The sequence below is a fragment of the Schistocerca piceifrons genome, chromosome 7 (genome assembly GCF_021461385.2).
Source record: "Schistocerca piceifrons isolate TAMUIC-IGC-003096 chromosome 7, iqSchPice1.1, whole genome shotgun sequence".
In the NCBI taxonomy this organism is placed as follows: Eukaryota; Metazoa; Arthropoda; class Insecta; order Orthoptera; family Acrididae; genus Schistocerca; species Schistocerca piceifrons.
Genome location: NC_060144.1, coordinates 221,727,079 through 221,799,167, shown reverse-complemented (window position 1 = coordinate 221,799,167; position 72,089 = coordinate 221,727,079).

Sequence of the window (72,089 nt, the reverse complement as noted above, 5' to 3'; positions counted from 1 at the left end):
TTACTATCATTTTATTCATACCGCTGCTGGAACACACGCGCTTGAAGATCATTTAATGCCTTTTGGTCACTATAGAAGTAGTTTCCCAAGAACCGGTTCTTTCACTGTCTACGGAATCCTTTTCATGTTAATATCAAACATCAGCAGTTACTCGTAGATTACATTAAAACTAAAGTAACTGATGAAGACGTTACTTGATAACAAAAACGCGCTGCCTTTCTTCATTTACTTGCACCTATAAATGGCTATCGAGTACTGCCAAAACAAAAGGCAAGAGATCTTAGTGCCTTTCGATATACGTCGCTGTCAGTTCTTCCATATGATTTGGTCGACATGACCTGTTTCAAGTTGTGTATGACAGACAATGTTTCAGAAAAACAATTGTTTTCCTTTGAAATAAACAGAAAGATTTTCATTCTAAGTTATCCAATAGTTCTAGCCACTATTGGCCTCATAAGAGGAAAGTAAGACACATACCTGTTCGCTAGCTCTGTGGTAACGTGCTGACCTCTGCAAAAGCGTATGTTATGGTTCGCAGTTCCAGTCTCACTGACTTCAACGTTTTTACACCTCTGTGAAATAGCTACAAGCAGTCAGATCAAACATCAATAAGGAAATCGCAAGAAAATACTTTCAGCTCATAGTGCAATGGTGAAAATCTTACAACACTGCACAACAGGTAACGCCTCTTTCCGCTGCTGACAAGCATATTTTGGGTTTCTAGAAATACATAACTATATTTATGAAATGCCAAATTTGCATACCTCTTGAGTATGACACAGCATACCAATTAAGCACAGACCGAATCAAAATCTAAGTGAGTCGTATTTTACTAATTGGTTTCGATTGAGTCATGCTGGTGTACAGATACTCAGTTTTATTAAAACAGACTTTCGTCGTAAGGTTATCGTGGGTAGTTTTATTCCATTTCTTATAACACAGTGCACAATTTTCGTAAGACTTCCTTTAGTGTTGTTGAAACAATAGTAAACATGAGAGCGAAATTAATCATCAACGATATATGCGAATTCTCTGATGTTATCTATAACAGTGTGACGATGCACATGCAGTTTATTGATTGAATGCATATAGAATACTTGTTCTGAGTTAAAGCTGTCAAACAATGTTTGAAGAAGAATAAAATGCCACTACCACACGACAGCTAACGTAGAAAATACTTTTCTGACGTATTTGGCCACGATCTGCTCTCCCCATACATAACACAAAAGCTTCGAGATGCATCTGCTGCCGGGCTGTCTATTAAACCTGAAAAGAACAAAATGTCACAGTAGTTAGCCCTTTTTTTCCACATGCGACTATTTTGGGTTGAGAAGTGAAGGGAATTATGTTCAAAGTTCCATTAGATTGGTAACTTCAGCAGACAGCAGAACTGAGTTTTAAAAAAATTAGCAGTAAATGTATTGAGCTCGCGACATCTTACCGATGGTGCACGACACTTACCATTACACTACTAGCTGACACATAGCTACAACAGCTCAGGAGCTGAACAACAATATCTCTAGAACTTCTGCATACCACAGCGCTGCGAGATAATGCAAATGACCGGGTCTAGACTTCTGAGACAAACAGTTACAGCATTTCTTTTGTGCTGCACGACGCTTTTTAAAAACAGATAGCGCAATAGAATAGCTCAAGTGGAAAGGAACACTTCATATTTCAATTTCTGCATCCTACACTGTTGGCAGTTCTGTGTAGGTGGCAGTTACGTGATTTTATTTCGGTGATTACAAAATAGAGTCGAATGTATGCACTGGGTAGCCGAGGCAGCTAGTTCATGGTGATTCGGTCAACCAAGTAAATGAATTTACTGAACATGCTGCAATTTACTACAGGGAACCTGTGTGTCAGAATTCACATCCAGTGTGGCGCAACGGTGTTATGATAGAAAAATGAGTCACATAAGAGAGGATTTTGTGGTCTGTTGGACTGATGAGAGGTTATTGTACCTATGGTCTGGGTTCGATTCCCACTTCTGTCAATGATTTTAGATAGAGAGAGAAAAATTCCATTCTCTTCTGGCTACACCAAGTGAAGAAGATGTAATGGCAGTGTGGTCTGAAATTCACGTTAAAGAAGATATTCTTTCTCTGCCAAGTAGACGTCAGGTTGAACCACAATAAAGTCTGGAGTGGCGACATGTAGAAACTCTATTACCAGTAACCTTTCTTATACTAGTTATTTATTTCTAGTGACGAAACAAACGTTATGTAGGGTCACAGGTCACTTATTCCATCTTCTATCTGAGCTTCTGTATGCCAATAAAACTGGTTCTGAACTGAGAATGCAACTCAGACCCCTCTTAACGCGGAATTTGATACCTTCGTGACAATACAGCTCGGCTACAATTTGTTGTTTGTTCAAAACTGCAGATTCCTCAACATCTACACATATTACGCGTGAATGGGTTCGAATCCTGGCCCGGCACTAAAGATTTCACTATGTATTATCAGGCTCTAGCAAGTCAACACCTATCTGCTTTTGGATAATAATTTTGATTTTTAATGTTTTTTCATTCGTTGTCAACACTAACGATATCTGACGTTTTTGACTCCCAGTGGGACACAGAACTATTTGCGAGACCGCTGTAAGTTCAAGATGTCATTCCGAGCTGCTGGTGGAGAAAAATTCGGTAGCTGACGTCTCTTTGTGTGTAGTCAACAACGATATGTGTGGGGCTCTATTCCCTGTGAGCACTGAACTCTTCGTCATATTATTTCTAGTTCAAACATGCTCACATGTCGCTGCTGGTGCAACAAACCCATATTTTACGTTCGTTTCCTCTAGAATATAACAGCAATAGGTGCCGGGTTGGAGTCCTGGGAAGGAAAGAAATTAATGTTTCGTCTCGTCATTTCAGTTAAAACATCTAGCTATTACCTAGAAAATCCGATATGTCACAGTTGGTTGTGCTTCGATATCAATCCGATTAGTTTCTGGGTTCGAATCCCTGTCCAACACAAAGCTTTGCCTCACGGCCTTTCAAGTAAGTTATTTGTGAAGAAGCAACATTTAACATCTCTCGTAGTTCGTTATCAGGGACAATAGATGCTGGGTAGGTATTAGCGTCCGTTAAAAATGTTTGCGTTATATAATTTAAAGTTGATATTTGCTAACTGATACTGTCTAAAATCGAGGTATATAACTCTCTGTATGCCTTACCAGGCATGACTGTTAGTTTGCGCCAGTCAGGAAATCTTTGCTTAGTCTGCCTGACCTGGATTTGAATCCATATGTAGAACGAGACGGTTCGTCGTGTCATTTGCAGTTCATACATATTCTCAACTAGCTGCTCTTGGATAACTTAAATTTTTAATGTCATTTTGTGTTAAATAATAAGTACTGTGTGTTACTTTGAAGAGGAAATCATGAATACGACGAACTTACTACGTACATTACCTATCTAACGTAATAATGAGAGTGGTAACATTTCAGGTATGTCATATATTGTAATAAATATTAGCTTACAAGCCTTAAGGACAATCTCATCTGTGATAAGGCATTCCCTGATATTTGTAGCATCGTGGTATTACTTGACATCTTGAGTAACTGCGATACAGAGCAGTGTTTTCTAGTGGTGACATGTTGGAACCATTTTCAATAGTCAAACGACTGTACCAAGGAGCGATTAGAGGACTTGCTAGACAGCCACGTTATGCCGGTTGCATGCGAATCAGGCGAAATGCAGTTCAGGTCGTTCGGATACTTTTGAGTATGACTGTACCTTTCGTTGCTCATGTGATCTACGATAAATTTCTGCTAGAAGAGGAGTAAGTTATTTCGCATAATCTTCATAGAATCGTATAGGTACACTACTAGCCACTACTAGAACTGATATGTGATTACATTTTCACGCAATTCGGGAGCATAGATCCTGAGAAATCATTACCCAGAACAACCACCTCTGGCCGTAATATCGGCCATGATACGCCTGCGCATTGAGTCAAACAGAACTTGGATGGCGTGCACAGGTACAGCTCCCCATGCAGTTTCAACACGATACCACAGTTCATCATGAGTAGTGACTGGCGCATTGTGTCGAGCCAGTTGCGCGGCCACCATTTACCAGACGTTTTCAATTGGTGAGAGAATGTGCTGGGCAGGGCAGCAGTCGTCCAGGACCTGCAACATGCGGTCGTGCATTATCCTGCTGACATGTAGAGTTTCTCAGGGATCGAGTGAAGGGTAGAGCCACGGGTCGTGACACATCTGAAATGTAACGTCCACTGTTCAAAGTGCCGTCAATGCGAACAAGAAGTGATCGAGACGTGTAATCAATGGCACCCCATACCATCACGCCGGGTGATACGTCAGTATGGCGATGACGAACGCACGCTTCCAATGTGAGTTCACCGTGATGTCGCCTAACACGGATGCAACCATCATGATGCTGTAAACAGAACCTGGATTCGTTACAGCCATGCGGATAAGATGCGTGTCATCTCGACTGCTGCTGATACGAGACCGTTGGGATGCAGCAGTGCGATCCGCATTACCCTCCTGAAGCCACCGATTCCATATTCTGCTAACAATCATTGGATCTCGACCAACGCGAGCAGCAATGTCGCGGTATGATAAACCGCAATAGCGATAGGCTACAATCTTACCATTATCATAGTCGGAAACGTGATGGTACACATTTCTCCTACTTACACGAGGCATCACAACAACGTTCCACCAGGCAACGCCAATCAACTGCTGTTTGTGTATGAGAAATCGGTTGGAAACTTTCCTCGTGTCAGCACGTTGTAGGAGTCGCCACCGGCGCCAACCTTGTGTGAATGCTCTGAAAAGCTAATCATTTGCATATCACAGCATCTTCTTCCTGTCGGTTACATTTCACGTCTGTAGCACGTCGTGTTTCTGTTGTACCAATTTTAGTGGCCAGTAGTGAATATCATCACCGGCCGTTGTGGCCAAGCGGTTCTAGGCGCTTCAGTCTGGAACCGCGCGACCGCTACGGTCGCAGGTTCGAATCCTGCAAATAACGGACACAGTGTCCAAGAACTAAAAGGACGATTTCTTCCGGGTAGAAGCGTTATCTTTCCTGTCCGCGGCTGGCTGCTGTGACCGAGCGGTTTTGGGCGCTTCAGTCCGAAACCACGCTGCTGCTATGGTAGCAGGTTCCAATCCTGCCTCGGGCATGGATGTGTGTGATGTCCTTAGGTTAGTTAGATTTAAGTAATTCTACGTTCTAGGGGACTGATGACGTCAGATGTTAAGTCCCATAGTGGTCAGAGCCATTTGAACCATTTGTATATCATCTGGTCCCGACGCCTTTGCATTACTAGCCATTGTAGGTCGTTTTCAATCCCGCGATCTTAATATCTGCCATCTGGCCGTTCGTACGACGATTGAAAGGAGGGACTGTGTTACGATCTTCCGCGGTGAAGTCCGAATTCAGAAGAACGTCTCCAAGACATGGCTCCACGGGTCACCTCTAGTGGTCGCTGAGGACAGTCTCACCGCTCTACGTGTCCACGGTATAGGGAGGAGATTCTACAGTCAATAGAGCGACTGTGTCGCCAACAGTTTGGTAACAATTTCACTTTGATGGATGATAACTCGCTAGCTCATCGTGCTGTTCTCAAACACCTTCCCTTCAGTATGCTACGATCACGAAAATGGAGCTGCCTATCTGTTCCCTAGTCGTCAATCGAACCGATGTGGGATCGATTGAAATGAGCTGTTTTTGGGTATCAACAATGATCACTTATCCTGCGCGACTAACGCAAAATCGCTATTGAATATTAGGGTAGTTTGGACCAGTTTTGACGATCTCACTGATTACACGCCACGATGGATTTAAGCCTACATCCGAGCAAGGTGACGTTCCACAACGTACTGACGTTGCTCATGTGTGTTGTTAAATACTCTCCACAGGAAACGTGATTATGTCGCTGAATTTCGAAACGAATGGGCGATTAAAAAATTTTGTTGAACTTTGTGGATATAGATATACGTGTTTCGTCTTGGCGACTATCTTCAGTGAGTGTTATTTTTGTATTGTTGGTGGCGATGAGAGAGAAATACGGGGTCAATGAATCTATTTGCCGACAGTGGCGTAGTACAGCTGATCGTTAGAACAAATCGAACCAAATGCGGGTTCACAGCGAACGGGGTTATCACTCAACGCGCTTAACAAGCAAAACTTGGCAGGATGCACTTTGTATGATTACTGTAAACAGACCTCGCCTCTATTTAGCGGTAATTTGGATAATTCGACTACTTAATTGCAGCATTTAATTTCATCAGCTTCTGGGCAAATTTGCCAGGAATCACAATAATGTGTTTTATCCCGCTGTGCGGTAAGCAGTGCAAGCAGTGCGCAGCCACTAACAACAGTACGAGTGTACCAAAGGCACACACACGTGCGCTGTCTCAAAAGAGTGATTCAAGATATCGAGCTAAGTTCATCTAGGGATGAGAATATTGAGACATCATTATCATACACAACTTTTTTTGTTACCTGGACAACAATAGTTCCTTTTCCTTGTGAAACACAGAACTTCTTACATAGCATCTGGTAGGGCTTATAAAAAAGTAGAAGAGAATATGGCAGAAATTGATTTTTGCATGGAACTGTCCCGCAGTAAATACGAGAAGTTAGCTGAATATGAAGACCTAACTCTGGAGACCGGTTTTTTAAGATGTTTAAGGAAGCATCACATCGACACACTTCGTTTTATTTAGCATTCTTTTCTTCCCGTGCGACGTATTTCTACTTGCATTCTTCAGACCACAGTTTAATGTATTACAAATGACAACATTTTCTGCCTCACCTGTTATTACCTATATTTATTCATAACAGCGATTCTGGCGTATTGTAACATTCTCGAGTGACAGTTGTAACAAAACACGTTGATTAAAGACCAGTCAAACGTGAATAATACCTTCCGTTATGTTTGTGTTATAGAAACAAAACTATTTTTGTAAAATACTATACTTTTTCCCACTTCACTATGAAATGCGGCAATACATAATCATTCCTCCTAAGACGACATAACATAGTTTCAATAATATATATATTTCCGTATGTTATCAGTTCTAAAATATTGCAGAACTGTGGAGACAACTGAACAGAATATAATCGGAACGATGTAATATCCCAGATAAGTTACACGATAAATTAGCATTCCTAAATTAGAGTTCTGAATTTTGGTCTATCTTGAATGATACCTTCGTGAATTCCTATTTCTTTTAAGTTTTAATTTTTTCCTGTTAGCCACTCCCTACGACTTTTTTTATTAAGAAAGAATTTCAGAACTTATTTAATCTGTTCTATGTAAGTGGATATAAAACAGTATTTTCCATTTCCTCATAGTATCTGTAACTTCTCTGTGACAGCTTACAGATTTCGTTTCATTCCTTTTGATAATAAATTAAATTTTCATACTTTGTTCACAAATGTTTACCTGCAGTTTTTCGCGGCCCAAAAATTTGCCATTTCAACGATCTCCATTATAACAAAACACTTAAAACTATCTGATACGATGATACAATGACATAACTTCCTACACAACCCCAAAATAAGGAAGGCATTCACCAATCTATTTAGCTCGACTAAATTCTAAGCATTATTTATGAGTAATGACAGGATACAATGAAAAACAAAATACAACGAAACAAATCTTTCCGCGTCCATTTTCGCACGAATTTAACGAATTCCCTTCTTTAATCTCGGTTTGTCAAATATTGTTTTCGATCGTTGGGCCACTACAGTAGCTCATATTAGTAGATGGCGGCCAGTAGCACAGCCGGCCGGCCACCTTGTCGAGTAAATAAAACTAAAAGAATAAAAAATTTTAAAATTCCAGAAATGTAAATAATTTTGTCTAAAATTCGGTCCTAATGCTCCGAAGGAAGAAAATCATTGTGAAATGACGAAAAGATGAAAGTACCAAATATAAAAGCTGTGAGTGAGAACTGGTTAAACTTCTTATGTATTTCTTAACTTTTGTCTGGAGGATTCATTAAAGGCTACCAAACACAAAAATCGTCGCAAGACATTTAATTCCTCTACTAACGAGTATGATATAAGCGTATCAGCATACAAAATAAATAATTTTGTCTAAATAATTTTGTCTAAAATTCGGTCCTAATGCTCCGAAGGAAGAAAATCATTGTGAAATGACGAAAAAATGAAAGTACCAAATATAAAAGCTGTGAGTGAGAACCGGTTAAACTTCTTATGTATTTCTTAACTTTTGTCTGGAGGATTCATTAAAGGCTACCAAACACAAAAATCGTCGCAAGACATTTAATTCCTCTACTAACGAGTATGATATAAGCATATCAGCATACAAAACTGTTCAAACAAAGTTGCGAAAAGGGGAGCCGTTACCTCTGTCGGTATAAGAAAGTTCTTACATGGACATTCCTACATGTTATATAACACACATGATCGACATGGAGAGAAATAAACTTGCAAGTATATTATAACATCGCTGCCTATCCCACGTGCAGATATCGATATTCTCCTCTGTGGTGAGCGCAGAGCGCGGTTGGAGGTAGTGCTGGTTTGGCTTCTGGATGCGTTCATCATGCAGTGTCGATGCGGCCGCCGTAGAACGCAGTTGGCAGATAATTTTGCTGTAGTAGTAAAAAAATCATGCCACAAAAATTGTTTATTTCATATCAATGCTGGGATTCAATACCTGAATAGGATAATTTCGAGATCGTGTGTTGTGTCGCGAGAATAACAATCAACCGTGTCCGGTCGATTACGGGCCAAGCAACGTGTCCTGAACAGTTATCCGTGTTAACATTAAAAGCGAGACAGAGACATATAATTGTTCAGGATAAATATCAAGTGCGTAAAAGCTTTTCGTTCGGATATTTTACCGCCATATCACCAAACTGTCACGTGCGCTCATGAAAATTTCCAGTAAGGCCACCAGAATTGTTTAATGCTGATTGCAAGAACTGCTGCACTCGTCTAAATTAATAACAATGCACTGGAACCGTTGAGTTTGTGTATTTGCGGTCCAAACATCTGAACTGAGTGATTAATGTTTCGACAGTACATTGCAACGGACTACATCGCTGAAGTACCAATGGTCACTACATCGATCATTTGAAATAATAGTTGTGAACAGTGTAGCTCAAAATGTAGAGTATTTAATTAACGAAATATATTTGAATCTTGTCAGATAAACATGGGTCTCATTGCGTATTTCCCCAACCTGCCACAACCAATTGGCACTACAGGACCAAATCTCTCGCTGGCGGTGGGTGTAGCAAGAGATCAGCCGCCGCGGGGAAACTACAAAATATTACGACTAAAATTGCTTTGTGATTGACAGATTGCACTGGCGGGAGGCAGTGTTGCCAGTGTGCAGACAGTCAGGCTTCAAAATGCGCTGCTCTTACCGACAAAGCAGCCAACATAGCGAGCACTTCGGGCTCGAGAAAGAACGACGATTGGATGGACGCCTGCTACTTGTCTGCCTGAAACGTTAAGGTAACTTTAACCGGAATACAGGTATGTAGGGTTTATGCACGTGGTCGTTAACTCTTTCGCTGATACAGACGTACTCTTGGCATTCCGTGCTGAAGCGGCTTTTGTTATGGCTGTATTGCTCACCAAAGGCTGGACCGAACGAAGTGGCGCAGTGGTTAACACATTGGACTCGCTTTCAGCAGGATGACAGTTCAAACTATGGTCCGTTTTCCGTGATTTCTCTTACCCGCTCAAAGAAATTCCGGGATGGATGCTTTGAAAGGGTACCGCCAATTGACTTACCCATCCACCGAGGTTGTGCTCCGTCCTTAATGACGTCTATGTCGACTGGACGTTAAACGCAATCTTCCTTCCCTCCTTTTTCCAAATACTAGTGCCTGTGCTGAGAGACGGCTTTCCGGTCGATGTGAAACACTTATCATCCGATTTTTCGGAAAGTATTACGTGAAAAATTTGATTTTTGCACATCTTACAGTCTGATATGTTCAATCGATGAAGATCTCAATTTCTTTCTTTGTCTTTCATACTTACTGAGATGCATTAAAATAAGTAAGGCCGTCCACGAAATTTAAAGGTATTCGCAGAGGTAAAATCGCACTGCGTGAACTCTGTGTATGGTTCATTTTAGCTCATACATTGCAGTAAATTAAAAATAAGATATCGAGATATTATTTAAAATCGAGAGTGTAAGGGTATCTCTTTTCATAACCGAGTTACCTTGTTTTATATCCGACGGACGGTCGGGCTGGATGCGCCGAGTTCTGCGAGTGCGGACTTGGCAGCTGTTATGAAGTATTTATCACCCGTCAAAAACTGATAGGAGAAAAAGTTTGATTTTTGCCCATCTTACGGTGTGGTATCCTTGCTTGATAAATTACCAATTTATTTTCGTTACGTGCTTTAGTTACTGTGCTGTATGAAATTAAGTAAAACGTTGTGCGAAATTGTAAAGATGTTGCAGAGGTAAAAACGTATTATGTAAACTTTTCGAATCTCATACATTGGAGAGAATGAAACGTAGATACATCGACATTTTATGCAAAATTAAGAAAAGAAGCATATCTCATTTCATTCTCGAGCTATACCCGAAGGATGGTCGTGCGCGACGCGCATTCACGTCCTTGCGCATCGCGAATCAAATCGTCACAAGAACCTTCCGATCCGATAATCTATTCAAGATATCGCAAAGAGGTTTTTGCAAACGATAGCACACAATGGGGCACATACGTTGTACGATAAAAGCTCGAAACCTTTTTATTCGCCGAGATATGAAAGTAACTCGTCCGCAGCAGTGAGAGGTCGGCGGCTCAGAGCGCATTCAGACCTCCACAACACTGAAGGAAAACCCAAGCGGCTCGCGTATACACGTCCACCAACGGAGCGACAGCTAAGCTGGACGTGAATATACGCCCACAGCAGCGAAGGGATGAAATATTTCATCGTGTTCCCTATATTTATCTGACTTGTGCAGTAGGTCTATTGAGGAGAACTTCAGATGTTTTATCCCCAGGGCCTTACAGATTTATTTCACAGTCAAATCATTGTCCTTACTCTGATTTAAATTTTTCACAGTTCCTTTCAAATATTGTATCAGATGATCAAAATTAAAATACGTTCTTAAATACAGTGGTTTGAAAATAATAAGGAACGCTTAAAACTCAACATATTACCATGCTTAATGCTGTGTAGGAAATCTGTTGGCATCCGAAACAATCTTTAGTCATTCGAGAATGGGTAAATACAGGTCCCGTATGGATTTCAAGGGATTCTTACACTATTCTTCCTGCAAAATAGAGGCAAGTTCGGGTAACGATGATGGAGGTGGATAGCGATCACACAAGCTTCTCTCCGTAGTAGACCATAAAGGACCAACAATAGTGAAACATGGTTACTGTGGTGGCCAGCAAAAACGAAACAATCCACTCTCGTGTACTCAAAACCAGTGCTGGATGACACGAGCTGTGAGGACAAGGACTCTGTCGTCTTGGAAAACAACGTCACCATTGCGAAACAAAGTCAGTGGCATGGGGTGGACCTGATAAATAACATAATGCTTAGTAGTGATGAGACCTTGTAGATTAACCGTGAAGCCCAATTATCACTTTTGGGACAATCGTGGCCAGAAGTTGTAAAAAGAGTGAAACAAGAAAGAGGCGACTAAATAACATTCTGCCATTGCTCCATAGCCCAGGTTTTACAATTTCGGCACCACTTTTTTCCAATTGTTCATTTACATCACTGATGTGTGGTTCTGGAATTGCAGCCCACCTTGCGGTTTCTGCGTTTAAAGAACCCTTTGTGTTGTTTTCGCGCTGAGAGGGTTCGCGAGTGCGACATTCAGTTCTGCAGCTGTCGTCACAATCATTTTCCATGAGTGTCTGTCACCGCCACTCAATAAACTCTTTCGTCTGCGCTGATATTTAGTAGATGACGTTTTCTCGCTTTCCTTGAATCTTCGATACGGTGCCTCTTGAAAATTAAATACACTGCTGGCCACCGTAAATGCAACACCCTGAAGGAAGCATCCGAATCAAGTGAAATTTACACCATGGGTCTGCAGCGATGAGATATGCAACTGATTAGAATTTCAGCGCAGACGCACATCACGCGCGCCTGTGGCGCCACCTCATAGCGCCATTTAAGGCTTGGCGATTTCGACGAGTGTACGTTCGGCACGTGTGTTTACCTTGTGGTTGTTTCACAAGACGATCAGTTATGCCTCGTAGACAACAGCGAACATGGTTTGGTCAAGTATCCGAGTTCGACAGAGGAAGGATAGTGGCTTACCGAGATTGTGGATTATCATACAGAGAAATCGCTAGTCGTGTTGGAGGAAACCAAACAACTGTAATGCGGATATGTGACCGTTGGATGCAGGAGGGTACGATGGACCGACGTGGTCGATCGCATTCACCTCGGTGCACCACTGCACGTGCTAATAGGCAAATTGTGCGCATGGCAGTGACGGATCGCTCAGTGACATCCCGAACCATAGCACAGCACATTGCGTCTGTAACGCATCATCCAGTGTCTGCGCGTACCATTCGACGCCGTTTACAGCAGAGTGGTCTGTCCGCAAGACGTCCATTGCTTCGTCTACCATTGACGCAGAACCACAGACGTCTCCGTCGCCAATGGTGTGATGACAGACGGATGTGGACGGCAGAATGGAATGACGTTGTCTCTACTGACGAGGCACGCTTCTGTCTGCAGCACCACGATGGTCGGATTCGAGTGTGGAGACACCGTGGAGAGAGGATGCTGGACAGCTGCATTATGCACCGCCACACTGGTCTTGCACCGGGTATTATGGTATGGGACGGTATTGGATATTACTCTCGCACGCCTCTAGTACGCATTGCCGGTACTTTAAATAGCCGGCGCTACATATCCGAGGTGCTGGAGCCAGTTGTCCTTCCTTACCTTCAGGGCTCGGCCACAGCCATATTTCAACAGGATAATGCGCGACCACACGTGGCACGCATTGTCCAAAGGTTCTTCGTCAATAACCAGATTGAAGTGCTTCCCTGGCCGGCTCGCTCTCCGGATCTTTCGCCGATAGAAAACATGTGGTCCATGGTTGCTCAACGAGTGACCCAGATTACATCCCCAGCTGCCACACCAGATGATCTTTGGCAACGTGTGGAAGCTGCTTGGGCTGCTGTACCCCAGGAACACATCCAACGTCTCTCTGACTCAATGCCGAGACGTGTGGCAGCGGTGATCTCCAACAATGGCTGCTACTCTGGCTACTGATTCTGGCAGGAACCACATGTCACAGAAGTCTGTAAACGTAAACATTTGATACTTGGTCAACATGTTATCTACAAAATAAATTTTGTTGTGCTACCTCTTGTCTTTCTTGGTGTTGCATTTACGGTGGCCAGCAGTGTAATTTGGCTCTCTTGGTTACGGGAGCAATCACCATACGACCATCATCGACTCCCTAAGCTCCGAAATAATCCACTCTTAAATACACAGAATGCTGTTTTGATCTCGACTGGCACATGCAACCCATTGAGGACGTTGCACAGATACAGTCTGCAGTTAAATACAACAGGCTTCACTACTATCTGCGTTATCCCGCCTGGCTAACCGCGCGGTCTAACACGCTGCTTCCCGAGAGAGAAGAGTGCCGGTCCCCGGCACGAATCAGTCCGGCGGACTGGTGTCGAGGTCCGGTGCCCCAGCCAGCCTATGGATGGCTTTTAAGACGGTTTTCCATCTACCTCGGCGATTGCGGGCTGGTTCCACTTGTTACGCCTCAGTTACACCACGTCGGCGATTGCTGCGCAAACGCTGTCTCCACGTACGCATACACCATAATTACTCTACCACGCAAACACTGGGGTTACACTAGTCTGGTATGAGACGTTCCCGGGGGGTCCACTGCGAGCCCAACCGCACAATAACCCTGTGTTCGGTGTGCGGCGGTGGAGATGTGGGTGCACTACTGTGGCCTGTTGTGGGATTGTGAACCACTGAGGGCTACAGCAGGACGCTCTCCGTCGTTTCTAGGTTCCCTTCTTAAATACACAATACTCTACACAATACAATATTATCTGCGTTTATCTTCAAGCTTGCATTTCTCGCGGTGTTTCCTGTTTTTCTAGTCCTTGTATTGTAACACTTGCATGTACACTGAAGCGCCAAAGAAACTGGGATAGGCATGCGGATTCGAATACAGAAATATGTAAACAGGCAGAATACGGCGCTGCGGTCGGGAACATCTATATAAGAAAACAAGTGTCTGGTGCAGTTGTTAGATCCGTCACTGCTGCTACAGTGGCAGGTTATCAACATTTAAGTGAGTTTCAACATGGTGTTATAGTCGGTGCTTGAGCGATGGGACACAGCATCTCCGAGGTAGCGACGAAATGGGGATTTTCCCGTACGATCATTTCACTAATGTACTCTGAATATCAGGAATTCGGCAAAACATCAAATCTCTGAAATGTCTGCGGTTCAAAAAGATCCTGCAACAACGGGACTAACGACGACGGAAGAGAATCGTTCAACGTGACAGAAGTGCAATCCTTAAGCAAATTGCTGCAGATTTCAATGTCGGTCCATCAATAAGTGTTAGCGTGCAAACCACTCAACGAAATATTATCGATGTAGGCTTTCGGAGCCAAAGGCCTATTCGTGTACCCTTCATGATTGCACTACACAAAGGATTACGCCACGCCTGGGCCAGTCAGCAGCGACATTGGAATGTTGATAACTGGAAACATGTTGCCTGGTCGGATGAGACTCGTTTCACATTTTATCGAGCAGATGGACTTGTACGGGTATGAAAACAACCTCAGGAATCAATGGACCCTGCACGTGAGCAGGGGATTGTTCAAGCGCGTGGAGGCTCTGTAATGGTGTGGGGTGTGTGCAGTTCGAGTGATATGGGACCCTTGATACTTCTAGATTCGACTCTGACAGGTGACACATACGTAACCATCCTGTCTGATCACCTGCGTATATTCATGCCCATTGTGCGTTCCGACGGACTTCGTCAATTGCATCAGGGCAACGCGACAGGCCACACGTCCAGAATTGTTACAGAGTGGCTCCAGAAACACTCTTCTGTGTTTAAACACTTATGCTGGCCACCAAACTACCCAGACGTGAACATTATTGAGCATTGTTGTATGCCTTGCAACGTGCTGTTGAGGAGAGATCTTCACCACCTGGTACTCTTATAGATTTATGGACAGCCCTACTGGATTCATGGTGTCACTTCCCTCCAGCACTACTTGAGGTATTAGTCGAGTCCATGCCACGTCGTGTTGCGGCACTTCTGCGTGTTCGTGGGGGCCCAACACGATATGAGGTAGGTGTACCAGTGTCTTTGGCTCTTCGGTGTATGTAATAATTTTTTTTCTCTACATCGACTTATGTACTGTCTTGCCTTACCTACCACACCGCAGTATATTGTATTAATTGAGACACTAGATATAAATGCTTATTTAGAAAAAGTAACCCAGCAGCTTCATTGAGGGCCTCCAGCACTCTGTCATTTTGTTCGAAAATACGGGCGCTGGTTTTAAAACTTTCATTTGATTTCTATTTAGTTAGGCATCCGGCCTGGGGGTACTTTAGTACCGCTTACCTCACCCTAACGCCAGCTCTGTCCTTCAGTTTGGACAAGCTTCCCGAGTATGGAACTTAAAACGTCGCTGTTATTCTTTCGTTCGGCTATTTAGATGTACTATGTTTTTTGAAATGAAATATGCTATCAGATTATTGATGCTATATCATGGATTGGATCTATACATTGTACAACTAAAGCAAATTCTCCTAAGAGTGAGTCTTTCATGTTGTTTCTCTGAATTCATTTGATTAAATTCACGTATCTGTTAACAAAGTCGAAATGTATCTGTAGCGTTAAATACTGATTGTCTAATGTAGGTAATCTTACACCCTACTGTATACTAATAGGTTAAATATTTTGCATGTTTATGCAACATTTTCCTCTCTTGTTCTCTGCTAGATGTCTCAGCAGATATCTTTCTAACATGGCTAACTACCTTGGCGTAGTGGTAACACGGGTTCCCGTCAGATCACCGAAGCGCTGGCGGACATGGCTTCCATTTGGATAGATGACCGTCTGGGTCTGCCGAGCGCTCTTGGCAAGAGTATTACACTCAGCCCCGCCGGCCGGAGTGGCCGAGCGGTTCTAGGTGCAACAGTCTGGAACCGCGCGACCGCTACGGTCGCAGGTACGAATCCTGCCTCAGGCATGGATGTGTGTGATGTCCTTAGGTTAGTTAGGTGTAAGTAGTTCTAAGTTCTAGGGGACTGATGACCTCAGCAGTTAAGTCCCATGATATCGACATTAAGTGCAAAATGGCTCAGCAGGGACGGCTAGGGGAAAAATGTAACGATGTAGAGGCAATTAGGCATTAGGGGTAAAATAGATACTCCCTGCATGAAAATTAAACAGACCTTTGGAGAAAAGAGAACCACTTGTATGAATATTGAGAGCTCAGATGGAAACCCATTTATAGGCAAAGAAAGGAAAGCAGAAAGGTGGAAGGAGTATATAGAGGGTCTACACAAGGGCAACATACTTGAGGACAAAATTACGGAAATGTAAGAGGATGTAGATGAAGATGAAATGGGAGATATGCTACTGCGAGAAGAGTTTGACACAGCTGAAAGACCTAAGTCGAAACAAGTCCCTGGGAGTAGACAACATTCCATCAGAACTACTGACAGCGTTGGGAGAGCCAGGCCTGACAAAACTCTACCATCTGGTGAGCAAGATGTATGAGACAGGCGAAATGCGCTCAGTCTTCAAGAAGACTATAATAATTCAAATCCTAAGGAAAGCAGGTGTTGACAGATGTGAATATTATCGAAGTATCAGTTTAATAACTCACGGGTGCAAAATACTAACATGAATTCTTTACAGAGGAATGGAAAAACTGGTAGAAGCCAACCTCGGGGAAGATCAGTTTGGGTTCCTTAGATATGCTGGAACGTATGAGGCAATACTAACCCTACGACATAACTTAGAAGATAGATTAAGGAAAGGCAAACCTACGTTTCTAGCATTTGTAAATTTAGAGAAAGCTTTTGAAAATGTTGACTGGAATACACTCTTTCAAATTCTGAAGGTGGTAGGGGTAAAATACAGGGAGCGAAAGGCTATTTACAATTTGTACAGAAACCAGATGGCAGTCATCAGAGTCGAGGGGCATGAAAGGGAAGCAGCGGTTGGGAAGGGAGTGAGACAGGGTTGTAGCCTGTCCCCGATGTTATTCAATCTGTATATTGAGCAAGCAGTAAAAGAAACAAAAGAAAAATTCGGAGTAGGTATTAAAGTCACGGAGAAGAATTAAAAACGTTGAGTTTCGCCGATGACATTGTAATTCTGTCAGAGACAGCAAAGGACTTGGAAGAGCTGTTGAAGGGAATGGACAGTGTCTTGAAAGGAGGATATAAGATGAACATCAACAAAAGCTAAACGAGGGTAGTCGAATTAAGTCGGGTGATGCTGAGGGAATTAGATTAGGAAATGAGACACTTAAAGTAGTAGATGAGGTTTGTTATTTGGGGAGCAAAATAACTGATGATGGTCGAAGCAGAGAGGATTAAAAATGTAGACTGGCAATGGCAAGGAAAGTGTTTCTGAAGAAGAGAAATCTGTTAACATCGAGTATAGATTTAAGTGTCAGGAAGCCGTTGTATGGAGTGTAGCTATGTATGGAAGTGAAACATGGTCGATAAATAATTTGGACAAGAAGAGAATAGAAGCTTTCGAAATATGCTGGTACAGAAGAGTGCTGAAGATTACATGGGTAGATCACATAATTAATGAGGAGGTATTGAATAGAACTGGGGAAATAGAAATTTGTGGCACAACTTGACTAGAAGAAGGAATCGGTTGGTAGGACATGTTCTGAGGCATCAAGGGATCACCAGTTTAGTATTGGTGGGCAGCGTGGAGGGTAAAAATCGTGGAGAGAGACCAAGAGCTGAATACACTAAGCAGATTCAGAATGATGTAGGTTTCAGTAGGTACTGGGAGATGAAGAAGCTTGCACAGGATACAGTAGCATGGAGAACTGCATCAAACCAGTCTCTGGACTGAAGACCACAACAACAATAATTTAGAATGCATATATGTAAAGATATTTTTAAATTTGTATTTCGATAACTTATATTTAGGAAGATATTGACATGTTTCCACACGTATTGCGAAAGACAAGCATATATATACCAATATGAGCTGTCTACACACATGGTAGTAAAAGAGGCGATTAAAACGGAAATTTCGTTTTCTGTAGCTCCAAATTATCTTTGGATACAGTGTACCATGCATTTGAGTTTAAATACTATAGCAGAGGCAATTTAATATTTAGTGCTGTCAGCCAACTTTAAACGCAATTCTTAGTGCTGTCAGGCAACTTTAAACATACGTAAGTCACTGAACTGGAAATAGGATATCTACTTTACCTAACGTAAATGTAAGTTTTCCGTATGATCTCAATTTGTATATTTTACTGTGTATATTCTGATGACGCTCCTGTTCATCTGAAGAGCGAAACAAGTAAATAAAAAATACGAAGTGCGACTTGTAGCTGTTTTGAAAAACTGTATTAACAGTCGCTCCCCCTGCAGTCAACGCCTCTTCTTGCTAAGCTCCAAGGCATTAGGCGACTCTGTACATTCACTTGAGCCGGCCGCTGTAGCCGAGCGGTTCTAGGCGCTTCAATCCGGAACCACGCTGCTGCTATGGTAGCAGGTTCCAATCCTGCCTCGGGCATGGATGTGTGTGATGTTCTTAGGTTAGTTAGGTATAAGTAGTTCTAAGTTCTAGGGGACTGATGACCTCAGATGTTAAGTTCCATAGTGCTCGGAGTCATTTGAACCATTTGAACATTCACTTGAGATGATTGTGTAAAATCTCGGTGGAGGCAGCCTATATTGGTTCAATAGGCATCCCATTATCAAGTCTGGATCTACACCCTGAAGTTTCTTGATCATTTTTTGGAAGGAATTCCATCAAATAACCAAGACAGTGCAGTGTCCGGCCTCTCGTCTGACACCTTCACACTTGAGGCAACAGCCGCACCAGCATTTGTCCACAGCGGCCCAGCTGGCCTTGCCAGCGTTAACAGCAGCTTCCCCTCTGCTTCCACCACAAAAGCAACGGCGTTTGTGACATCTGTCTCTATAGCTTGTGGTCGGACAGGACACTTCCCCGCCGTCTGTCATGGCGCCGGAAGCTGGATGAAAACCTGCCACCACAAATGGGAGTCGACCGTGTCCACATGATACAGGATGGGTGCAAAGACAGGAGCCTACGGGTACAAGTATTAATTTTACCGGACACTGGGAACTTTTTATTGGGTAGTAGTGCGGCAGTAACATGTAGAAAATTGAGCTCTGACCCTCTCCTGACATTACCCCTCTGCTAAGGTCTGGCAAGGCCTTAATTCCAGTGGCTTTAACCACAAAGAAATCGTTTACCCTTCGTCCTCTGTTTTTAACAGTCAACCATAAGGAAGTGCCAGCCATATTTGGCGTGGAACTTTTTAAAACATTCGTTTTCATTACTAAAACCACCTTTCCTTTCGTATCATAAATTGTTACTTTCCCTAGAACTAGCAATATTTGTAACGATTTAGCGTCATTGTTTCAACAATGTTTTTAATACGTAAAGGTTTTTTCAGCATACTTCAAGATTAGAACAAGCTCATTCCATACCTTATGGCATCAGCGAGTACATGTGGAACGATCTGGATCGCCTCATGGGCCAGGTCGTTCTGTATTGAATTGTATGAAGTTTCTGATCACCTCATACCTTGTTAGTTTACTAACCAAGCTGATCTCTTCGCATCTGTGGCAAATTCAAAGTCACACTTAATGCTCAAGCTGTAACAGATGTTTACACGTTACCATGTCTGGTTATTTTATTACCTAGCAGATCGATGTTTCTGCGGCTAATTTTTCTTCATGCAGCCTCAGACTTTCTTTGTCATTGATAAACCATTTGCATTATATCAGCACTGCAGACTGTTGTCTGGCATAGCTAGTACGCCAGCATAATGTCAATGTCTCCTGGATCAGTTACTGTAGGAGATTCCTCATTCTTGAACTTTTTTAGCTGACGCCATAGTACGCGATCAAGCAGACCATTTACGCAACTTAGGGGGAGTTTTCACACCGCTAGAGGTATCCGTTGCAAGCTGCAAAAGTGGTCTTTCTTCAGGCATAAGTGCAATACATGTATAATGGGAAGAGAAGAAATGAGGACGGCCTCTGTGGCCGACCGGTTCTAGGCGCTTCGGTTCGGAACCGCGCTGCTCCTACGGTCGCGGGTTCGAATCCTGCCCCAGACTTGGATGTGTGTATTTTCCTTAGGTTCGTTAGGTTTAAGTAGTTCTACGTCTAGGGGACTGATGACCTCAGATCCCATAGTGCTTAGAGCCATTTGAACCATTTTGAAGAAATGAGACCAACAAAAGTGTACCTGGAGGAGTTAGGTAACAATACGGACACGCGGTGAGGAATTTGAGCTTGAACACAACGAAGATACTAGTGAAGCCCGCAGGTTGCGCTCTTGTATTTGCCTACGAAAGGCAGCGTATTCCTCAACACGTTGCATCTGTCAGCCGTGGTCAGAATAGTGTTCTGTGTAGTTCATCTACATCTACATCCATACTCCGCAATCCACCATACGGTGCGTGGCGGAGGATACCTCGTACCACAACTAACATCTTCTCTCCCTGTTCCACTCCCAAACAGAACGAGGATAAATGACTGCCTATATGTCTCTGTACGAGCCCTAGTCTTTCATATCTTATCTTTGTGGTCTTTCCGCGAAATGTAAGTTGGCGGCAGTAAAGTTGTACTGCAGTCAGCCCCAAATGCTGGTTCTCTGAATTTCCTCAGTAGCGATTCACGAAAAGAACGCCTCCTTTCCTCTAGAGACTCCCACCCGAGATCCTGAAGCATTTCCGTAACACTCGCGTGATGATCAAACGTACCAGTAACGAACCTAGCAGCCCACCTCTGAATTGCTTCTATGTCCTCCCTCAATCCGACCTGATAGGGATCCCAAACGCTCGAGCAGTACTCAAGAATAGGTCGTATTAGTGTTTTATAAGCGGTCTCCTGTGCAGATGTACCACATCTTCCCAAAATTCTACTAATGAACCGAAGACGACTATCCGCCTTCCCCAGTTCTGAGTGCTTTGCGTCTGAACTGACTTGAACGTGGACAAGTTATTGGTTCTCGTACGACGGATTATTCCGTAACCCAGCTAGTCGAAGTGTTCGGTGTTTCAAAAGCCACCCCATCGAATATTCATCCGCAGAAATGAAAAGCAGAAAAGCATCGTACGCTAAGTCACAACGCGACGTATACGATTGTGTTGAGTGAGCGTGACAGACCGTCATTTAAGAGGACTGTGACGAAAAACAAGAGGACGAAAGCTGCAAAAGTCACTGCACAACTTAGCAATGCACTTGCGATCCCTGTCACCACCAGAACAACACGATGAAGCTCGATAAGGAGGGAATTTCAGGGTGAGCGGGAATTCCGACAAAATTCATCAGCGATGCTAGCTTCCGTAACAGAAAAATGTGGTGTCGAAGTCATGAAATCTAGACCATGGAAAAAAGAAAGAACGTCATTTGGTCGGCTGAATATCGATTCACACTATTCCAAATTTCTAGCCAAGTTCACGTCTCATGTACGCTCTCCGTATCCTACGCACCCAATAGTCAAATCCAAGAGAGAGACACGGCGTGGATTCGGTGATGGCCTGTGCTACATCTCGGTATTAAAGGGCCCATGGATAGCCAGCCAGGTCGCATTATTACTAAGGATTATGTGATCATTTTGGCTGATCAAACCCATCCCGTGGTATAATATTTGTTCCCCAGCAGTAAAGGTGTGTTCAAAGACGACAGGGCCCTGTTCACACAGCTCACAACGTCCAGAAGTGGTTTTTTGAGGTCGAGGGTGAATTACACCTCGCCTGGCCGCTACAGTCAGCAGAGCTTAACATAATTGAATCTTTGGCCCATTACGCACTTATAGTTAGCTAACGCGACTTGCTCGCGCGGTTTAGTCGCTTTCTTTATTTAACTTGCGGTTCCAGTAAGGCCTTACACAAACCTGCCCGTGTCCCCGCAACTGGTCAAGGCGTTTCGGCTTCGTTTATCCTTTAAACGTCTGGCGATCCAGCAGCGCTGTTGCAGAGGACGGGGGTAAACAGTTGCCGCGTCGCGTCGTTGTTCTGTGTTTGTCGTTTGTTAGCAGTTTGTGACAGTTGAATCACGTATTTTTTCTGTGTCGGGTTAAAGAATTTCGGAATTTCGTTCTCTTTTCTGCTGCAGAAATGAAGTTTCCAACATTGAAATAGAATACAGTCCTGTAATTTTGGATTCAGAAAATAATGATTACAGAAACAAGATAGAAAAACGTAACTCTTGGAGAAAAATGTGTGCAAAACTTGTTCGAAAACAAAACTGTTTCGCACAATAACGAATGCAGCATGTATTCTTTTTGGTTATTCCTTATTATAATACGTTTTATATCTGGTTTATCTGCCAAGGAACAGCACTTTCAGTGCTAATAAAATAATCTGCGAACTTGCCTCGTTCTGTCATGACACAGTTGATTCTTATCGACGTGGTGCTCCGTACGTCTTCTAAACCAACCATTTGTTTCACAGGTTTTCTTACAGGTTCCATCCAGCTTAAATCTATGTACTTTGCAAACAAAGTTGTGCAGAACGCAACATGCAGTAATTGTTACTGCACAACGGTCCTCCTTCACATTTAAAGGGCGCTCAAATTATCGCCATTTGTTGGGGAAGTTTGCAAAAGCGAACTGTAGTGGGCGGCGTGCCGACGATAACCTGTAATTAACAACTTTTCTTTTCTCTGCCAAATTTTTTCCACTGCGAGGATGCTACTTGTCGTCTTCAAGAACAAATGTTCCATGTCAGACAAAGCATTCTGGAAGAGGCTCAACCGAGTCAGGCATGGGTCGAAGCTTTAGCAAATTTCAATCATTGTAACATTTCCGCAGCCGTTGTACATCAATTGGAGTAGGTTAAGAGGAAAGGCCTTTTGCATGCTCCACATTGATTTTTTATTTTACTTATGCACACATTCGCGTTTCGCCGTGTTTATGACTGATATTCTGTGGGTGTTATATTAGCGACTAATTCATTATCTGTAAGCCAAACTGCTCTCTCTTATGTGGGAACTTTGCAGTTTAGCTAGCAAATAGAGAAAGTGACGCCGACTTAAGGAGCCTTGGTTCTTTTATTTTTTTAAAATTACAGAATTTGACCAGTTGTAGACCGCTTGGAATTTAAGACCTAAGACTACGGTAGAATCATTTACTTCTTCTCTTCCCACAACTTCTTCATGGGTTGGCTGATAGCCTGCCTCCACTAATCTGATATCACTCTCCTGGGCTGTGGTTTTTGTTATTGAATAGGAGATGCTGCAGTGTTGATCACCAGCCTAAAATTTTCTATGTCCTGTATCGTGTCATTTGTGAAGTTAATTATTCTCAAATCCCTTCTTGTCACTTTAAATCACCCCGTGGTGATGTTAAAATCGGAAATGAAATTAAAAATTTTCTTCGGTAGCCTGTTGTCATTCATTCTGTGAAAATGACAGTAAAACTTTAATCTTTTCTGTTATTGTTTCTGTGTTTCTGTATGAATCTCCAATCTCCATTTCTCCTCTTCGTCTAATTGTTATCTTTAATCTTTTTTTGGTTCTAGAATGTGTCTGAGCATTTTCCTTTCTTTCTTTTCCAGGTCTTCTTGTTCACCTCTTTTATTCAGTGTTAGGCATTCACAACCGTATATTTATTTATTTATTCATTTATTTACACATCTAGTTCCGTAGGACCAAATTGACGAGCAAATCTCCAAGGTCTTGGAACGTGTCAGAACATGAAATTACAACACATACGTAATAGCAGTTAAAATGTTTATGAACCCAAACAAAGTCAAACCGTAAGTTGAAGCAAACGCAGTCAACAATGGAACGTAAGAATCAGTTTAATTTTTCAAGACACTTCTCAGCAGATTAGAAGGAAACTCTTCAATTTAGATTTTAAAGCGCGTTGATTACTGCTAAGATTTTTGAATTCTTGTGGTAGCTTATTGAAAATGGATACAGCAGTATACTGCTCACATTTCTGCACAAGAGTTAAGGAAGTGTGATCCAAATGCAAATTGGATTTCTGCCGAGTATTAACTGAGTGAATGCTGAATTCTTGGGAATAAGCTGATATTGTTAACAAGAAACGACAATAAAGAATATATATATATATATATATATATATATATATATATATATATATATATATATATATATAACTCCGCTGTACCGGTCCCAAGCCCGGGGCCTCATTATGGAAGTGATGAGGAAGGAGGAGGGGGAGGAGTAACAACCTCGTTTAAAAAACCAGAGTTCACCTGGCCCGGGTGATAGTACTCTGTCAGGGCCCCTTTGCTAGGGTTACAGCGAAGACCTCAACGGTAGTGAAGGCGGAGAGAACGAATCTCGGTACGGTGGAACTAGCGGAAGAGGCACATAATACAATAAATCCACCTTGCGTCTGACTTGTAACAAGCGGCACTGTGGTCGGCGTCTGTTCACCAGAGGTGCGGCCGTAATACAAATTCAGGAACTAACCACTCCAGTCTTAACCACTGAGCTTTTCTGAGCTCAACCCTTTGATTCTAAGTACTATTATGGAGCGTTTTAGTAATTACAAAATTACCCCAGGTGGTAACAAATCCTCCGCCATCAGTGGCGCAACTAGTCTATCGGATTCTGGGGAGACTAGACTGAAACGCTGTATCCCAAACCAGAGGAAATCGAAGTCTTTTGACCGACTCATGCCCAAGGTCGAAACATTTTTTGGAACTATCAATATTAACTCTCTCTTGACACCAGGAAAACTCTATAAATTAGGAGACACACTAAAAGAACAAAATATCAAAATTTTTGCCCTGCAAGAAACAAGGTTGCCTGATGAGAATACCATGGATTTTGGAAACTACCGATTGTTTAAAAGTAAAACAGACAAAAGAATTCTTAAAAACACTCCGCATCTGGGTGTTGCATTCGCAATTTCGCAAGACATTCTTGGCTCCGTAATCGAAGTAAATCCAATAAACAACAGACTAATGACAATTTCCATGAAATGTGCAAATAAAATGTACTGTTTAATTAACGCACACATGCCTATCAACCAGGAGAATAAAACAAATCCAGAAAAAGTAAATAAGTCATGGGAAGTGTTAGAGAATACAGTCTCCAAAATTCCTCAAAATTATGTAAAGATTTTAATGGGTGATTTTAATGCACAGTTATGGAAAGAGAGAAAATTTAGAAAAACGGTCGGTGAATTCCCTGCACATAAATGGACCAATCAAAATGGAAAGAGGCTGGTAGAATTTTGCAGAAATTTCAATCTCAAAATTATGTCAAGTCATTTTAAGAAAAAACTTTCAAAACAAAAAACATGGCGATCACCTAACAAGGACATAGGTGAATTCCAAATTGACCATATTGCAATATCGTATCCATGTCACAAAGAAATTTTAAATGTTCAAGTTCGTAAAGGCGCCAATATTGACTCAGACCATTACTTAACCCGTGTGAAACTAAAGCTAAAACCCCAAAATTTCAACAAAAGGACACCATTAATCCCCAAATTTGACACCAGTAAAATCCAACCATCATTATTAGCAGACGAATTTGACAAAACAAGTGCACAGAATTGGGAACAACTCAAACACAAGATTATCAAAACAGCTCAAGATCAAATTCCTTTACGAAAACACAAGAAACATGCTTGGTGGAATGAAAACTGTGATCATGCAATCAAAGCCAGACAAGAGACATTTAAAGCATGGAATAGCAACAAGACAGAAGACACATATGATACATTCCTGACAACTAGAAAAGACACTTCAAAACTAATTAGACAAACAAAAAGACAATATGAGAATAGTCAACTCTTAGAAATTGAAGAAGATTTTCAGAAATACAATACCAGAAATTTTTATAAAACTTTTAAAATCAAAATAAAGGGTTACCAACCCCAGAATCTTTGCTTCAAGAAGGAAAATGGACAGTTGGCTCTTAACAACCAAGAAAATTGCAAAGAACTTTCTAAATATTTTAAGAATCTTCTAAATTGCCCCGAGCCCACAGAAAGATTTCCACCAAAAATTCCCCAACAATGCAATCCAGTTTCACTTGCACCAAATGAAGAGGAAATCATTAAAGAAATTCATAGGTTGAAAAACAACAAAGCATCTGGTGAAGATGGAATTGTTGCAGAACTTTTAAAGGCAGCTGGTCCAAAAACCGTTAAAGAAATTACTTCAATCATGCAAAACATTTGGCTAACTGAAAAAATTCCTGATGAATGGAAAACCGCCTTGATTCACCCACTTCATAAGAAGGGAGACAAAACTGATGTTAATAATTACAGAGGAATTTCTCTTCTTCCAGTCACATACAAAATCCTCTCTCAATGTCTTCTGAACCGAGCACAACAACAACTTGAATGGAAAATTGGCGAATATCAAGCAGGTTTCAGGCCAAATAGATCTTGCCCAGAACAGATTTTAGTCCTCAAACTAATTCTCAGACATCAAAAAATTTACAATAAAAAACTAGTTTGTACCTTTGTAGATTTTAGAAAGGCTTATGACTCAGTGGATCGTGAATCTCTTTTCCAAATTGTGAAAGAACAAGGCCTGGATCCTAAAACCACGGCAATTATCAGAGACACGCTAACTGGTACAAAATCAAAAGTAAAGTTCAGAGGAGAAATTTCAGAATCCTTTGAAATAAAAACAGGCGTGAGGCAAGGTGATGGACTCTCTCCGTTGCTATTTAACTGCGTTCTAGAAAAAGTAATACAAGAGTGGCGCGAACGAAAATTGGAGTTCAAAATTGACCAACCAGTGAAATTAGGACGAACAAATATTCGAATAGACTGTTTGGCCTTTGCAGACGACTTGGTTATTCTAACGCAGGACATCCAAATTGCTCAGAAACAAATAGAAATTCTTAAAGAAACAGCAGAAAGAGTAGGTCTCCAAATCTCATTTGAAAAAACACAGTATATGACTAGCAACAAACTGGCACCCAAACTTTTGGAAACTAAGTATGGAAAAATCAAAAGAGTTTCGCAATTCAAATATTTAGGTGAAACAATCTCAGAAACTGGTCTAGAAAAAATTGGAAATGAAATTCGTTGTCAAAAGATGGAGACAGCTTTTAGACTTACAAAAGACATCTACAACAAAAAATGTCTCTCGAGGTACTCTAAATTGAGACATTACAACACGGTCATAAAACCAGAGTGCCTTTATGGGGCTGAAACGCTAATTTTAAACAGAAAAAAGGACATTCAAGAAATCCAAAAAAGAGAAAGAAAAGTAATCAGAAAAATTCTAGGTCCAAAATATACTGAAGAAGGAACATACAGGCTAAGAGCAAATAGTGAAATTCAACAATACACCAGCATATATTCGGATATGAAAAAACGCAGATTAAAATTTTATGGGCATATTAAAAGAATGGATGCTACCAGACTAACTAAACAAGTAGTGGAATTCTACGAAAATCGAAGTAAAGCTAAATTTGAGACAATAAAATGGATTGCTGCTATAAAAGAGGACATGAAAGAGGCAGATATAAAACAAGATGAAATTCAAGACAGAAAATTATTTAGGCAAAAAATTCATGACTGGGTAGTTGGTCAAGCTGAAAAACCAAAGAAAACTGGAACCACATGGTCTGATGAAAGGAAAAGAGCTCATTCCGAGAGAATGAAAACAATTTGGGCAGAGAGAAAATCTAAAAGAAAATAACTGAATGCCCCGTGATTGTACTTCGCGTGGTCCAGTAGGGCCCAAACGTGAATAATATATATATATATATATATATATATATATATATATATATATATATATATATATATATATATATTGAGAATCCAATGACAAAATACCCAGACTAGCGAACAGGGGTCGACAAGAGGTTCGCGAATTTACACCATACATTACCTGAACTGCCCGTGTCTGAGCCAAAAATATCATTTTAGAATAGGAAGCGTTACCTCAAAATATAGTACCATACGATATAAGCGAATAAAAATAAGCAAAGTAGACTAATTTTCCTGTGGAACGATCATTTACTTCAGATTCAGTTCGAATAGTAAAAATGGCAGCATTGAGTTTCTGGAGAAGATCCTGTATGTGGCCTTTCCATGACAGGTAACTGTCTATCTGAACACCTAGAAATTTGAACTGTTCAGTTTTACTAACCATATGCCTGTTATGTGAAATTAAAACTTTGGGTTTTGTTGAATTGCGTGTTAGAAACTGTTAAAACTGAGTCTTACTGTGATTTAGCGTGTTTATTTTCTACAAGCCATGAACTTATGTCATGAAATACACTATTTGAAAGAGAGCCAATGTTACAGACAATGTCCTTTACTACCAAGGTAGTGTTATCAGGAGACGGAAATATTTTAGAATCACCCATAATACTAGAGGGTGTATCATTTATACAAATAACGAACAGGAGTGGCCCCAGCACTGATCCCTGGGGCACCCTCATTTGACCGTACACCACTCGGACCCCACATCACAGCCATTCTCAACACTGTGAATAATGACCTTTTGCTACCTATTGCTAAAGTAAGAGGTGAACCAGTTGTGAGCTAATCCCAACTTCTGGAGCAATATTTAGTGATCAACATAATCAAACGCCTTATTTAAATCAAAAATATGCCTAGCGTTCGAAACCTTTTGTTCAATCCATCTAGTACCCCACAGAGAAAGGGGATACTGCAAAACTAGCGTTCGAAACCTTTTGTTCAATCCATCTAGTACCCCACACAGAAAGGGGATACTGCATGTTCAGTTGCTAAACCACTTCTAATATCAAACTGTATAATTGATTGCAAATTATGTGATGGAAAATGATCAATTATCCTTATATACATAGCCGTTTCAATAACTTTTGCAAATACTGATGGTGTAGAAAAAGGTCTAAAATGGTCTACATTATCTCTTTATCTCTCTTTATAAAGTTTTTATAGTGTATCTGATTTGATTACTGTTGTGTAGTAGTTAATTTTTTGCCTGGAACGATACTAATCTTCTACTATATCGGTTTTGGTTGGGTTTGTATGCTAATTCCATTTCCTTTGATCTTTCTTTACCTGTGGTATAGTCCAATGCATTTGCTTGTAACCATTCTCCGAAATACTTAAACTTATCAGCTCTTTCGATGTTTCTGTGTTGTGTTTGTACATATTTTCTGTTTATTGTGTTCAATGTATTCTATTCTCCCATACAATATTTACAACCTGGTTTTCGCTGCAGTGTTTCTATCATTTTCTTTGAATCTTCGGTCCTTAGAAATTACTGCTGTATCGTCAACCAAAGCTTCCTCTTCCCTGTGTTGCATGGATACTTTCGATTTTATCCTCTTTTAGTTCTTTATCCCATTCTCGTATGACAATTTCTAAGACCGAGTGGAAGGGAAACTGGGAGAGCCCATCACACTACTGAACTCTTGTGTTCGTTCTGAAGAGCTCAGAAACTACTCCTAGGAATTAAGCTTTTGAAGTTGTGTCTACTTGTCTGATGGCTATTCCGATGCCTTGAAAATAAGGCGAAACGAGTCTGGGTGCAAAAGTAACATAAAAAATTAATGTGTGGCATGCTATGGTCTTTTTTCTTTTAAATTACTGCAATTTAAGTTTTTATCTTTCCTTCTTTTATACAAATTACTGTTTTTTCTTTTCCTTTTTTAATGTATGGATCTCCCACTTTTCCATACGAAGCTACGTCTGTGAATGTAAAGAGTCACAGTTTGTTAGTAACACCATTGATAAAAGGTGTCTTTACTTTGCAGCTGTATAAACACGCACTCTATTCAGGTTTAACAATTCTTACTTGTTTCCCGTCAGCAGCACCAAGACAGTTAGGAAAATCAGCGTGCAATTTAAGATTTTCTACTATATTAATCTAACCTTCTTCCGATGCGGATGATATGCACATTCTATGTAGGTTATTCGATATTTCCAGAGAAGTGTCTCGCGCAGTTTTTGATATAGTAAAAGTACATTTAAAGAAATAATGCAGGTCTGTAAATGTACAGCATGTGAAACGGTGTTTGAAATAAGATGTTTGTTCTATTGCTGCTACACATTTACAGAAGAAGTGGAAGAACGTTCGTGACTGTTAATAAGAGAACTGAACAAGTGGAAAGCGTCAGACATCGGTTCTCCTGCGGAATCGCATAAAAGGTAAGTATATTTTATGTGCTAACGTTTCCATCACCTGTAATTGTCGCTAAATCACCAGAGTTGTAAGCAGCTGTTGCTCATACTGATGAAGTATATAATTTCGATGTTCAGCATGGAGTTTCCTCCATTTCTCGTAAGATACGACGAATGACAAAGTGTTTTCTGCGTTAATGCAGTTTTCTGAGGAAGATCTTTCTTTGCTCTCCATTCTTTTCGTTGTTGACAAAAGCTGTTCCCATCAGTAACGTCACACATTGTACGAGGGTCGTTTCAAAAGTCCTGTACACTGTGCACGCATGACCGTTACGGTTGCATGATCATGCTGAAACTTATTTCACTTGTGAGCGAGACATTAGGCGCGATGTTCGTATACGAGTTCACTGGTTCACGTGGCTGTGTGGTGAGTAATTCAGTTTTAAAATGGAAGCTGAAACCGAGTCCGGTCGAATTATACGTAGTGAGCAGCGTTCCTACATCAAAACAGAATCAACACGTGGAAAGAACCCAACAGAAATATACAACGCTTTGAGAGAAGTTTGTGGGAGTTGCGTAGTGCATCGTTACATAGTATCACGGTGGGCTGCTAATTTCCATGAAAGTCGGCTAAGCACTGAGGATAATTCAAGAAGTGGAAGGTTATCAATTTCAACACAGTAGACGTTTCATGTCACTGTAAATGGAATTTGAAGAGAGGATCAACGAAAAACGTGTGAGTGAATTGTGTATTAGGCCAGAATGTCTATTACTTCAATTTGCAGAAGCATATCCGAAAAGTTAAAGATGAGAAATGTTGCTGCCAGCTGGGCTCGCATTACATAAGTGAAGAGCAGAAGGTAGGTCACAAAAGAATCGCAGAAGAATTGCTTCAACGTTAACGTACAGAAGAATGGGTTCTGGAGAGGACTATTGCTCTTCATGTAACCTGTGTACGAGCATTTGAGTCAGGACTGAAGGCTCAGTCGCCACAACGGGAAAGATTCCGCCGCTAACAATCACACGTGAAAATGATGACGGTCTATGCATATAACATGAATGGAGACATAGCTACAAAAAGGGTGCCGTAGGGGACGCCTGTAACAAGCGCGTACTACAGACTGTTTCTACAAAATGTTTTGCTCCCAAAAATTCGTCATAGAAGGCATGACATGCTTGCAGCCGGTGTCGTCATTTTGCACAATATGCAATATTGCCTTACCAGCGAGAGAAACATTTGAAAAATATGGATGGGAAATACTTTCCCATCCACCGAACAGCTCTTTCATGAGCCGATCGGACTTCGAATTGTTCCCCAAATCGAAAAACAACTCTGCAGCTAAAGTTTTAGTTTGGTGACTCAAGTAGTCAGATAGCTCAACAATGAATGTGCCCTACCTGGAATACAGAAGTTGCCAAAACATTGGAAATCTCCCATAAGCGAGAAAGATTATGTTGAACTCCAAATTTTGAGATGATCCTCCTCCGTAGCCTGCTTTTTTTCGGCATAGTCTGTGTCATGATGACTAATTTAGCATGCTGGCTGGGACGCCGTTGCAGCAACCTGTCCTAGACTGTTCGTTCCGCATACTGATGTCACTGGAGAGACTTTTCGGGTCCGAAGAGCAACGGCTCCTATTTACAGAGTCAGCAGTCACACACTTCCTGAAACGCTCTAGCTCGTTGCACCAGTTCAGGAGAGTATCGTCCGTCTCTAGTCAGGAGAGCTTAGTCACTTCAAACGTGGACCGGTCAGTAGATGTCACATCAATACCAAATCCGTCAGCTGCTCATAATAGCTGTTGGTGATGTGAGTGTGAAATGAAAACGTAAAGGAGTAGCCACAGCTAAACCAAAAACAGGGACACCTCTTGCACTTACGGACAGGGAGAGCATTATCTACATTATCTACATCTACATCTGCATAGATACTTCCGCAAGCCAACAAGCCACCGTACAGTGCGTGGCGGAGGGTACCCTGTACCACTACTTGTCTTTTCCCCTCCTGTTCCACTCTCAAATAGAGCGAGGGAAAAACGACTATTTGTACGCCTCAGAATGAGCCCTAATTTCTCGTTTCTGATCTTCGTGGTTCTTACCCTCAATGTATGTTCGCAGCAGTGTCAGCTTCAAATGCCGGTTCACTAAATTTCCTCAGTAGCGTTTCTCGAAAAGAATGTCTCCTTCCCTCCAGGAATTCCCATCTGAATTCCCGAAGCATTTCCGTAACATTTACATGTTGTTCGAATCTACCAGTAACAAATCTTGCAGCCCGCCTCTGAATTGGTTCGATGTCTTCCTTCAATACTACCTGGTATGGATCCCAAACACTCCAGCAGACTCAAGAATACGTTGCACCAGCGTCCTATATGCCGTCTTCTTTACGGGTGAACCACTCTGTCCTAAAATTCTCCTAATACAGCGAGACCGACCATTTGTCTTCCCTACCGCAGTTCTCACATGCTCGTTCCACCTCATATTGCTCTGCAACGTTACGCCCAGATATTTAAAAGACTGGCTGTGTCAAGCAGGACACTAGTAATACTGTATCCAAATATTTGAGGTTTGATCTTCCTACTCATCAGCATTAACTTACATTTTTCTGCATTTAGGGTTAGCTACCATTCATCACACCAACTGGACATTTTGTCTAAGTCGTTTTGTATCTTCCTACAGTCACTCAACTTCGTTGCCTTACCGTATACCATGGCATCATCAGCAAACAACCACAGATTGTCGCCCACCCTGTCCGCTAAATCATTTACGTATCTCGAGAACAATAGCGGTCCTATCGTATTTCCCTGGGACACTCCTGACGATAGCCCTTCTCTGATGAACACTCGCCGTCGAGGACAACGTACTGGCATCTATTACTTAAGAAGTCTTAGAGCACTTACGTATCTGTGAACTTATTCCATATGCTCGTACTTTCCTTAACAGCCAGCAATGGATACCGTGTCAAACTCTTTCCGGAAGTCTGGAAATATGGAATCTGCATGTTGCCCTTCGTCCATAGTTCTCAATACATCATGTGAGAGAAGGGCAGGCTGAATTTCGCACGAGTGATTCTTTATAAAACCATGCTGATTCGTGGACATATGCCTCTCAGTCTCAAGATCGAACTGAGAATATTTCCATGGATTCTGCAGCAAACAGAGTTTAGGGATATTGGTCTGTAATTTTGCGGCTCCATTATTTTACCTTTCTTGAATACGGGAGTCACCTGCGCTTTATTTCAGTCGCTCGGGACTTTGTGCTGGGAGAGAGATTCAGAAATAAATGCAGGCTAGGTAAGGGGCCAATGCCGTAGAGTACTCTTTGTTAAATCTAACTGGGATTCCATTCGGACCTGGTGATTTATTTGCTTTCAAATGATTCAGTTGCTTCTTTACCCCAGGTACGTTTATCAGTATGTCGTCCAGATAGGAGTCCATCCGATGGTCATATGACGGTATGGTTGTGCGATTCTCCTCTGTGAACGATTTCTTGAACATGAAATTGAAAATTTCGGCTTTAATTTTGTTGTCATCAATTGCCACACCAGACTGGCCAACAAGGGACTGAATGGAAGTCGTCGATCCACTTAGCGGTTTTACATAAGATCATTATTTTCTCGGCTTCTCTGCTAGCTCTTTTGCTAAAATGTGACGGTGGTAGTGTTATGCTTCGTGCATAGATCTTTCCACAGATGAACGAATCTCCACTGACCTTCACTTGGTCATTTATGCATTCCCTTTTGAACCTACAGTGCAACAACCTCTGCTTCCTCAGCATCAGCCGAATTTCGTTAATAATCCATGGTGGGGCTTTTTCATCTTTTGTCCAATTGCTAGGCACGTAACTCTCCAGATCACGATTTTCAATCTACTTAAACTTTGCCCATAATTCCTCTATGCATCCATCTTACTATCGAAGACAGTGCAGCCTAAGCAGAGTTACCATGATGTTCCTTATCTATGTTAACGATGTTGGAGACAATCTGAGCAGCCGTCTTCGGTTGTTTGCAGATGACACTGTCGTTTATCTACTAACAAAGTCATCGGAAGACCAAAACAAACTGCAAAACGATTTAGAAAAGATATTTGAATGGTGCGAAAAGTGGCAGTTGACCCCAAATAACGAAAAGTGTGAGGTCATCCACATGAGTGCTAAAAGGAACACGTTAAACTTCGGTTACACGATAAATCAGTCTCATCTAAATGCCGTAAATTCAACTAAATACCTAGGTATTACAATTACGAACAACTTAAATTGGAAGGAACACGTAGATAATGTTGTGGGGATGGCTAACCAAGGACTGCGTTTCATTCGCAAAACACTTAGAAAATGTAACAAGTCTACTAACGAGACTGCCTACACTACGCTGCTGCGCGGTGTGGGATCCTTACCAGATAGGACTGACGGAGTACATCGAAAAAGTTCAAAGAAAGGCAGCACGTTTTGTACTATCGCGAAATATGGGAGAGAGTGTCAGTGAAATGATACAGGATTTGGGCTGAACATCATTGAAAGAAAGGCGTTTTTCGTTGCGACGGAATCTTCTCACAAAATTACAATCACGAACTTTCTCCTCCGAATGCAAAAATATTTTGTTGACACCGACCTACATAGGGAGGAACGATCACCAAGATAAAATAAGGGAAATCAGAGCTCATACGGAATGATATAGGTGTTCATTCTTTCCGCGTGCTATACGAGATTGGAATAAGAGAGAATTGTGAAGGTGGTTCGACGAACCCTCTCCCAGGCAAAGATATAGGTGTTCATTCTTTCCGCGCGCTATACGAGATTGGAATAATAGAGAATTGTGAAGGTGGTTCGATGAACCCTCTGCCAGGCACATAAATGTGATTTTCAGAGTATCCATGTAGATGTAGATGTACTGGAAATGAGTGATGCCAACCCATTATCAAAGTGAGATGTTAACAACTGCTTATCAGCTCTATGTAACAGAAACACTCTCCTAGACTTCTTGACTGATTTATTAACCTTTGTAATCGTGGTTGCTATAATGACATCACGATCTCTAATCCCCGTTTCTGTACTGACATATTCGATAAGGTCCAGAGTATTTGCAGCTACAAGGTCTAAGATATTTCCATTGCGTGTGGGCTGCCGAGCTAGCTGCTCAAGACAATTTTCAGGAAACCTTTTCAGAAGTATTTCGCATGAGTATTTGACTGTACCCCCTCACTGTATCCATAGACATCCCAGTATATACTCGGCAAGTTAAAGTCGCCTCCAATTAGTATTGCATGAGTTGGGTATTTGCGTGCTTTTGACCGTAGACTCTCTCCGAATGACTGTAGAACTGTCACAGCAGAATCGGGTGGCCGGTAAATATATCGAGCAATTAACTTAGTTTCACATACACGACCAGATGACTTCACTGTCAGACCTCAATAGCGACAAATTTTTGTCTGCTGCAATGAACACTCCCCCTCTAATGCTCTCTAAACTGTCTTTCCGATATAAGTTCCACGGCTCACTAAACATCTCGGAGTTTTCCACTGCAGGTTTCAGCCAGCTCTCGATCCCGAGAATGACTTCAGCGCGATAACTTTTCTGGAGGGTGGTTGTAAGAAAATAGCATGAAGGGAGTGGACTTATCCCTTATAAGTTCCGAAGTGATAACAGCAGCTGAAAGAGTGCACATAGGGAGTTAAATAGAATGGGATGTAATGGTCGACAAGGTCCTCATAAGCAACATTTTCTGCAGTTACTGCTAAACGACACTTTAGGTGGTGTAAAAAGCAACGCAGCTGCACAGTGGATTCCTGGAAATGAGTGATTTGGAGTGCCCAACCACGCTATACCTTGTGGCAATCTGACGGAAAGGTTTGTGTTTCGCAAATGCATGGAGAAGGCTACCTATCTTTATGTGCAGTGCAAGCAGTGAAGTATAGGGGAGATGATGTTAGGGTATATGGGTTGTTTTTTAGGTTTATGTGTAGTCCCGTTATAGCTGTTAAGAAAATGCTAAATTCGGAAAGGTATAAAGCATTTTACAGCACTGTGTACTGTATACAGTAGAGGAACAGTTTCGAGACGATGACGGTTTGTATAAGAAAGGCAACGTATCATAAAGCAGCATTTATGAATCAATAGTTTGTGGACAGTAACATTCCTGAAATGGACTGGTCAGCCTTGAGACCCAACTCAAAGCAAACAGAACACGTCTGGGGCGAGTAAGGACTCGACTTCGCTGCAGAACGCAACAGCCAATATCACTAGCTTCTTTGGTTTCGGGTCATGAAAAATTTGCTGATATTCCTCCACTGACATTCAGACACATCATTGAAAGCGCACCCAGTTGGACCACAAAAGTTTATTTAACGGACATTCACAGCTACAAAACTTCTTCTTGATCGAAAATATGCATTATGCTGGAATACATTTGCTATTAAACTTTTACCCCGATTCCAAGAATGTAGTAAAATTAACTTCACCTGATGATGTAGCTAACATTACGAAACCGGAAATGCTTTTAAAACAAAGAAACCATACAACTGAAGCAGTGCTTTTATTCAACATGAAATCCCCAGCAGAACTGAAGTCGCCGTAAAGGTGGAGGGTGGACTTACATCTCAGAATAGCACTTGCCACATACCTCCTCAGCTTTGTACTCTACAGCTCTCTCTAGCACCATGGAACTTATTCGCTGATGTATTCACATATGTCCTATCATTCGATCCGTTCCTCTTGTCGGTGTTTTCCATATATTCCTTTCCTCGCCGATTCTGTGGGCAACCTCCTCATTCCTTACTTCATCAGTCCACCTAATTTTCAACATTCCTCTGTAGCACCACATCTCAAATGCTGCTATTCTCTTCTATTCCCGTTTCCCCACTGTTCATGTTTCACTACCGAACCTTGTTGTGCGCCACACCTACATTCTCACAAACTTCTTCCCCAAATACACTACTGGCCATTAAAATTTCTACACCACGAAGATGAGGTGCTACAGACGCGAAATTTAATCGTTAGGAAGAAGATGCTGTGATATGCAAATGATTAGCTTTTCAGAGCATTCACACGAGGTTGGCGCCGGTGGCGACGTCTACAACTTGCTGACATGAGGAAAGTTTCCAATCGATATCTCATACACAAACAGCAGTTGACCGGCGTTGTCTGGTGAAACGTTGTTTTGATGCCTCGTGTAACGAGGAGAAATGCGTACCATCACGTTTCCGACTTTGATAAATGTCGGATTGTAACCTATCGCGATTTCGGTTTATCGCATCGCGACATTGCTGCTCGCGTTGGTCGAGATCCAATGACTGTTAGTAGAATATGGTATCGGTGGGTTCAGGAGGGTAATACGGAACGCCGCGCTGGATCTCAACGGCCTCGTATCACTATTAGTCGAGATAAAAGGCATCACATCCGCATGGCTGTAACGGATCGTGCAGCCACGACTCGATCCCTGAGTCAACAGATGGGTACGTTTGCAAGACAACAACCATCTGCACGAACAATTCGACGACGTTTGCAGCAGCATGGACTATCAGCTCGGAGACTATGGCTGCGGTTACCCTTGACGTTCCATCACAGACAGGAGCGCCTGCGATGGTGTACTCAACGACGAACCTGGGTGCACCAATGGCAACACGTCATTTTTTCGGATGAATCCAGGTTCTGTTTACAGCATTGTGATGGTCGCATCCGTGTTTGGCGACATCACGGTGAACGCACATTGGAAGCGTGTATTCGTCATGGCCATACTGGCTTATCACCGGGCGTGATTGTATGGGGTGCCATTGGTTACACGTCTCGGTCACCTCTTGTTTGCATTGACGGCACTTTGAACAGTGGACGTTACATTTAAGATGTGTTACGACTCGTGGCTCTAACCTTCATTCGATCCCTGCGAAACCCTACATTTCAGCAGGATAATGCACGACCGCATGTTGCAGGTCCTTTAGGGGCCTTTCTGGATACAGAAAACGTTCGACTGCTGCCCTGGCCAGCACATTCTCCAGATCTCGCACCAACTGAAAACGTCTGGTCAATGGTGGCCGAGCAACTGGCTCGTCACAATACGCCAGTCACAACTCTTGATGAACTGTGGTACCGTGTTGAAGCTGCATGGGCAGCAGTACCTGTACACGCTATCCAAGCTCTGTTTCAATTAATAGCCAGGCGTATCAAGGCTTTTATTACGGCCAGAGGTGGTTGTTCTGGGTACTGATTTCTCAGGGTCTATGCACCCAAACTGCGTGAAAATGTAATCACATGTCAGTTCTAGTATAATATATTTGTCCAATGACTACCCGTTTATCATCTGCATTTCTTCTTGGTCTAGCAATTTTAATGGCCAGTAGTGTATATAAGGGATATCTTTCATACTACAAGACTTCTCTTGGCCAGGAATGTCCTTTCTGGAATGCTAGTCACCTTTTTTGTCCTCTTTGCTCCGTCCATCATGGATTAGTTTGCTGCCTAATTAGCAGAATTCATTAACTTCACCTACATCGTGATCATCAATCATAATGTTAAGTTTCTCGCATTTCTCATTTCTGCTACTTCTCATTACTTCTTTCTTTCTTCGCTTTACTCTCAGTCGATACTGTGTACTCTTAGACTGTTCATTCCATTTAACAGATTTCGTAATTCTTCTTCACTTTCACTGAGGACAGCAATGTAGTCAGCGAATATTATCACTGATACTCTATCACCTTGAATTTGAATCCCACTTTGAAACTTTCTTTCATTTCCGTCGTTGCTTTTTCGGCGAACAGACTGCACAATAGGACCGAAGGACTACTTTCCAGTGTCTTGCACTCTTATTTAATCCGAGCATTTCGTTCTTGGTCGTCCAGTCGTATTTTTCACTCCTGCTTCTTGAACATATGTATATTTCTCGCCTTTCCCTGTAGATTACTTCATTTTTCTCTGATAATTTCGAACATCTTGCACCGCTGGACATTGTGAAACAGTTTTTCTAGATCAACAAATCATTTGAATGTGTCTTGATTTTTCTTCAATCTTGATTCCATTATCAACCGCAATGTCAGAACTGCCTCTCTGTTAACTTTACCTTACCTAAATCCAAATTGATCGTCATCTAATATATCTCCAGTTTTGTTTTCTTTTCTGTTGTATGTTATTCTGGTCAGTAACTTGGATGCATACGCTATTAAGATGACTGCGCCATAATTCTTTCTCGTACTTGGTGGCTCTTGCTATCTTCGTAACTTTGTCCATGATATTTTTCCAAATGTTTGATGGTATCTCGCCAGTCTTATACATTCCATACACTAACTTGAATCGTCTTTTTGTTACCACTTCCCCCAATGATTTTAGAAATTCCGATGGAATGTTAAATATCCTTTCAGTCTTATTTGATCTTAAGTCGTCCACAGCTCTTTTAAATTCTGATTCTAATGCTTGGTCTACTATCTCTTCCCTGTCGACTCCTGTTTCTTCCTTCATCTTGTCGTTACAGAAGACCTCCCTCTCATAAAGGCCTTCACTGTACTCTTTCCACCCATCAACTCTCTCCCTCGCATTAAACAGTGGAATTCCCGTCCTACTCCTAACGTTACCGCCATTGCTTTTAATTTCGCCAATGGTTGTTCTGGCTTTTCCGTAGGCTGAGTCAGTCCTTCTGACAATCATTTCTTTTTCGGTTCCTTCACATTTTTCATGTAGCCATTTCGCCTTAGCTTCCTGTACATCTTATTTATTCCATTCCTCAGTGATTTGTATTTCTGTATTCTTGAATTTCTCTGCCTGTTTTTGTACTTCCTTCTTTCGTTGTTCAAGTGAAGTATTTCTTATGTTTCCCATCGTTTCTTTGCAGTTACTTTCATTGTACCCACGTTTTTCTTCCCAATTTCTGTGAGTGCCGTTTTTAGAGATGTCCATTCCTTGTCAACTGAACTGCGTACTGATCTATTCATTATCGCAGTATCTATAGCCACAGATTACTTCAAGCGTATCTGTTCATTTCTCAGTACTTTCATATCCCAGTTATTGCGCACTGATGTTTCCTGACTAGTCTCCTAAACTTCATTTTGCTCTTCATCACAACTACACCTCCTCCTCTTATGTATATTAGTTTCCACCAAAAGGTGTTCCTATACTTTTGAGCAGATAGTGTATGCACTGATCCATTCCACACCCCCAATACATCCTTTTAAAACAAAAGTACGGAACACAGTTTGAGACTGATCTATGTGTCTCATCGAGAAATTCGTAGCCAGACAAGTCTTCACAGATGTTCCAGTGGATTCACCGAACGTGTCAGTAGGTTTGTAACAAAATGTTTCAGTATAACTTTACGTTGTTTTGTGGCTGTTCAGCACTGCTTCAGTCGGAAACAGACTATGATGGCTATTAACTAGACTTTATACTCTTTCCCTACACCATTACAAAATACTAAAACTCAACTCAGTCACTGATCGACTGCTTTCAATCATTTCTTGTTTATGGTACGTTGCTGTGACAACGTAACACTAACAAATGATAGGAGTTACAAGCAGACAAAGGGATGCAAAATTAAAGATTTACTTGTATCGATCAAATGCGCCAGACTGCCCCATGAATAAATGAATACCACTTTTTTATCATACACAGTTTGTTTTTTCTTTATGTTTGGGGACCCGAATAGTAATTGATTTATAATATATTGTGAAAACTGACAACTGGATGATGATACAGTGTGCTGCAATTCGTCGCTGTATAATAACTTCCGTTTGTTCAAAGAATCTACATACATGTTTCTACTAAGAATGCTGTCAGAATGACATACACTGTTGTGGAAAATTTAATGACGAAAGTAAGTATCACATGGTGTGTCACTGCAAAGTAACAAAGCTCGATGAAGCATCGACCATATGTAGGAAGAACTGGTACTGTATAGTAGAGAAAGCAACTGAAAGAAATACGCCGTGAGACGAACAGCAATGACACTTTTATTCGAAGACAATAATTACACTAAATACACGGCTATTTATAATGGTCCCCTGCACAGTACAAAAGAGGGGACTTAGTTTTTAATAGGGGGTGTTATAAACACGTATAGATGTGCATACTGTGCAACGTATCCTATTGGTGCCTAAAGGTTTTTAAAGCAGTTCTTGCGGTGGGGCATTCCGTTCCTCTACTACCGCGGTTGGCAAGTGTTGGATCTTTTTTGCTGCGTTTGGACGCGCTGCAACACATTTCCCCTCTCGATGAAATCTAAGTCTAGTGAACGGGTGGGCCGGTCCATTCGCCGATTATCCTCTCGTTCAGAGAGCTCCTCCAGATGCGCTGGCCGAAGCAGGCACGCATTCTCTTCCATGAAGATGTACCCATGAAAAGACGCACATACGAAGCGTGTGCAGCTGCACAATAGTGTTGACAGGTGAGTGGAGTGTGTTCAAAGAGTTGCAGGTCCGTATGCCGATGTAACCTTATGCCTACCCACACCATAAGACATGGTGCAAATAAATGATCGTGTTCGACGTTCTCCCTCGGTGCATTATGCATTCCCAGCTCTCACTGTGTTAGGGTACGTCCACCACTTCCCACCATGATCGTTTTCATGATCATGAGTTACTTACTTTCAAACCCTTTAACGCAGAAGACTCACCAGTCGCCGTTATTGCTACACTGTGCGCCTTCGTCATGTGCCTCCTTTCAGAGGTTCAAATGGCTCTGAGCACTATGGGACTTAACATTTGTGGTCATCAGTCCCCTAGAACTTAGAACTACTTAAACCTAACTAACCTAAGGACATCACACACATCCATGTCCGAGGCAGGATTCGAACCTGCGACCGTAGCAGTCGTGCGGTTCCGGACTGAGCGTTTTCAGAGGTGCATTCGGCCCTGACTTCATTTGTACGAATAACAATGCGCGAATGCATTGAATAGCACAAGTACCCTTGGAACAAGGGGATATTTGGCAAATGGAACGGCCAGCCCCTTGCCCTTACGTGTGTCCTATGGAGCATGTATGGGATCCGTTGGGGAGACACACTGAATCACTTCCACATGGCCAATTACTATCCAGAAACTGTCAACAACACTAGTGGAGGAATGAAAGGCACTATCGTAAGAATTCCATACTGTTCTGGTGTAACCACAAGCGCCGGAACGTAATCAAGAACCCAAGAGAAGAGAAGGCGGTGAAACGACGTCGGCCAATGGTGCGCTGATCAGGACCGCACCACAACAGGGGTGGCCTCTACAAGAGAAGAATATAAGCGCCGCTTCTGCCAGCCTCGGCCGCTCATTATTGGTACAGTATTAGGACAGCATTAGCACGGCCCAGCATAGAGTGCTACGATGTCAGTCAGTAGTGATCCATATCAATTGCTTACATGGACCTTGTATACAGCTTGTATACTCTGACTTGTTAGCATGTCACCCTTCGCTTGCGACACCATTGTTAATTCAAAGTAAAGTATTGTCTATCTGCTTTATTGAAATAAAGCTACTAATGTTATTTGCTTGAATTGTTGCATAGTATTCCGAGAACGCAGCATCTCTTAGACATCTTATACGCGACGAGTGGGTAGGACCCCACGCATGCCAACATTGTGATCAGAATGGGAGCAGGTGTACAGCACGCTCTGTCGTGCGTGGCGATAACGGATCCTATTAAGAACTCGAGAACTCTGTCCTGCCATTTGTAGTATACATGGAACCGCCACGAATCGTGGTGACTTCAGTATAGTTATCATTTTTGAATAAAACTGTCATTTCTGATATCTCACTACGTATTTCTTTTGGGGCCTTCCGAACTAAGTTGTAGCAGTTCTTTCTATGTACGGTCTAAGTTTCATTGGACTGTATTATTAGGGAGTGAAACATCATCCGAAAGTTCATTTCGTCCTTAAGTTTTCAGTAGCAGTGTTCGTAAAAATAGTAGAAAGAAAACACTGTAGAGATCAGTCTTATTTCTTTTCTAATGTTCGTCCGATATCTTCAGTCACTGATTCAGACTGTAATGGGTCCGATGTAAGCAAAAAATTGGGTGTTCCCGTAAAAGACGACTGACAATCACGGCAAAATTACATTTCCTACCCATTTACCGGATTAAAGATATTCCTCGAGGTTTTTTTACGTACACCAAAGGGTTTTGTGTAAAAACGTTTGTGCGTAATGCTGCAATTTCAAGACTAAGACTACTACAAAATCTCTTCAACTAAAGAAACTGGATTGCACTTTCCATGAATGAAATGAGAGTTTGTAAAATTCTACATTAACATGCTACCACCTTAATCTTCTACTTCATTAATTCGCATTTTGGCTTGCAAATAATTATGAGTACAACTGCCTCCAAAATACAAATTTTTTTCATCTGACCACGGAAAGGCATTGACTTCATTTTCGTTAAGTTGCGCTACGAGTTCCTATCTTTCTCACAACCTGTTCTTAGTTATAGTTAGATCTGTTTCAGTGGAGAAACTGACAGATTCCACAGTAAAGTAAGGTGTGAACTGCGTCGCGCTAAACAAGAGAAGAATAACAGATTGTACCACACAAGTCCGTACAGTCAGTGTGACCCTGGACGGACAGAGCTTTACTGGGACAGCATGGAAACAAGCGACGTATACGAGACGGCAGCACGACATTACTTGTGGTGGTTGCAAAATCTGTGTGAGTGGAATTACCCTGCTTGTGTGGATTAGATTTGGGACTTAATTGTAGGTAGCTCTAAATACGTCGTTCTGAACGCAATAAAATCTGCAGATGCTAAAGTAATCTGAGCGCCCCAAGGAAGTGGGCTATGACAGTTAGTCTGCAATATATACAGGGTGTTACAAAAAGGTACGGTCAAACTTTTAGGAAACATTCCTCACACACAAATAAAGAAAATATGTTATATGGACATGTGTCCGGAAACGCTTAACTTCCACGTTAGAGCTCATTTTAGTTTTCGTCAGTATGTACTGTACTTCCTCGACTCACCGCCAGTTGGCCCAATTGAAGGAAGGTAATGTTGACTTCGGTGCTTGTGTTGACATGCGGCTCATTGCTCTACAGTACTAGCATCAAACACATCAGTACGTAGCATCAACAGGTTAGTGTTCATCACGAACGTGGTTTTGCAGTCAGTGCAATGTTTACAAATGCGGAGTTGGCAGATGCCCATTTGATGTATGGATTAGCACGGGGCAATAGCCGTGGCGCGGTACGTTTGTTTCGAGACAGATTTCCAGAACGAGGGTGTCCCGACAGAAAGACGTTCGAAGCAATTGATCGGCGTCTTAGGTAGGACGGAACATTCCAGCCTATGACTCGCGACTGGGGAAGCCCTAGAACGACGAGGACACCTGCAATGGACGAGGCAATTCTTCGTGCAGTTGACGATAACCCTAATGTCAGCGTCAGTAAAGTTGCTGCTGTACAAGGTAACGTTGACCACGTCACCGTATGGAGAGTGCTACGGGAGAACCAGTTGTTTCCGTACCATGTACAGCGTGTTGAGGCACTATCAGCAGCTGATTGGCCTCCACGGGTACACTTCTGTGAATGGTTCATCCAACAATGTGTCAATCCTCATTTCAGTGCAAACGTTTTCTTTACGGATGAGGCTTCATTCCAACGTGATCAAATTGTAAATTTTCACAATCAACAAGTGTGGGCTGACGAGAATCCGCACGCAATTGTGCAAGCACGTCATCAACAGAGATTTTCTGTGAACGTTTGGGCAGGCATTGTTGGTGATGTCTTGATTGGGCCCCATGTTCTTCCACCTACGCTCAATGGAGCACGTTATCATGATTTCATACGGGATACTCTACCTGTGCTGCTAGAACATGTGCCTTTACAAGTACGACACAATATGTGGTTCATGCAAGATTGAGCTCCTGCACATTTCAGTCGAAGTGTTCGTACGCTTCTCAACAACAGATTCGGTGACCGATGGATTGGTAGAGGCGGACCAATTCCATGGCCTCCACGCTCTCCTGACCTCAACCTTCTTGACTTTCATTTATGGGCCGGCCGTGTTGGTCTAGCGGTTCTAGGCGCGCAGTCCGGAACCGCGCGGCTGCTACGGTCGCAGGTTCCAATCCTGCCTCAGGCATGGATGTGTGTGATGTCCTTAGGTTAGTTAGGTTTAAGTAGTTCTAAGTTCTAGGGGACTGATGACCACAGATGTTCAGTCCCATAGTGGTCAGAGCCATTTGAACCATTTTTTTCATTTATGGGAGCATTTAAAAGCTCTTGTCTACGCAACCCCGGTATCAAATATAGAGACTCTTCGTGCTCGCATTGTGGACGGCTGTGATACAATACGCCATTCTCCAGGGCTGCGTCAGCGCATCAGGGATTCCATGCGACGGAGGGTGGATGCATGTATCCTCGCTAACGGAAGACATTTTGAACATTTCCTGTAACAAAGCGTTTGAAGTCACGCTGGTACGTTCTGTTGCTGTGTGTTTCCATTCCATGATTAATGTGATTTGAAGAGAAGTAATAAAATGAGCTCTAACATGGAAAGTAAGCGTTTCCGGACACATGTCCACATAACATATTTTCTTTCTTTGTGTGTGAGGAATGTTTCCTGAAAGTCTGGCCGTACCTTTTTGTAACACCCTGTATTTACACTAGCGGAAAGAAAATCCCGATACCAAGGAATAATTAATGTCGAGTAATGTACTTTCAGGAACACATTTGGCTAGGAAACGTGTTCAAGTGATTACCGTTGCTAGATTACAGGTTTATGCAAGCGCGGGAAAAGACGTTGTAAATGTGAAGTGCTGGTACATTAATAGCAGGTGTAATCACAAGAACGTTGAATGCCATATCGCGGAAGGAACTTCCGGCTCCTCGTAGCCCGATTACACGACCTAGTTCAAACTAAGTGGGATTTTAAGAATGGCATCTTCGTCGCCTTAAACGCATTCTTCAGAAACATGAACTCAATACGTCCAGTCTCATAGGCAACTAACGCTCACGGCCGTTACGTCGCGTATTTAAAGCAAACCTGATCTGCAGCCTCATGCTGGCGCTATCAGTGACACTTTTATGCGACTGGCGTCAAATTTGAACAGGCGCCATCTTTCAGATGTAGAGACACACCTACCAACTTCTATTTATCTTGCACAACTCCTTCTTGGTGCTGGGACTTTCTTCTCTGTCAGTGCGTATATACGGCCAAAAATGTGAAAAAATCCACCAGTGTTCGATTATTCCTTCGACGAAAAATCACTGGACACAATAACTATCGTAAAATAATTATGATTAACTATGCAGAGTGATCTGAAGTGAAACGTTAGCACATATTTATGTAACTGCAACATTAAATTTTGCCTTTATGTCAAAACAAAGAATAAATTCCACAATCTCACCTTGAAATAGATATTGTGACAGAATCTTGAAGAAACAGGAAATCTGTGGTAAGATCCTGCGGGACCAAACTGCTCAGGTCATCGGTCCCAAACTTTACATACCAATTAACCTAACTTAGGCTACCTTACGCTAAGGACAACACATACACACACCCATGTCCGAGGAAGGACTCGAACCTCCGACGGGGGCAGCCGCGCGAACCGTGACAAGGCGCCCGAGACCAAGCGGCTACCCCGTGCAGCCACAATCATGAAACACTTTGTATCATTAAACAAACAATAGGGGACCAGAAGCGTTAATATCTTACAGAAAACCTCATTGTGTCTGCTTGCTGTAACACAAGAAAAGAAATTTCATGTTTATTTTCATCCTAGCCAATTCTCTTTGCACTAGTTGTCAATGATATTTTAAAAATTAGAGTGCTGCCTTTAAAATAAATAAAAAAACTGTAGCCTTGGATATACAAATGCGGATAAGAAAGTTCTGTAGGTTAACCATATGTCAAGATACTCTCCTTGTTGCGTGATATCATTTGCCAAAATCGCGTTTCGATATCTCGAACAGTTTAGGAGATATGAAGAATGTTATGAATATTTCATTCTCGGTCATAAGTAAACATGCTACACGAATTCCATTATCTCGATATTGAAGAGGAGTATAAAGCACCCGTGAATCTAATAGCTTAGCTAAAATTTCATTTAAGCAGCATATAATGTAATACGCACCAAACGCAAAATCATAGCGGCTCTGTTTCTCATCGTATACATTCTCGAAGTATGTGCAATGTATTACTTGCTAATATCACACTAAGCATGACCACCATGAAGCTGGCATATATCGCTACATGTCAAAAAAAATCTTTTTTCGTGAACAGTTTCCGTAAAATCGTGTAAGAAGGACTACTGCACATGATGTTTTACCCATTATAGCACTGCTGTACCTTTGACTAACAGGCTAATCAGCTGTGTGCACCCTTAGGTGCATATAGCTATGCTGGGCAGCGTGGCGAGTCGGCACACAGACTACTGGCTTTCTTTCTGTTCTTACACTTAAGATATAACGAAGAACGGTGCATTTAAAAGGATTGTCTTGCTGGCTTGAGAGCATTGTGAAGACAAGAGACAATCTCTAACAGACATACAAGGCAAGATTTGTGCATCATGGAGAAATGATGCACAACTGAAACTTCGAGAGAGTAAGTTCTGGGAAGTGTCACGCAGTGTATTACTTCCTCCCACATGAGAATTACTAAATAACCACAACTACGAAACCAAAGAAATTGAAGGTAATACACTGTTCGCGAACGGAACAGTGGGGGTGGGAGATAGAGATTGGTTCCAAAAGTATCCTCAACCATATATCATGTGTGTTCAATTATAGGAGACAGGGAAGAAAGGGAATTACATGGCAGTCTGCAACGTCTGAGCAGTTAGGATCAAATGCAGGATGACGGATTCTCACTGACAGCAGACTGAATGGTTGGATGAACCCCAACACCATCACAGGACACCTATGAGAAGCGTGGATTTTGGGACTCAGTAGAATACTCACAGCAAGAGACTGAAGAAACTCAGTGTCTGAATGAACATATTTATTTATTTCAGTTTAATTGCCACTGTAGGCTAATTCTGAGCACAAGAAAATCAAAGTATCCAACTGGTTCCACAACTGAATTCAGTGTCTGAGTTCCTGAGGTGATGCCTAACGAAAGTAGCAATCACTAGCAACATCGTAAAGTACACTTATTGAGAGTAGCACTGCAAGTGAGGGAGACATATTTGTCAGAGCTAACCTAAGGCTGTCAATGAGCGAAACATAATATCTGGCCCAACGATCCCACTGAAAACTACTTTGTATACAAAATCCTGTGTTTCTAAAGGATTGTGGCGGATTGTGGACAGCTCACCAATCCACCATCACTTTACGGGCATCAGCCAATCTGACATGCACCTTTCTACCTCCAAGGTGTCTTTGACTAATCACTTTCAGATTTTCACCCTTCTCTCACTCGTAGCTGGAAATGTTCCTGGCTTTTACATTAACAAACTCAAAGTTTGATAGAAACAGCGTTCAGACAAAAGCTAAAGAGCGCTACCCCTTCTATTACGGCTAGTGAAAAGCTGTTCTACTTCACATGGCCCCATCTCAAGTCCTCTCGTGTGTGGGGACCGCAGTTCCGACAGTTTTACCCATTTCGCATCTCAGTCTACCTCTGCAAACCCACTGACGTTGCTGTTCTCAGGAGCAACTATCAGACTTGCTGTCTGTGATAATACGTGACATTTCGTGACAATTTTGTAATGTATTACCTTACTACCGCGTCTAGGCTTTGTATGAAGTTACCAGTTAATTCTCTGATAAAAAATTTCTGGGAAAGCTACCCAAAGCGTTGCAGTTCGCAGGGCTGTACCGTAATCTAAACGTTAATTCTATTGTCAGATATCTGCATTATCTCTGACTTCCTGTCTTGGAGTACCTTCTGTGGCTTCCAACAATTTTAAGTTTAACAATGTGAAACTCAATACGTCGTCAATATGTGCGAACCATATGGCGCTTTGTGGAGTAAAAATGTCAATGTAGACGTAATGAATGAGTCTGTAGCGCAATTTCCTGGAAGCACGATGATATACATAACACATGTGAGTTACGTTATGCATGCTTGTATTATTATCAGGCACAAATCCATGGAGTGGCTTGGTGAAAGTGTTGCCTGGCCAGTTGTGAAAGGACCCAGATACGTGGTGGTAGTGTCTTGTTTACAGAGGAGCCTCTGGTTGACACCGTCTCTTCGTCCAGTACAGCGGTGGATCACACTAAAATTCTGCTAGTACTGTGACAAGGCGAAAATATGGCGCCTCGGATGGTAAAATGTGGGATGTCATCGTATTAGGAATGGGTACACAGCTATGTGCGTTTCTCTGAGGTTTTGTGACGGCTGTAGTCTGTCGGGTGAAACGTCTCTGTACGTTTATATCTACGTAGCTCATAACGTGTGGAACGCATCTCACAAACATGGCTTCATAAAATAATGAATAGTAGCATCAACGTACTGTCCAGACGTTCGTCAATGACAGAGGAATCGCAGCTGAGAGCAAAGAACCACAAGCAAAATATCTCTTTCGAAATATTCCTTTACAAAGGAAGATCCATAATTAACTGTTCAAGTTTTCTGCTTGTAAAACTAAAAGGAAAAGCGATACACGTCGATATTAGTATTGCAATCGTGAAATAAATCAGAAATCACTGACATTGAACAAACTACCAAAACCCAATGGTATCGCTTACAAATGCTATACAAAATATTTTTCCTTTTTGCAGTAGGATCCTGTAACAAAAAAACCACGTTCAGTGGCTGTAAGACTGCGCAGATCAAGCCAGCCTACGAGACGGATAGCTGAGGTCATACACAAAGCCTCCATCCAGTATCATGGGCGTACATCTGTTACGGAGTCTTAGAATGAGCTATCTGAAACAGAATGATCTACCTCAAAATGGCTGTAGTAATTTCCTGTCGTGCAAAATCCACTCGTGCTCTTCTCTCATGATATCCCAACAGCTATGGAGTAAGGTAACCAAGTGGCTGCAGTATTTCGGCATTTCCTAAATGCTTTGTACCGCCCCAAGGAGAGCGTCACCATGTGTTACAAACGCAATCTTGTATGAAGAGTCATCCATAGATGTAGTAACTACTCTCTGCATGTCCCAGTGAAGTGTGTGTGGAACGTTATTACACATGTGGAACATTAATGGCAACCCAGAGAACATTAATAGCGACTTTAAACATTATTCAGATGATGCAGTTATCTATTATGAAGTGCTGCGAGCAAATAGCTGAATAAATATTCACTCAGATTTTGATATTATTCCAACGTGGTGGAAAGACTGACGATCTGATTCAAATGTTCGAAAATATAAAAATGTGAATTACACAAAAAATATAGTGTCACTTTATTACAGTATTAATTAGTCTGAAATTTGTAGTCAGTACAAGAACAAACTTATTTCCTTTTCTTGGTCTTATCTTGTACTGTCACAAGGTCAGAATGTTAATCTAGGTTTGGGAATTTGAGTGGCAAAGGGTGGTTGGATGCCCTTATTGTTACCAACTTTTCCTCCTTCACCCTCTGCCCCATCACCCAAACCATAGGACCATGTTTCTGTACCTCATTTGTCTGCATCTAATGTAATCTATGTGAAGGTTCAAAAATGGATTTCGAAATGTTTGTGAATAGTGTGACTGATGTAGGACCTGGGTACAATTGGAGGATATACACACACTAGCCATTTCCGTGCAATTTTGCCCACATAAGTGTTCATGACATACTGAACTCATTCCTCCTCCTCACCTCTGTGCCCATCTATTACTCCATCAGTATGTCCTCCACATCTTCGCATCTCTGTGTACATCCTCCTCCACACTCTTCAGCTCCTCCTCCCATCTTTTTGTGCATTGCATACATCCCTTGTCTTTGATGACATTTCCTGCCTCCTCCCTCTTACCATATCCTCCTCCTCCCCATCTCTCTTTCCGCCTTCACTGCCCACTCTTCATTTTCCATCTGCCCACTACCTCTCTACACATTCCACCTGCCTCATGTATATCTACCTCCTTCCCCCTTTTGTCCATTTCCTCCTCTCCTCTCTCTGTCCATCCCCTCCTCCATCAGTATCCAGCCTGTCCCCAGTCACAATCAGTCATGTGTAGCCCCTTTGATAAACTTGAACAAAGCAGGCTGATACTACTCCTGCAACATGCATGTCATGCAGGGGCTTTAAAATCATTTATTTTCTCCTGATGTATAGGCCTCCTTGTACAACAGGTCAATAAATCACCCTGGCACTAGTCTCACCCAACTTGGCTGTCATGGAGGGCATGATAATTGTCAGGGCCCAGAAATTCGTTGTTTGCCCCTGACATACAGGCTGCCCTGCAAATCTGGTTGATTTGGCAGCCCAATACTGTCTCACATGATGTACATACTGTGCATTGCAGCATTTACGCTAGGGTTGTAAAAACACGATTTTGCCTCTCTCTGCTTCTATTGGAACTGCCAGGTTATAATCCCCACAGTGCTGATACTTAAGAGACCTGCTATTTCTGTGGCAAATTTGGTTGCATTAGACCCAGATGTTTAGGTGTAGACACTGGATGTACACCCATACACACATATACTCTGCCTTACATATATGACATATATATTTGGAACCGTTCAATCGGATGTGGGAAACCACTGAAAATCAACATCCAAGCTGGCCAGTGCACCAGGCCTCGTCGTTAATATGCGAGGATTCGATTGAGAGCCAGTGTACCTCTATGGACCTGGAAAGTAGAGTGCCAATGTACAAGGCTGTATGAGCACGGAGTAAAAGAGCACACCAAATAATTTAAATGATGGTCTTATGAACATGTCACAGAATTTTCGTTTGCGCAAACTGAGCCTTCATTTCTTTTGTAGGTGTAAATATGTGTAACATAATGTTTTCAAAAATACGTTTTCACTCTGTAAATGCAAAATCGGTTAATTTATATCGGAAACATTGTATGTATTACTTACTGTAGAATGCTGTCCATATTTGTGGAAGGGAGTGAACAAGAGAGTGGTGCTCTCCATGTTACCGACTGAGGTGGCGCACTGGTTCGTACACTGGTCTCGCATTTGGGGGGATGACGGTTCCAAACCCGCATCTGGTCATCCTGCTTTAGATTTTCTGTGATTTCCCTAAATGGCCACAGGCAAATGCTGGGATGGTTCCTTTGAAAGAGCCCAGCTGATTTCCTTCCCATTCCTTCCCTAATCCGAGCTTGTGTTCTGCCTCTAATGGCCTCATTGTCGACAGGTCGTTAAACACTCATCTCCTCCTTCTCCTCCTTCCATGTTGTCTGGAGTGAACAAATGATTAAAATTTAAATTTGGACGACTCATGGTCTAAAATAATACGCTTAAAGGTGAATTACACACTGTGTGATGTTAAGTGGTAAAACTTTGTTCAGATTTCGGTAACGATTTTTGAACATAGAGGTGTTTCTGTACAAGGTAAGGTAAAAGGCAAAGGAATCATCAACGTGAAGGCTGTTGAACACCACAGTGCTTTTATAGGCGCCATCCTGCCAGAGGATGTATGCCATTGTCTTCAAAGTCGTATGCCTTCTTCCAGCTGACACACCCACATAGATGTCAGGAGACCTACATTTTAACATGGATCCATAATCGCAGGGCAGCTTGGCATTTCTCTCATTAAAAAACATTTCCAGAGCTGAAAGAAATGAAAAGTTACAGTTACTTAGGACTGAGAGCAAAAGAGTCTCTTCATGGTGGCGCCTTTTCTAAACACTAAAGGTGTGGAGTACAAAATTTACCGAGCAGTATATCAGCAGAGGAACAGTATATCTTGTTTCTTCGTTTTTAATTTTTTTGTTCAATAAGCGTTGGCTGTCCTACAAGTTCGTCAGGCGTTGCGATCAAATGTGGCTAAGAAAAACGGCTTCGTTGAATAAAGTACCACCTTCTTACATATATGTCTTTGAATTTGTTATTACTTCTATGAAAAGCTGTTTGATTCAAGTATACAGGGTGAATCAACCACAATTTGCACCGCAAATATTGCGGAGATAAAAAGTGATATTGATGTGCGGTTTTCACACAATGGATTGGTAGGCAGGGACTCGTAAGGTTACCCAATAAACAGACTGTGATAATACTTATAAAGCGTATTTTTGCGCAAGCATGCACTTTTTAAATGGAAAATGCCTATTGACAGTAACAAACTAAAAGTAAGGTAAATTAGAATGTCAATGGTGTTCGTTGCCGGACGTCAGCCCTAATCGTTGCGAGATATCATATTTTGAAAAGCTCCCACACCGATTTTTATACAATGCCTATGGTAGCACACACTAAATAACAACACAAGTGCACACACCAGTTACTCGTTATGTTCATTTTGGCCAGTAACGAGACTACTGCCAATCACAGGCTGTGTTCAAAATGATCACCAGGAGCGGCAATACATACTTCCAGTCTGGAATGGAACGATTGCTGCAGCTGTGATAGCATTTCAGCGGAGATGTCCGAGGTGTCAGGGTTAGTTGGCATGTCCTTGTAGATTGCGTGCTTCATCTTTCCCCACAGAAAAGAAGTTCACATGCATAAAATCCGGGGAACGCACTGGCCAAAGTACAGGTCCTCAGAGTCCAATCCTACAATTGGAACAATTCTTGAAGACATGTTGTAGTACCTCATGCACTATAGGCTGGACAGCCATAATGTTGGTACCACAGGTTCCTTCTAGCTTGCAGAGAGACCTCTTACATCATACATGGAAGATGGTCTGTTAGGAGGCTGTGATACTTACGCACATTCAGTGTTCCGTCTATGAAAAACGTGTCTATGAGTTGATTGTTCACTATCCCACACCACACTCTTACATTCCATGGCCACTGACGTTCCAGCTGACGAGGCCAACAGGGTTTGTGAACAGACTAGTAGTGCATGTTTCGGCGGTATACCTCGTCATGATTTGTAATGACTGTTCACTACCCCACACCACACGCCTACACTCCATGGACGCTGACGTTCCAGTTGACGAAGCCAACAGGGTCTGTGACAGACCAATAGTGCATGTTTCGGCGGTTACCTCGTCACGATTTGTAAATATGATTTCATTACTAAACATGAAACATATGGAATTATCCTGCCTTAATGCCCATGTATGGAAGTTAACACGATTCTCATAATCGTTTCCAGCCGCTCTTGATACAGGAATATGTGATAGGGATTGCACGTATGTCAATGGTGAATGCTTAGGACACTTGCCTGGCTCCCACCAGTTATTCGTATGACAGCACGGGAGCTAACGTGAGGTCCAACTGCAACAGCAGCAACAACATTAATTCCCCCCCCCCCCTCTTCTGTCATCATTTGTTTCCATCTGTTACGTTATCTAGGTTTTACACTACCACTTCCAGGTAACTAATTGAAAAGATTGATAAATAACTGCATAGACAGTTGACCTTTATTGGGATATCTTGCCGCATATACCGTATAAGAACGAACTGCATTCTTCCTACACTCTCTGTACGCAATGAGCAAGTCGGCTTCTTCTGCCGTGATAAATCCCATCGTCCACTCAAGACCTACTGCTTGGACTGCCACACACCAATTGACTAGCAAGTTATGCAATGCACTCGAGGAAAACACTGTAAGCAGACATCATCATACCTTGCAACTACACAGCTTGAGTGGCACAAACAAGTATCGGCGTGGTAGCTGTTCAAAATACGATATCTCGTGAACTGCTCGCAATAGAATCCTTCAACAAACACCACTGACATTCTAATTTACCCTACTTTTAGTTTGTTAATGTCAATAGCCAATCTCAAAAGAGTGTATGTTTGCATGAGAAGTACGTTTTCTAAGTATTATTACAACTTGTTTATCGGCTAACAGTACGAGCCCCTGAATACTTTTCCAATCTGCGAAAATCGCACAATAGCACTTTTCATCTCCGCAATATTTTCGGTGCACGGTTTAGGTGATTCACACTATATTTGTCATCTAAGACCGTAAATATTAATTTTGGATTTTATTCATACAAAATCAAGAAAACTCCCTGTCATCTCAGTATAATCAGCAAACGAAGCAAACATATAAGAACACAAGCATCAGCCTGCCCAAAATCTGTTGCTGCTACTGTGAAAAAAACTTAATACAAGCAATATTTACATTTTGAAAATAAGGTTATTCTCGCAGTGGCTTTCAAAGACTCTGTTATTATATTATGGAGAGAGTCATCAGTCATTGTGTATGAAACTTAATCTGCATTACATCTATGTGAACACTGTTCGTTGCTGTCTCTACAAGTTAGTTTGTTATACTGTTCTGTTAACATCTATCACTACTGCTGATCGGTGAAATTGGATTGAGAAAGGACTACTTACCTATAATTCATGTACACCGAAGAGCGTACCAGACCTAAGTTAAATTTATTTTAGATGTAGCTGTATAATGAATGATATACACGTGTCAGTTGAGTGATAAGCCTTACGTATAACGCTTACACTTGGTGTCCCAGGAGTAGTAGGATTTACAAAACCTTTGGGATGGCTTTATCAAAGAACCATACGCTTTAACGCAAAAGTGTATTATTGGTGAATAGAAAGTTGTAAAATCATTTTCAGAACTACTACTCATAAAACAGTCGAGACAATAGCTCAGAATGTACTTGGAAGTAATACTCGAAAAAGGAACTGTTAATTTGTCTTTGAACCTTACAGAAACAAATAATAACATGACTCAACTCTGCACATATCTGCAAACGACGTGACAAGTTTAGTGCAGAAGCGGATTTCGTTAATCCGCAATTAGATACTGTAATGTCGATAACTATTACGCTCCTGAAACGTCAGATTAAATAGTCCTAAATGTCACAGAACATTCCCCATCAATCGGTACAAGCTCTGTCAGTCAATAACAACCAGAACAATTTTGTAAAGCAGATTCCATGAAACATCTATTCACCTGCAACTTATTTGTTACTGGACCGTATCACCATTACAATAAGGTTTCTGTTATGCACATCACAGTGTCAGTCGCCTGTTTCCATGTTCAAATACACAAAAAAATTCAAAGAGCATGACTGAACAGAAACGCAGATGCTAACCAAGTCTCCAGGTACCATTGTTACGTATTCCATAATACGTTGCATGTAACTCGTGGTGATAAGTGATCCATGTAGTTGAGTGCATTACTTCGGAACCAAGTGAAGTCCAGCTTCGGCCAGCAGCTGGTGATCGAGCCGAAGTGTACGGGTTTAAAGAGGCACCCTATCGAAGGTTTACATCGCATATAGGGAAAGCGGATAAACATCATTCGCCTAGCCACAACGCAGACGAAAGTATCTGTTGAATAATACTGCGGGACAATTTAATGAAGAAGTTTCTGACTAAAAGTGAGGACGGCAGTTTCAATTGTCACTGCAGAACCTGAAAGTCGCACTGCAAAAACCTGTCATCACCAAAACAATAAGAAGGGAGCTCCATAGGCAGGTAACTGCAGGCTGAGCCGGGGTTCCATATCAACTTGTCAGTTATCCAAATGCCCGTAACATGAAAACATGGCGACAAAGCCGTAAAATCTGAACTATGGAGCAGTCGAAAACGTTATTTGGTCGGATGAATCTTGTTGCACGCTGTTTCCAACTTTTGTCACAGTTTACGTCCCAGGAGTGATCCATGGCGGCAATTCGGCGATGATTTGGGCAGCCAGATCGTGGTATTCGATGGGCCCATTGGTTGCTCTGCAAGGACGCATGCTGTCAAGAATTCCATGACCACTTTAGCTGATCTGGTCCAGCCCACGGTACAACGTTTGTACCCCAGTGGTGAAGCTGTGCTTCAAGTCGGCAGAGGTCTTGTTCACACGGCTCGCATTCACCAGCACTGGTTTTGCGAGCACTATATAGTATGATTCTTATCACACACTTTAGCCCCCGAAAAACTTTTGCTCGGTTTGATGAGTTTCCCCAGAATATGATCACATATGACATAATAGAATGAAAGTAAGCAAAGAATGCAATTTTTTTATACTTAAATCTCCTGCATCTGACATCATTCCCACTGAAAATACAGACCTGTTTAGGCGCTTAAGCAATTCTGTGGTATCCCCTTTCCAACTGAATTTATTATCGAGTTATAATCCCAGAAATATAACACTGCCAACCTCTTTGACCTGCATATCTTCATATCTTATACAAATGCTGGAAGGAAATATCTCACAGGTTCTGAACTGCATATAGGGGGTCTTCTCAAAGTTTAATGACATTGAATTAGCTTTAAACGATTTATTAATGTCAGTGAAAATTTGATTAGCAGCTATTTTTAAATCTGTACTTGACTTGCTACTTATTGCAATGTTTGTATCATTTGCAAACAAAACAAGCTTAGCATCTAGCAATGTAACAAATTAGAGGTCATTAATGTACACAAGAAAAAGCAATGGACCCTAGATCGAACCTTGAAGAACACCACATATAATTAATTCCCAGTCAGATGAAGTCTGACTGCTTACTAGACAGGTATTTCGCAACGACACTCTTTGTTTTCTGTTAGACAGATAAGACTCAAACAATTTGGCGGCATTGCAGGTGACACCATAATATTAAAATTTACTTAAGAGAATGCTGTGGTTCACACAGTCAAAGGCTTTTGACAGGTCACAGAAAATGCCAGTAGCTCTAATTTATTATCTAATGAATTAATACTTCTCACTGTACGTTTAAATAGCTTTCTCTATATAAGAACCCTTAAGAAATCCAAACTGTGACTTGGACAATATATATTATTTGCAGTCAGATGCTTAAGGAGACGCTTGAACACAATCTTTTCAAATATTTTTGAGAACGCCGGAAAAAGTGAAATTGGTCGACAGTTTGATGGTATCTCTTTATTTGCTTTCTTGTAAAGAGGCTTAACTTCAGCATATTTTAGGCAGTCTGGAAATGTTTCACTGATAAGAGATTGATTACACAAATAACTTAAATAGAACTCAACTTGCAAGAGCACTCTTTGATTAACTTCATTGATATATTATCAAATCCATTGGACTATACATTTTATGGATTTTATGATGGATACTACTTCTTTGGGAGACGTGAGTGTCATTTCAATTTTACTGATGCTATTTTTAAAGACTCGTATCAGATACTCCATTGCACTGTTCACCAAACCTGATAACCCCAACCAGTCAGTAACAGAAATGAAGTACTTGTTTAAGAGGTTTGGAACACTACATGTACTTATAACCAAAGTCTCATTTATTTTTAGAGTTATCTGTTTCTCTTACTTTTTGGCTCCACCTTGTCTCTGTCTTCTCTAGATCACATACAATTTTTATTTTGTTGCCTGATGTTATTATTTTTTTCTCATAATAAAACTGCTTCGATTTCTGGATTACTTGCTTCAATATTTTACTGTATTCTTTGTAATTCAGTGCAATTCTAACATCAGAGCTGTTCTTAGATAATAGATACAGTCTCCTTTTTGTCCCACATGATATCTTTATTACTTGTGTAATCAACCGTTTATTTTTTTTACTTCGGTGTGATTTGAGTTACCTTTAGGGAAAACAATTTTCAAAGGTGGAGGTAACTACATTAATGAATGCTTCGTTTTTTCCATTTGACTCCGAAGTATTGTAAACATCTGCCCAGTTTGTCTTTGAGCAATTCCCTGAATTTCTCAATTTTTTACTTATTTATTACTCTCCCATACTGAGATTTAATAGATTCTTTCATCGACAAGTTTCAACATTTAACACAAGATGTTGCATGTCATGATCAGATAGCCTATTTAATATTGGTTTTGTGATATGAATTTTTCCATAGATTTGTCTACAAAGATATTATCAATAGCAGTCTCAGAGCATTTACATATTCCATTAGCAAAGTTCACAGTGGGAACTAAATTGAATGATAGTGTTCAAAAATGGTTCAAATGGCTCTGAGCACTATGGGAATTAAAATCTGAGGTCATCAGTCCCCTAGAACTTAGAACTACTTAAACCTAACTAACCTAAGGACATCACACACATCCATGCCCGAGGCAGGATTCGAAACCGCGACCGCAGCAGTCGCGCAGGTTACGGACCGATGATAGTGTTACTGACTGCAATAATTGTTCACTGACAGAGCTTTTTAATACATCCACTGATTGTGTCTTACCGCTAGCGTGGTTCACACACGACCAGAATCTCGTTGGATATTCTTCCAGGTTTCGAGACAAAGTTTCGTTATGGAAACTATTATACTGGAAACAGTATGAACCAAATTGACTTCAGACGGAATTTGGTAAACTAAATAGCAGTGACATCTGGTGACTGTCACTGGTAACTTTCATTTTGTTTTCATATTATTTGTGAAATTATATCAATGAACTCTGAATCAGATAAAAAAAGTTATTATAAAAAGAGCCTCATCCGTTTACTACATCAAGTATACGCTGAAAATTCCTTCGAAAGTGTATGCTAGATAGGACGTATGTGCAACAGTAATGCAATATCAATTTGTCGAAGAAATAAGTATCTGAAAATCGACCCGTAAAATGGAAGGACGTAGGAAATGTGAAAACTGAATGCTAAGGTGAATTATGAAACAAATTTATAGACAAAGCACAAATTAGAAGAGGGAAGAAAACCGTGAAACGATTAGATTTTGCAAGCATTGACGAATAACTGTTGCAATATAACAATTTACAAAGAAATTCAGAGGTATGGGAAAAAGAGGTAAAATTTTCTCTGATGAATTGTTTGAGATGTGAATGTAACATGCGCATTATTAATGCCAATAACTTTATGAAATATGGCCGTTGAGCTTTTCGATCAGCGTATTGCGCATGCTCGGCACGTACTTTTCAGTGTTGGCTACCCCCACATGCCATTACGGTATCTCTAGCTCGCATGAGCTTTTTTTATACGTGTTTGAAATTGCTCAGATGACTTACAGTGCCGCCGAATGTGAAAGGCACGCTTTTGTTTGTTTCTTCAATATATAACACGTGAAAACTGTCGAAATTCACCAGCAGATTAGAGAAGTATTTGGAGAAAACGCTTCAGCTCAGGAATGGTTGGAAAACGATGTACAGCATTTAAAGGCGGCCACGCAAATACGCACGACGAGCTACGGAATGGTGACATGGTGCAGAAAGTCGATACAAAATTTCAGAAGAGAGACGTTACACGTTCTCATCGTTATCTCGTACGTTTCCTCACGATTCAAGAAGTGTTCTCTATGAATGAAATGACAATTTTCAGAGACTTTACTGGTCCAGAACAGATACGATTTTATGTATTGAAAGGTGGATACACTGAGCCACAGCGCCAGAGATTGCGCCAAAGAGTATTATTCAGCCGCCTCCACTGGCAGTGCTTGTTGAGAACTCGTAGTAGTCAGTGCTTGTTGAGATGTGCTAGTGAAAAGTGCTTGCTGAGATGTGATAGTAGCGAGTCGGTGTGGAGATATTGTAATGATTAGAGTGCTTTTCGTCAATATATGAAGGTAAAAGAAAAAAAAAATTTCCTTTTCTTTTTATTATCTCAATGTCTTAAATAATGCGTCATTACAGGTTCGGTCAACAAAGCATCTGGCTTGTGTTCTTGTATTAGAGTGTAATTCTGCTTTCCTTACGCAATTATAGTATTTCTATTTTTTAATTACTTAAGTATAAATTATATTTAAACTTTCTTGTCTTATTGAAGAAGAACCGTGCCAGATGTGTACGTTGAATCACACTTCCACACACAGAACAGTTACTCTTGTGCTTGTTGTTGTGTTGGTTTTATAGTTGCTGGGGACTTAATTAATTAATTGTGTTAACGAAAATTTTCTTTCATTCTTTGTTGTTATTCTATGCAGTCAGATTGCGTACAAATACTAGTCAGGGCCAACCGTTTACGAGACACAGCGTAATCGGACATACAGCTACGAAAAATAAAAATTATTTTCAAACTTAATAATTAAGCCCCCATGCACGTGGCGACCGCTGCTTCGGATCGTCCCTTGGAATCTTCTGATTGTAAAAATAGTAGACAGTAGTATTGTTGTAGTAATTTGTAGTTTAGTAATTGTAGTCTATATTGCATGTGTAGATTTGGTAATTGTCATTCTTCTAATGGTATTTTTTTCAGAATTTAATTTTGTTGTCTTGTATACGCGTTTGACAATTTAGTGCAATTATTTCAACTGATCGTTAATCGTGTTTGAGGGAAACATTTCGTGTGAATGGTATTGTTGGAGATAAGGAGGCATTGTGTGTAATTTTCGTACAGTGACGAGTTTTGTATGTTTTGTAAATGATTACGCGATCGATGAAAAAGGCGAAAATGATGAATAGTGAGAATGACGAAATTGTTGACATGGCGAACTCGCCAACACAGGACAACAGTATGATGAATAATGGAGTTGAAAACAATTTAATAAGTCGGGAAGACAGTCCGGAACCATTTCAAAATTTTTCTCAATCAGAAAATTCACAGAATATGAGATTAACGATAGAAGATTCTGGAATAGTATCGAACACAGATAGCTTTACAGCTATGACGAAGGAAACTGGTTTTGTGGGAAATGTTAGGGGCGAAAGGAATTTCGAACAAGTTAATATGGAGCAGTTGATGAGTGCAATATTAAATTTTCGATCTGAATTTAAAACAGAGATAGGAACAATTAAAACTGAGATAGGAACAATTAGAACTGAGATGGGAACAATGGAAACACGGTTAGACTCAGTGGGATCACAAATAGGAACAATTACAACTGGTATGGGAACGATGGAAACACGGTTAGACTCAGTGGGATCACAAATAGGAACAATTACAACTGGTATGGGAACGATGGAAACACGGTTAGACTCAGTGGGATCACAAATAGGAACAATTACAACTGGTATGGGAACGATGGAAACACGGTTAGACTAAGTGGGATCACAAATAGGAACAATTACAACTGGTATGGGAACGATGGAAACACGGTTAGACTCAGTGGGATCACAAATAGGAACAATTAGAACTGAGTTGGGAACAATGGAAACACGGTTAGACACACGAATAGGGACATGTTTCAAAAATATGAAAGATGAATTAAAGAAAGAAATCAGAGAAGAAGTACAACCGATTTTGAATTCTCCCAATAATAGATTAATTACAGTAGAGATTAGACAAAAGGAACAGGATAGAGAACAGGAAGAAAGAGATCACGTGATAGTACAAAAATTTTCAGAGTTAAATTTACAACGTGCACACGATAAGGAAGAAGTATTTGAGAGAATCGAGGAACCCGTACCAAATGACAGAATAAATAATCTAACACAACAATATGAACAGTTAACTACCAAATGTGTTTATACTGAAACCCGAGTCACGACACTTACGGAAGACGTAAATAAACAGAAAGAACAAATAGGTGATTTATCGGAAAGAGTTGAGGAGATTTCAGATAAATTGACAAGTCTTAGTTTAAATGGGGCCAGAGATTCAGATGATACAGCACCATTGCCATTTGCAGAAACCGAAGAGTACCAGAACATAAATAAGCATGTTGAAAATCAGGGAAAATTTAATGAACGCGTTAAAAGGGAAGTTGAGGCATTACGAAAGCAAGTCAAGCAAATTGAAGGCGAAATCGTAGGAAAAGATAGCAGAAGAAATTTAGAATCACCGATACCAGAGGGCTTTGAAGAAAATAATTTGTTTCATTTACGGGATGCAACAAGAGAGCGCCAGGCGCGCGAACTTGACAATAATCAACATTGGGACTGGGACAGACGCGGTAGGTCTTTGTCGCCACGAGGCGAAAACTTTGACTATAAACACTTTTTGACTGTTCGGAAATTTAAGATCTTTCGTAATTCTAAGAATGACATATATCCATGTTCATGGCTAGATCAATTTATGTACGCACTTCCACCAAATTGGCCACTAAGTCACAAACTGGAATTTATGTGTGGATATTTAGAAAACGAACCGGCGACGCGCATGCGTGCACTTATTTGAGATTGTAATAATCTAAATGATTTTTATCATGCATTTCTATCGGCATATTGGTCCGAAAACACGCAAGACAGAGTCAAACACAGTCTCATTATGCAGCGTAATTTTAAACAGTCTGAGTTCCGCACGCCGGCAGAATACTTTGAAGACATGATTCGAAAGATCAGTTCCTGTCCAACCCTTATAGCCCGACTGAATTAATTCGCATTTGTTTAACTAAGCTGCCACAGTCCATAAGACAAATTGCTTTAGCCGGAAGATGTAAAGACGACATTGAGACTTTTAAGACGTTGCTACAAGAACTTGAGTATGACAACGACGATGGGATTTCTTGTAATTTTTTCAGTAACAGTAATTACAATAGATTTTCAGAGAAAAGGGATAGTGATCGGAACGGGCGTTATATGGGAAATTTTGAGAATGACAGACGTAACAGACAGGACAATAGATATCAGCCTTATGACAATAACAGACGTTCTAACAGAAATTACACAGACAATTATAATAACGGTAATTCGTACCGGAATGATCAATCATACGGAAACAGTAATCGGTATCCTCAAGACAGAAATTATTCATACAGTAATAGAAATTCTTACTACAGAAATAACCAGGGTAGTAGATACAACAATAATTTCAGAAGTGACAGTCGAAATTACACAAGAAGTAGTCATGCAGACAGACAGGAAAATAGAAATTTTAATAACAGACACAACCAAGAATTTGCATCTAACAGACAGGAGGGACCTAAATGGCTCCTCCACGTGACAGAACTTCAGAGAGACAAGTGCAAATCGTAGAAATTGATCCGCGAAATGACGCGAATAATCAAAGACGTGACGCAAACAATCGACAATGACTTGCAGCTTCGGCTTCTGGCAGCAATGTAGACGGTTCAGAAAGTAATGACACTACGACTTTACACTACGTACGCCTGGACGACATGAGAGACATTTTGCTAGACGGAAAGGAAAATAATGTAGACGCATTTTTACATCCTGTTATTGAAGTATGTGTGGGAAAGAATAAGTTCACTGCAGTTTTAGATTCTGGGAGCCCATTGAACGTCATTAGTGAATCGGTTTTTCGTATATGTGTAAGAACTATTGCTTGTCCTGTGTTACCTGTTTCTAAAACTACAATTCGAGGCGCTATTTCTGGAAAAAGTGTGGAAGTTAAACAACAGACCAACTTAAATTTCATTTGTCAAGCATACGAATTTTCTGCTAATTTTATTATTGTTCCATTACTCAGTACACAAATTATATTAGGTATGGAGTTTCTTAACACACATAGGGCAATTTTGAACTTTAAAGAAGGAAGTGTAAATTTGACTGTTGCCGGAATACCGAAATGTTTGAAATTTTTCGAGTGTCTAACTAGATGTGAATCAGATACAAAATGTTTAAGGTTTCTTACTTCTGATGTTTTCATTGAGCATTATGACGACAGTGTGTTTATTCATGAAAATGACAATAGATACAGAGACGCGATGGATAATATAATTAGTAGCGAAGAATTAATTAATGAAAAGGTTAAGAAAGCTGAAGTGCCAGATGAAGTTGCAAGAGAAGAGCTGTACCACATTTTGACTTCACATGCTACAGTGTTTAGTCATCACACAGGAACTATACAAGGCTTACAATATTTATTTAAAGTACAAGAACACACACCATTTCGCGGGGAAACGTACGCTATTCCTTTGGCTTACAGAGACAAGGTTAAGAGTGAACTTCAATACATGATAGATCAAGGCATTATTGAGCCAGCAGTCAGTCCTTATAGCAGCCCATTACACGTTGTTCTTAAAAAGGATGGGTCAATTCGTTTGGTTCTGGATTCCAGACAGATAAATAATATCATCATTCCTGAAACTGACCGTCCACAAAATTTAGATGAACTTCTTCAACATTTCCATGGAATTAAAGTTTTATCCACGATTGATATGCGCGCAAGTGTTTGGCAAATAGAACTCCACCCTGATTGTAGAAAATATACTGCCTTTTTAGCCTTTGGTAACTGTTACCAGTTTCGGAAATTACCATTTGGACTTACTATATCTTCAGCAGCATTCATTCGTAGTTTAAACGAAATCTTACCTGTTTATCTGCGTGACAATATTACTTCATATGTTGACTATATTCTTATTGCTAAACGTTCTTGGAGTGAGCACAACAAAATTTTGGGTTCATTATTACGTATCTTTGCAAGAACTGGCATTACAGTGAACTAGAAAAATCTGAATTTGGTCGTTCTCAGGTGAAATTTCTCGGTCACATTATTTCTACAGAAGGTATTCTTCCTGATCCAGAGAAACTAGATGCTATTCGTAATTATGCTGCTCCTACCACAAAACGTGATGTTCGTAGTTTTCTTGGTGTCTGTAATTTTCTTAGACGCTTTGTTAGATTGGACGATTTGGCCACACCTCGTTTATGTGAACTATCTGGAAAGAAATCTAATTGGTGTTGGGATGAGGAAGCTCAGTCAGAATTTGAACAACTTCGTGATGCTTTAGTTGCTGCTCCACTTCTTCCACATCCGGATTTATCTAAAGATTTTTGTTTGGCGACGGACTCATCATACAAAGGCCTAGGTGCTCATTTATTTCAAGAAATAGAAGAAGACGGCGTTGTAGTACAAAAGACTATTGCATTTGGAAGTCGTGTTCTCTCCAAATCCGAAAAGAATTATTCGATTACGGAACTTGAAGCTTTGGCTGTTGTTTGGGCTTTCACAAAATTTCGCACATTTTTGTTTGGCAGACATACTAAGATTTACACCGATCATCGAGCTCTGGAATTTCTTATGTCGACAAAATTAACTCATGGCAGATTGTCACGATGGGCGTTGTACCTACAGGAATCTGATTTTAGTATTGTTTACATACAGGGTTCTTCAAATATTGTTGCTGATGCTTTATCACGTGCACCTATGGGTTTGAAACAAAGTGCTGAAGAGGACTGCAAGGAAAACAATTATTGTTTGATGTATATTCAAGGTGTTGCGTTTGAGAACTTTATTTCGTCTTCGCTCCAGGACATCGCGAAGGAGCAAAATAAGGATCCAATCTGGAAGGACATTAAGGGGAAGTGGAGGAGAAAGGAAAGCGTAGCGATTAGACAGCATTATTTAGTTCGCAATGACATTCTTTTGAAATGAAAATCGGTCGACAACTCTGTTTGGTTAGTTTGTATTCCTGATGAGTGGGTTAATAAGCTGATTTGGTATACGCATTTCAGTTATGCACACTCTGGTCCCAGAAAATGCTTTCATAAGTTACGGGAAAATTGCTACTTCAGTAATATGGAAAAACATATTCGATCTGTTCTGGCCAAATGCAAATTATGTCAAAAGGCTAAGCCGCCAACAATTTCTCACAGTGCACCGTTGTTTCCTATCATTCCAGCGAAATTAAAGGACATGGCTGCAGTTGATTTGTTCGGTCCAGTGGTTCGTTCTACTAATGGTTTTGCGTACATTTTCGTAGCAGTGGAATTGACATCAAAATATGTGTGTTTTACACCGTTACGCAAAGCAACAGCTCGTTCAGTATCTAACGCTTTCATCAACCATTTTCTTAATGAAGTTGGTCATGTTGATAAGGTTATATCAGATAATGGATCACAGTTTTGCTCTAAAATTTGGCTTCATACTCTACGGCGTCGTAAGATTAAACCAATCTTCATCTCACTTTTTTCACCGTCAATCTAATGCTTCAGAGAGATGGATGAAGGAAATCAATAAATTGTGTCGTCTTTATTGTCATCAGAAACACAGAACTTGGGATCAGTATCTTCATATTTTTCAAAACATTCTGAATGAACCCTGCCAGGATCGTGCTTGGGGGCTTAATTATTAAGTTTGAAAATAATTTTTATTTTTCGTAGCTGTATGTCCGATTACGCTGTGTCTCGTAAACGGTTGGCCCTGACTATTATTTGTACGCAATCTGACTGCATAGAATAACAACAAAGAATGAAAGAAAATTTTCATTAACACAATTAATTAATTAAGTCCCCAGCAACTATAAAACCAACACAACAACAAGCACAAGAGTAACTGTTCTGTGTGTGGAATTGTGATTCAACGTAGACATCTGGCACAGTTCTTCTTCAATAAGACAAGAAATTATAAATATCATTTATACTGAAGTAATTAAAAAATAGAAATACTATAATTGCGTAAGGAAAGCAGAATTACACTCTAATACAAGAACACAAGCCAGATGCTTTGTTGACTGAACCTGTAATGACGCATTATTTAAGACATTGAGATAATAAAAAGAAAAGGAAAATTTTTTTTTCTTTTACCTTCATATATTGACGAAAAGCACTCTAATCATTACAATATCTCCACACCGACTCGCTACTATCACATCTCAGCAAGCACTTTTCACTAGCACATCTCAACAAGCACTGACTACTACGAGTTCTCAACAAGCACTGCCAGTGGAGGCGGCTGAATAATACTCTTTGGCGCAATCTCTGGCGCTGTGGCTCAGTGTAGCCACCTTTCATATGCCCTTCCTCCACGGGCCAGAATTTGATGGTATTTTTGCCAGCATTGGAGGTGAAAATACCACCAAATTCGTCCACAAAGATACAGACAAAAATAAAAGATAATAATAACACGTAAATATCACATAATTAGATAAAATTTTGGCTTTGCACTGTTGTTGTTTTGGTCTTCAGTCCTGAGACAGGTTTGATGCAGCTCTCCATGCTACCCTATCCTGTGCAAGTTTCTTCATCTCCCAGTACCTACTGCAACCTACATCCTTCTGAATCTGCTTAGTGTATTCATCTCTTGGTCTCCCCCTATGATTTTTACCCTCCACGCTGCCCTCCAATACTAAATTGGTGATCCCTTGATGCCTCAGAACATGTCCTACCAACCGATCCCTTCTTCTGGTCAAGTTGTGCCACAAACTTCTCTTCTCCCCAATCCTATTCAGTACTTCCTCATTAGTTATGTGATCTACCCATCTAATCTTCAGCATTCTTCTGTAGCACCACATTTCAAAAGCTTCTATTCTCTTCTTGTCCAAACTATTTACCGTCCATGTTTCACTTCCATACATGGCTACACTCCATACAAATACTTTCAGAAATAACTTCCTGACACTTAAATCTATACTCGAAATTAACAAATTTCTCTTCTTCAGAAACGCTTTCCTTGCCATTGCCAGTCTACATTTTATATCCTCTCTACTTCGACCATCATCACTTATTTTGCTCCCCAAATAGCAAAACTCATTTACTACTTTAAGTGTCTCATTTCCTAATCTAATACCCTCAGCATCACCCGACTTAACTCGACTACATTCCATTATCCTCGTTTTGCTTTTGTTGATGTTCATCTTATATCCTCCCTTCAAGACACCATCCATTCCGTTCAACTGCTCTTCCAAGTCCTTTGCTGTCTCTGACAGAATTACAATGTCATCGGCGAACCTCAAAGTTTTTATTTCTTCTCCATGGATTTTAATACCTACTCCAAATTTTTCTTTTGTTTCCTTTACTGCTTGCTCAATATAGAGATTGAATAACATTGGGGAGAGGCTACAACCCTGTCTTACTCCCTTCCCAACCACGGCTTCCCTTTCATGTCCCTCAACTCTTATAACTACCATCTGGTTTCTGTACAAGTTGTAAATAGCCTTTCGCTCTCTGTATTTTACCCCTGCCACCTTCAGAATTTGAAATAGAGTATTCCAGTCAACATTGTCAAAAGCTTTCTCTAGGTCTACAAATGCTAGAAACGTAGGTTTGCCTTTCCTTAATCTTTCTTCTAAGATAAGTCGTAAGGTCAGTATTGCCTCACGTGTTCCAGTATTTCTACGGAATCCAAACTGATCTTCCCCGAGGTCGGCTTCTACTAGTTTTTCCATTCGTCTGTAAAGAATTCGTGTTAGTACTTTGCAGCTGTGGCTTATTAAACTGATTGTTCGGTAATTTTCACGTCTGTCAACACCTGCTTTCTTTGGGATTGGAATTATTTTATTCCTCTTGAAGTCTGAGGGTATTTCGCCTGTTTCATACATCTTGCTCACCACATGGTAGAGTTTTGTCAGGACTGGCTCTCCCAAGGCCGTCAGTAGTTCCAATGGAATGTTGTCTACTCCGGGGGCCTTGTTTCGACTCAGGTCCTTCAGTGCTCTATCAAACTCTTCACGCAGTATCGTATCTCCCATTTCCTCTTCATCTACATCCTCTTCCATTTCCATAATATTATCCTCAAGTGCATCGCCCTTGTATAGACTCTCTATATACTCCTTCCACCTTTCTGCTTTCCCTTCTTTGCTTAGAACTGGGTTTCCATCTGAGCTCTTGATGTTCATACATGTGGATCTCTTATCTCCAAAGGTCTCTTTAATTTTCCTGTAGGCAGTATCTATCTTACCCCTAGTGAGATAAGCCTCTACATCCTTACATTTGTCCTCTAGCCATCCCTGCTTAGCCATTTTGCACTTCCTGTCGATTGCACTGACCTTTCAATAACTTAATATATGAAATACAGTAAGCAATACAAATTATTTCATACATGTGACTTTACATGATAGTTTACACAATACACAAAAAATCAGTTTATTCAAATGTTCACATAAAATGATTTTAATGATTTAAAAAAAAACAAGTAGTTGATAGTTCCAGCAGTAGCACCCAGCAATGGTCAACAGGTGCAAATACCAACAAGTGACATCGTTTTAGTAGAAGCAGTTCATCAGTGGCACCCAGCAATGTTGAACAGGTGCAGACACCAACAAGGGACATTATTTCAGTACAAGCAGTCCATCAGTGGCCCCCAGCAATGTTGAACAGGTACACACAGCAACAAGTCACATTATTTCAGTAAAAAAACAGTCCGTCAGTGGCACCCAGTAATGTTGAGCAGGTGCAGACACCAACAAGTGACATCATTTAGCAGAAGCAGTTCCATTAGTGGCACCCAGCAATGTTGAACAAGTGCAGACACCAACAAGTGACTTCATTTCAGTAGAAGCAGTCCATCAGTGGCACCCAGTAATGTTGAGCAGGTGCAGACACCAACAAGTGACATTATTTCAGTAGAAGCAGTTCCATCTGTGGCACCCAGTAATGTTGAACAGGTGCAGACCGCAATAAGTGACTTCATTTCAGCAGAAGCAGTCCATCAGTGGCACCCAGCAATGTTGAGCAGGTGCAGACACCAAGAAGTGACATTATTTCAGAAGAAGCAATCCATCAGTGGCACTCAGCAATGTTGAGTAGGTGCAGACAGCAAGAAGTAACATCATTTCAGTAGAAACAGTTCTAAAAGTGGCACCCAGTAGTGTTGAACAAGTGCAGACACCAACAAGTGATATTATGTCAGCAGAAACAGTTCCATCAGTGGTACCCAGCAATGTTGAGCAGGTGCAGACAGCAACAAGTGACAACATTTCAGTAGAAGCAGTCCATCAGTGGCACCCAGCAATGTTGAACAGGTGCAGACACCAACAAGTGACATCATTTCAGTAGAAACAGTTCTAAAAGTGGCACCCAGTAGTGTTGAACAAGTGCAGACACCAACAAGTGATATTATGTCAGCAGAAACAGTTCCATCAGTGGTACCCAGCAATGTTGAGCAGGTGCAGACAGCAACAAGTGACAACATTTCAGTAGAAGCAGTCCATCAGTGGCACCCAGCAATGTTGAACAGGTGCAGACACCAACAAGTGACATCATTTCAGTAGAAGCAGTCCATCGGTGGCACCCAGTAATGTTGAGCAGGTGCAGACACCAACAAGTGACATTCTCAGTAGAAGCAGTCCATCAGTGGCACCCAGCAAAGTTGACAGGTGCAGACAGCAGTCCATAATATTCACTATCACTAATCACACTGTTCATCAGAGTTTATAAGCAGAAATTAAACATGTCCTAGTGGCACCAATCATGTAGAAAAGGGACTGATGACCTTCGCTGTTTAGTCCCCCTTAAACATCCCAACATCCCCCCCATGTAGAAAAAGTGCAAGTAACAGTCCATAATATTCACTATCACTAATCAGACAGTTCAGGCATGAACAATAGTTTGAATGCACATACAAATGCTTTTACAAAATTATTCTCAATGCTCTTACACTAAACATACAAATTCTAATAAACACACAAATGATATCAGATAATTGTCATATTAACTATTACAAATACTCAAATATCAGTAAACCTATAATATTTATGGGTGTCAGTGCAAGCTACTACAAACAAATAAAATAATATTTAGGAGATAGGTGGGTAGGATTAGGAAAGGAAAACACACAAAACACACTCACTCATCTTTCATCCACATTAAGTACTACTGTGTAATTGAATAGTGTTAACTGTGTAAATGTAACTCTGTCCAAGATTTGATGTTCGACATGTGTATCAAGTAGAAGTGGCAGCAATGTATAACAGTCAATAATAGTTAGTCAACGTCATAGTCATCATGTCAAAACCAATGTTTGCCAAGCCAGATCAAAATGTACGGTTGCTGAACAACTGTCAGTGAGCCAAGATATGCAATTACTTCCTCTCTCCAAAAAAAAAAGTATATACTGCTTAGTGATTTAACAAAGTGTGTGTATAGACCATCTTCCTTCTACTTGAGTGTTCTAGTCTGCTATCTTCATCCTCCTTGTTCCATATAGACCAACATAAAAAAATATGCACCTCACTTACTTTACCTCTTATACACCAAAACTCCAATAATCATCAGCATCACATAATCTCAATACTTCCATAATACCTCTTACGTCGATACATATAAACCTTATCATTAATAGCATTTACCTCACCTCTTGTCCACCAAAACTCCAATAATCATCAACTTCACATAATCTCAATAATACCTCAATAATACCTCTTCAATACGTCGATACATATAAACCTTATTACCAATACCATTTCACTTCCATAACAACTCTTTCCTCTAGTCAGTCTCCTCGAACAAGTACAGATAAAATCCTAATGCAAA